Source organism: Acomys minous (genome assembly GCF_964271855.1).
Source record: "Acomys minous genome assembly, chromosome: 11".
Lineage (NCBI taxonomy): Eukaryota > Metazoa > Chordata > Mammalia > Rodentia > Muridae > Acomys > Acomys minous.
Genome location: NC_140492.1, coordinates 44527192 through 44598055, shown reverse-complemented (window position 1 = coordinate 44598055; position 70864 = coordinate 44527192). Strand labels below are relative to the sequence as shown.

At 39.6% G+C, this 70864-nt stretch overlaps 1 protein-coding gene across 3 annotated transcripts; it reads right to left on the bottom strand.

Moving 5' to 3' along the window:
* Nucleotides 1-24532: 24532 nt before the first annotated feature.
* Nucleotides 24533-60456, bottom strand: TRAT1 (T cell receptor associated transmembrane adaptor 1). 3 transcript variants are annotated; one of them, XR_014783056.1, is made up of 7 exons: nt 60164-60456; nt 47946-48056; nt 40609-40645; nt 33254-33315; nt 31200-31294; nt 25189-26467; nt 24533-25154 (listed from the first exon to the last, which is right to left on the bottom strand). XR_014783056.1 is itself a non-coding variant. In XM_084801176.1 (6 exons), the coding sequence occupies exons 1-6, from the start codon at nt 60168-60170 to the stop codon at nt 26210-26212; spliced, it is 570 nt and encodes a 189-aa protein (XP_084657302.1). In that variant the 5' UTR covers nt 60171-60456; the 3' UTR covers nt 24533-26209. The 3 variants fall into 3 exon arrangements, 2 of the variants coding, with proteins under 2 accessions (XP_084657302.1, XP_084657303.1); XM_084801176.1 differs by having other exon boundaries at nt 24533-26467; XM_084801177.1 differs by having other exon boundaries at nt 24533-26467; nt 31200-31291.
* Nucleotides 60457-70864: the final 10408 nt, after the last annotated feature.

The following is a 70864-nucleotide window of genomic DNA, read 5'->3' as shown; positions in this document are numbered from 1 at the left end:
TATTTTGGCACTGCACTGTAGACTGTGGTTATCATAAAAGAAGTTTAGGAAAGGGTTACTGTATTGTGACTCCTTAGTTTAAATTATGTCAAAATAAACTATTTACATAATTATAAGAATGGATGTGTGTGTATATCCTATAATCCCAGCACTCAAAGCCTGTCAGAGGGCTCCTGAGGCAGCTCAGTGGGCAAAGGCCCCTGCTACCGAGCCTGGTGACCTCAGACACTGCTGGAACACATATGGTGGAAGAGAGAATTGACTCGTGCAAAGCTGTCTTCTGACTCCCAACCCCAACACATATATATACACAGATAGATGGATGGATATATCTCTATCTATCTATCTGTCTATCCATCTATCTGTCTGTCTATCCATTCACCCACCTAATTATCTAGATACACATATAGATATATCTATAATAGATTTATAGATGGATGATGATAGACAGGTAGGTAAGTAGATAGATAGATAGATAGATAGTTAGATGGTAAATAAATGAGAGATTTAAAGAATATGTTATAATGATACTTTGACGCCAGCCTGAGCTACATGTATGACTTTGTCTTAAAAAAAAAACAAACAAGAATTTAAAAAACAAATGCTAGATGAAAATCAATAAGGAGCAAGGAACAAAATGATGTAGCCAATCTTGTTCCAAGGTTTGCTACCAGCATAATGTCCATAATTCATCGAACATGAAAATCAGTGCTTTACTTCATATTTTCTCCTCGGTAAACAAGTCTCCTAACCCTCCCCTCTTGTGCCCTTGATATAGTTAAGCACAACACCTTCACAGAAACAGGCTCGCCAGGTCCTCTCTTGCAAGGCAATGCCTTTCGGTCTTCTGAGTTAGTAATCATGCTGTTGTTTGGAAACCATAGGCTGACCTAGTGTCTACTGAGACAGGCTTCTTCATGGTTATATTGGAATTCACTTAGTTAATGACCCCTGCCATCTTGTACCCGCCAAGAAGACACAGCAATGTCTGATTTTATTAGCATTGTCTCCATATTGTTTACCTCAGAGTCCAAGGTAGAGTAGCCTATGATAGATCCTGAGTGGACCATGCAGATAAGTTACCACGACTCCCACTTTACCAGTCTGCTGTCTGCCCAACAGAGCTGGGGCTTTGGTTGACATGATCAGATGGACAGAGATGCCCCTGCCCCCCTCATGGCAGTCCCTCCTGTACTGGAGAGTCTTGTTCTCTCTGGGGCCATGGTACTACTGTTTTTAGCTCCTGTCAGGATTAGCTGCAAAATGGAGGAAATGAAGCAAGATGGCGTGTCTGTCATAATGCTGGAAATAATACAGTTGGTGAAAGTTGGCTTCCTCTCTAAATTCACTCATATTTGCCACGGCATAGTGGTTCTCAACCTTCCAAATGCCGATATATTTTAATAAAGTTCCTCATGTTGTGGTGACCCTCAATCATAGTTATTTTTGTTGCTACTTCATAACTGCAATTTGATACTGATACAAATTATAATGTAAATATTTTTGGAGATAGAGGTTGCCTGGGGGTCGAGAATCAAAGGTTGAGTGCCACTGGCTTAGGGACTTTCTTCTTTCTGGGCAATAAGACCTTAGTCTAATTGTCCTTTATGACCCCTATAGTCAAAATGACAACGTAAGAAGCATGAGAAACACTGATGATCATACTTGTGTTTGTACATTTCATAAATCAAATATATTGTACATTTATTCTTCTCACTTGATATGACATTAGCATTTAAAGTTGCTCTTCCACCAACACACAAACGAGGATGAGCTGGACTGACTCTAACTTGCTAAAATCATTTGTTTCTAAAACAGTGTAGACAAATGTTCTAATTTTTTATTCAAAGCAGAAATTAAATAAAATGTTTTTAAATGGACAGCCTCATCTTACTGAGGGGGGAAATAATTTTCTTAGCTTCAAGTAGCACTGAGGTCAGTGTGGAAAGCTGTTCCCATGTGTATAGACACTAATTTCAGTGGTTGGAAGTCACTGACAATGTGCAAATTTCATAATTTTTTCAAGAAAGAATTTGGGAACAAACAGCAAGGAGGAGCAGTGTAGAGTTCCCACACACAATAATTCTACTTTGTATGCAGCTGTTTTCTCAAATGTCCTCTGAGCCTTCCCTTTCTGCCCAACTGCCAACAGCTCACTTCCCTCTGAGGCCCCGGCCTACTTTGTGTTCCAGCTGACCCCACGTTAAACTGAAGAACAGGTTTCCAAAAAAAAAATATTCAAGATCCAGGCCCTCAACATTCATGGTTTGAAGAAAATCTAACATTAAAAAAAATTTAAATGGTTTTAGAGTTAAATTATTTTGTTTGCAATGGTATCCTTTAAAAATTATTACTGAACAAATTGTCATATCTTATAATAAGTCCTATAGCTTCTTATTAAACAAGTATAAATCACCAGGAGAGCGCTTCCTTCCGAATGCTGTATTGGAAGAAGAATAAAGTGGCCAATCTTTAATGTCGATTTTATGCCTTTTCAGCTGTAACTGAGCTATTAGCAGGGGAATGTGCAGCATCCATACTTGTCTGTGGATTCTTGGTAATGCTGATTATGTTCTAAATAAAATGTCTATAAATAAAATATCTGCCTCATTTATTTGTTTTTGTCAATTTCAGATAAACTGCAATGATTTTAGCTCGAGGCTGTTTCTTGGCGTTATCAGCTTTGATTATAGCTGTAAGAAATCCTGGTTAAATAGTAAACTTTCCATGGCCTAAGTGTTACCATCCTAAATGTCTTAATCTCACTTCTTTTGTGGTCAAAATAATAATTTCATAATATAAAGTTGTGCTTCCAGAATGTCTAACGATATTTTTTCTGGTAGTATTTGTTCTGGTCAGAAGAAATAATATCCCCTAAGTATTAGTCTTGATGGGATTTCTAAATATGTTGTTGAAAATATTATACTGAAAGTCATCAGTCATGAAAGTTTCGTGGAAACTTTAAGTCTGGCTTAGATATAATTGCCTCATGTCCACAAACTCCAAAGTTCCGATTTAGTAATATTTTACTGTATCTAGTGTGGTGGCTGCTATTGTCTGTCAATATGGCAGGAGCTGATCTCACTTGACAGGCTGCAACACAAGCCTCTGAGCATGTGTAGATTGCATAGATTAGGTTATGCAGTCTGAGGATTGCATAGATTAGGTTAACAGAGATGGCAAGAGCCATCCTCAATGTCTGCAGCACCATCTGTGCACTGAGGACTCAAAGAGACCTTATGGAACACAAGCACCCATCTCTGCACTTTCTGATTGCTGGTGCATTGCAGCTGCTGCCAGACCCTGCCTGCTTGCTACCATATTTTCCCCATAGTGAAGGAATACTGGCCAAGAAATGAAAGCCAGGAAAACCCTTCCTTCTACACATTATTTTCCAGCAGGTATTTTGTGACAGCAATGTGTAAAGTAACTATCACACCACCCAAGATAACACTGGGAAAAGCTGCAGGGCAATGGATCTACAATGGTGTCTGAGCTGCAGCTAACCCACATTTTAGACGAAGAACGAGCACAAGAGCAGAGTCTGTGATTGTAAACTTTTGAGAACATCCAGCCAACTTGAAAACTGTTATTTCATAAGAAAATGATTTGCTATGTCCCCCTTAATTGGCATGGTATTACGCTAGCAAGATATACTGCAAATATCACAAAGCAGAATACATGACATTTGATGAAGCAGAAAACTGTCACTGGGTTTTGCCAGAACTGTTTTTGTCTGTTTGTTTTATTTTGCAGCTCATTTTGCAGGCTCTGACCTCAATCCTGAGACACGGTTTTGCCTGGCAAATTCATGTTACTCATTAACCAAGGTCTGGGTGACCCTATAGGAAAATCATCACCATAGCCTGTAATTGGTCCCAAGGGAGAACACACACACACACACACACACACACACACACACACACACACACACACACGTCCATTATTGGAGTCTAGTGTTTGCTGGAATCAGGCGTTGCCATTAAAGGGGAAAAAGAAACATGAAGATAAAATGGAAACGAAGGTGGAGAAGGTCACCGTGAAACAACAGGCTTGGGTCTTGCTTCACAACTGGCGTGATATGCCTACTCATTCCCTTAGTAGCTGTCTCTGTGTACCAGCTGATTGCCTCAGGGAGCATAAACAAATCTTACAAAGTATAAGTCAATGGCTAAAAAATAAAAAATAAAAAAGTAAAAAAGTAAAAAACAGAAATGGGAGCCTGCGAGGGAACTTTGGGAAATTTCCTAAGGACATGTTATTTAAAGGATAGGAGCAGTAGAGAAAGCAGAGACAGAAACCAAAGCCTGGGAAATACAGCCAGCGGAAGCGCAGCAAAGATAAAGTGAAAGGTGAGCAAAGTTTCCAGGATAAAGACGTGTGGAGGTCGAGGCTGGACACAGGTCAGGCAGCTACATGGAACCTGTGGAACTGAGCACTAATAACCCATGCAAGGTTCTGAATTGCACAGACTAATGTACTGACCTTCAGTGTGCTCAGGCCCCTTCATCAGGGGAGAGATGGGGGCTTACTGACCAAAAGCCGGTTACCTACCCAGGATGGCACCAGAGGTATGGAAACCACAGTGGTTACAAGTTTCCGTTAGACACCATGGTATAGAGCTCTGCCTTTGGGCAGTTAGTGTGGTGAGCAGAGCAAACTATCTAAGCAAGACTATAAGAGTTACTGGATCCTTTCTTTTCTCTTTGGCTTAATAGTCTTATGAAGTTGGTTTGCACCCAGGGAAGTTCTGTAGTGACACATTTCCAATCATTAAAACTAGCTCCCAATGGAATACCCCAAAGGATGGGTGGGCTGCCAAGAGGAGGCTTGCTCTTGTGTTTGAGCTGTGTGTGCAGAACCCAGACAGATGGGCTCGGGTACCCAAGCAGGTAGAGCATATGAATGCTGAAGGGCACAGTCATCAATACACATTTTATTCTTAGCATTACTTATTATCTAGTAAACACTCTCTCTTGTTCTGTCAGTAGGCTTTGCAGCCCCAGGAGGTATCAAACAACAAAACAAATGGGAAGTTGCTCTTGATTGTCAAAAGCCAAATTCAGAAAGACTTGAGCAATTCAGTCCATAAAGCACTTCCAGTAAACTACGGTCTGAGAAGCTATAGTAAAACCTAGGTCACAGCACCCATGCTAAAGGGATTCTTTAGGCTGGAGAAGGGGAGATGAGCTATGAACAGACCCATATCTGAAAAGTATGTGCACTCTAACCATCTTCTTGTCCCTAGTCCCTCTAATTTGCTTTAAAAACCAATGGATGCCTGATATAAACGGGCAATTTCAGAATCAATAAGTAACCCGGCCCCCAGTGGCTCCAGCATGGAGATGGGAGAGCTATGACCTTGTCTGTGTCCTCAGGGGCAGTTGAGTAGAAGACCATTTCTATAGACAGAAATGGGACAGGGAACGCATATGTGATCAATGCATCTGAGAATTGCCCGGATAAGGCACAGAAGCCTAAGGAGTTTTGGCTCCTTGGTTGGGACAATAGGATAAAGTTGTGGCTCTTGGGCACCAACACTTCTGTGATAGCTTTTCATTTTCATTAACTTTTTAAGGGCAGTGGTGTTAACCCAGAACTTGTTTTTACCATCTGTATTAGTTATTTTTTTCATTTGCTGTGACAAAATGCTTGACAAATGCAATATAAAGTAGGAAGGGCTTAGCTGGCTTACAGTCCCAGGGGCCACATTCTGTCATGGGAGAGACGCATGGTACAGGAGCAGGGTGGGGCTGGCCACACTGTATGCACAGTCAGAGAGTGGAGGAAGAGGAGGGATGTTGCTCACTTCTCCTTTTCCTTTTTATTCCTTTTGGGGTCCCAGCTCATGGAATGCTGCCACCAACATCCAGGGCTCTTACCATTTCAGCTAAACCTTTGCAGAGATACAGCCACTGACGTGCCCAGAGGTCTGTCTCCGAGGCAATTCTAAATCCTGTCAAGTTGAAAATCAAGATTAATCATCATGCCATCTAAACACAATGATATATTCCCTTAAGGATGGGAAAAACTACTGATCTGAGAGCAATAAATTTAAAGTACAGAAGTGAAAACCCGGGGACGAATCAACTTAAGAATTCTCCTGGTGTGTGTCATCTGCGCATCAGGATGGGGTGAGGATGTTATTTATCTTACACAAAATTTCCACCAAAGTCATGGCCTAATTCTCCCAGGCGTCTCAAACCTAATGAACTAACTGCTCATCACAGGAGAAGAGCATAAAGGAGCTCCTCTTTGAAAGTGACTCCACTCACTCCAACTCAGAGAACACTGGCAAGCTGCCCCCTGCCTCTGAGCCTGGCTGTCAGAACTCCTTCACCTTAAACACATCAGCAAAGCAGATACACGCATGTCTTCATCGGCATCTGGTTGCCCCCTGTGCATATTTCCAGTTTGTGATATTTGTTGTCTTGCAGTTAAGTACTTTTGGAAGAAGGATGGGAAAAACCTGTAGAGATGCAAATACTTGATGAGACTTGGGCATTTTCAGGAGTATGGAAAGGTGGCCATTACAGTGTGACAGAAAGTGGTATCGACTGATCTTGCTAGTTATTGATTTCTTTATTTACTTTCACCCACAAGGCTGCAGAACTGAGAAATGACTTTTGACTCAAGGGTTTCTACTGTACCAAATTATTGCTTTTAACTGTATTTTAAAATACGGGAGGCAGTGATCTATTTTGGAAAGCACAAAATAATGGAGTCCTTCCTCTTCCTCATGCATTTATTCACAATAAATGGAAAATACAAGAGTTGGTGTCACTGGGCATGGAGCACACGCCTGTAATTCCAGCACTCAGGGAAGCAGAAGAAGGCAGATCTCTGTGAGTTCAAAGCTAGGCTGGTCTACAAAGCCAGTTCAGGGCAGCCAAGGCTCCACAGAGAAACTCAGCCACAAAAAACCAAACCAAACCAAAACAACAACAAGAACAAGAAAAGAGTTGGGGTCTTGGTCTGTGTGGCACATCAGTCACAGGTTTGTATAGATTAGGCACCAAAGAACAGAAGTTTACTCTGTCACAGTTCTGAAGTCTAAGAAGTCCAAGGTCTGGGAAGTGGAATTTAACCTGGTGAGAGTCTTCTTACCTCATTCTTTTGTGGGAAGCAGAGGAAAAAGGTAGTAGAAGGCTACAGGACTCCTTCATCCCCAACAAAGCAGTCTTTATGGACTAAGCTCCCTTTAAAACCCCTACTTCCAAGTCACATTAACAAGACCTGAATTTTGGAGGGCACCCATTCAAACTATTGCAGTAGTGAAAACTAATTTAATTTATGGCAGATAAGTGAGCCTGCTAATAAGAATAAATGCACAGATAAGGATAATTCTGACCTCAGAGATTGGTGTCCAAGACACCCAGGAACTTGAAATTGAGCTATGCCTGTTAGTCCAAGCTTGTACCAAAATATCATTTTTATGTGGTTTTCCTTTCTTTAAGATTTATTCATCACCCAAACATAATGCATTTCAAACCTTAGGTCAGGTAACAACACATGGAGGGCTCTTGTAGGAAAGCCTGGCGTGATCCTTTCTTTCCTGTTTGCATTTATAATGAGAATCAGGATGTATGCCCTCCAGCATTGACGCTACTTTCGCTCCTATGTGAGAGTTTCTCCATCCTATTAGTGTTTTGAAGTGGTCAGGGTATGTTTTACCGCATTAAAGAGAACGTCTCAGTGACATAGGAAGGGCTTAGCGAGGAAACAAGGAAATCCTGCGGGAGTGCTTCAGGGCCAGAAGGGGAGGAACTGCTTTATCCTCCACTGTTTCAGGCCATCTGATGAAGTTGGGAATCCAAAGCAAGAAACTGTGAAAGAAATAGTTTGAGGTGGAGGAGATGGCTCCAGCGGTTGGAGTGCTTGCCACGCGAGCATGCCACTTGAGCCTAAGATCACGAACTCAGATTTCCAGCTCCCGGGTAAACACCAGGCACACCTCTGTAAGGACTCGGGTCCACCGTCAGATTCTAAGGAATCACAGGCCAGCCAGCCTAGCCAACTAGTGAACTCCAGATTCAGTAAGAGAACTGGTCTCAAAAGGTAAGGAGGAAAAAGATACAGACAGAGGAAGATGCTTGACATTGACCCTTGGGGTGTAACAAAAATGATTGATGAAGAAAGCAACCGGTTCCTGTTGATGAGGCTGGTCCCTCTTGGTACCACCAAATCTTCCCTGAAGATTTGTGTTTTGAAGGGGGAATTAGGTGTCAGGGTTTAAGGCTATCTAGTTGGCATATCTAGTGGTTAAATTTACTACAATTTTATGTTGGCTGTATCTTACCCTCTTGCATGGGGTTTTAAAATTTGCCCTAACCGCGTGCAGTGTGTGTGTGTGTGTGTGTTGTTTACCACAGCATGGTTGATTTTATTGTACAATTTTGCAGAGCATATAGCTTTTCAGAAGTGGCATCACTATAACAGAGGGATCAGTGTCATCAACCAGGTTTTGTGGGAAGCACATTCTGAGACGGAAGTTTCAGTGTAGGATCCTTATCACAGGAGTTCTTTACTAATACCTGCAAAGGAAAATGTCTAGGGTCTTGCACTTGGCTATTGATCAGTTATCAAATGTGGGTCACTGGCCTCTACACTTGTGTGGCCTATGCAAGGCAGCTCTTTGACACTGAAGCAGATCTAGAAAGGGCTGGCAGTTGATGGCAAGCGATGCAAGAATTCTGTAGGTTGTCTACTGACTAGGCATGTAAGAATTCTTCTGTACAGCAGTATCCAGACCTAATATCTTTAAGCCCATTTTATCTTGAATGTTAAGTAAAACTGGAGCTGTCTAAACCCTTTGCTCACTAATCATTCTTTCACTTGTATGTGTGCCTTTCCAGAGTCTCCTCTAGACCCATGTGTTGGTTTGGCATTTTCTTGGTGTTTGTGAACATGGATATAAATATAACAATGGAAATTTACAATAGTTTTCATGCTACAACTGTTTCATTTGCCAATATATCTTGGAGATATATCTAGCTTGATTTTTTCACATCTATCATTATTTTTCAGCGTGTGTAGGTACACAATACATGTGTGCATATATACAGTGTATCAAGATGTGGATACATGAATGCATTTGTGTTTTAATGTGGGTGTACAACTGCCACAATGTACCCATGGAGGCCAGAGGACAGCCTTCAGTGTTGATCCTGGACTTCAGTCATATTTGAGACAATGTCTGTCTTAGTGTTTCTGTTGTTGTGATAAAATATCATGACCAAAAGCAATGTGGTGAGGAAAGGGTTTATTTCAACATACAGTTCCACAGCACAGTCACACAGTTCATCATTGAAGGAAGTCAGAGCAGGAACTTGGAGGCAGGAACTAAAGCAAACGCCATGAAGGGACACTGCTTGCTGGCTTGCTCCTCACGGCTTACTCAGCCTGCTTTCTTATAGAGCCCAGGACCAACCTGCTCAGGGAGTGGCACTGTCCACAGGGGCAAGGTTCTCCTATATCAATTTTGTATTTTAAAAAATGTCTCACAGGCTTACCTACAGGAAAATCTTACAGAGACATTTTCTCAAGTATCATTCTGTTTTCTTAGATAACTCTAACTCATGTTTTACTTGAAAAAAAAAACACACACAGAATAGCCTCTTTTGTTGTTTTTCTGCAGACAAGCTGTCCCACGATCTCTAGGAAATTCTCCTATTATTGCCTTCTATCTCCCAGTAGGAACATCTGGACAGTGCTACACATCCAACTTTTATGTGCTACACATCGAACATTTATGTGAGGCTTAAACTCAAGTCCTCATGCTGGCTGACAAACACTCTTACTCACTGGACCTATGCTCTAGTCTTTTGCCACAGTTCTGCACGTTCTAATTTATTGAAGTTATGAAATGATTACTCTTTATTTGTCTGGATCCTGATTTTATAAAGATAGTAATGTGCACATATAAGGAGTCCGCATGAGTAGAAGGTGATACATTTCATAGTTCCGTCCAACTCACCAATATATGTAAACAGACACGCATCCTTAGACCCCCCTTTGCCCACTAATAACAATAACAAGCTCATAACCCCTCCTAATATAACTGATATAACTATCTTGCTTATAGTTGAAAATGTATTTTTGTTCTCCAAAGTCACAACAGTTTCAGTATTTTCACAAGCCCAATCAGTACCAGTGTTTGGTCTGAGATCTGGGGAAGACTCACCTGTAAGCCCCTATAAAAGGAAAAAGATTGTTATGTGCTTAGAAGATACAGTAGCACAAGGTGGGTGTTCTCATTCCCAGAAGGAAAGAATCGGAGGGCTTTGTCCAAAGCAAGCACAAATCAGGCTTGAAAAGATACCAAGTTCTGTAGCTCCTCTCTGATGTTGGGCGGCATGGTGGGAGTTCAAAGGGTCCTATGTTGTCTCGCAGTAGAGAGACCTAACCTGCCTGCACGGCGCATCCCCGGGCCGGTACCTGCTCATTGACCACAGCTTTCCACATCAGATAGTCCACGTTCCTGGTATCTCTAACTTCCTAGAATTTCCTGTGCATCTTGAGTTCCACAAGGACTGCCTACTGGGACATCGAGCCTGTGACACACAGCCTAGCTTCCAAGACCTGACACTGGAATCTTGATGAAAATATCGATGCCCGTAACTATCACATTGTCTATGCCTAGAAAACTAGTAGCAAGTGAATAGCAGCAAGGTCTGTAGGGCTCCAGAAATAGCTGTGCTACCTTGGATCACAACTGCGGTGTCCTCCACATGCCCACATGGGTAAGCCCCGGGAAACGTCCCCTTAGGCAGCTCTTCCTGAAGAGTGTGTCCTAGTGGCATTCTCTCCTCAAGGGAAAGTTTTTAAAGTGAATTTATACCCTTATACCCTTGGCTTTGTGACTTTTGATGACTCCGAATGCCCTCGAAGCATCTTTCCTATTATGCTAAGGCAAAGTGCCTGGCTTCCTTTTAATGATACTCATCTCTTTTGCAAGCCCCTTTTTGTGCTGAATGTTCAACTTGTTCCATCTCTGGCCAATCTTTAAGCTTCTTCTAATCCTTGAACTCTGCTTTTTGCTCCTTTTTTTTTTTTTTTTTTTTTTTACAATTTTCAATGCAAATTGTATTAAAAGCAGGCAGCAATACTCAGACTGAATGCTGAGCCCCTTGAAATACCACCTATCAACTGGTCCATAGCCTTTCAACTCAGCCTTACACAAATTCCTGGAGAAGGTACAAAAGGCAGCTTAGTTCTTTGCCAGGAAGTAACATGCCTGGCCTCGGGTACAATTGTCAGTAGTTTTTACTCTTCAAATTGGTGTTACTCAGTTTCCTAGCAAATGCTTCTCGCAGAACTCCAAGGCTTTCATAGCTTACATCTCCAAACATTTTCAAAGTCTTCGAGCCTACCATCTCCAAAGATTTAAGAACCACATGGTCAGGGTTTGTCTTAACAAGGTTTCTCCTTTGCAGTGTTGATTTTGCTATTGGTTTTCTGTCACTGTCGCAAAGCACCAAAGGAAAGCAGTTTAAAAGGACCAATGTCCATTTTGTCTCAGGGTTTCAGTGACTCATCCCTGGATGGCTGACTGTTATGCTAGGGAGTCTACTGTGAGGCGGGAGTCATAGTAATGGAAGCAAGTTGGAGACGTTCACCTCATGGTGGCTGCGAAAGAGGGAGGGATCATACAATTAGTCAGATGCTACTGCCTTCAGCCAACTGAGACACTAGACTGGGTTGGGGGAAAGCCTAAACTGTATAGTAATAGAAACTGGTGATTGTTGGAGTCTATTAATTATAAGAAATATTTTTGTATGGCTGGCCATGGAACTGCAAGATTTGCCATTTTCCCTGATGGGTTTTGGTTTCCTAGTTTGATCACTCATAACTGAGCTTTCCATTGTGCCATGGGAATGTTTAATCTGTGCCGTTCTATGTTGAAAGTGTGTAATCCCTCACAGGTAAGGAATTTTAGACCTTTAAAGGTTTAGAATTTTAAAGATTATGAGGACTTTTAGAGTTGGACTGTGTTTTATATTATGAGATAAACCTGAGACTTAGAGGACAAAGCATATACTTTTATGGTTTAAAGGTGATGTTTATCCAATAAGTAGACAAGGATCAGGGTTATGATAGTTTTAGTTGTCAGTTTGGCACAATCTAAAATCATGTAGGAAGGAAGTGTTAATGTTGGATTGCTTGGATTATGTTGGTTTGGGAGTGTGTGTGTCTGTGTAGGGTTATCTTTTTTACATTAATTAAAATGGGGAGCCACATCCACTATGGGTGGTCTCATCCCTAGGCAGGGTATGAGGAGCTATGTTAGAGTGGAAAAAGCAAGCTAAGTATAAGCATGCATCCATCTCTTTGTATAATGGGTGACTACATGTGTTCTGGTTGCCCCTATAGGAGGATGGATGCAAAGCATGTATTTGTTTCCTGATTTGGGGAACTTAATGAACTAATACCTTTTAAGAGAATCTAATTCCAATTTCTTCATTTGTAAAATAGGAATCATAATAAAGCCTTCTTCACATAGCTTCACAAACCAGACAGATAGATAATGAATTTTTAAGAAGACTTTGAATAATGACTTTAATTTTGTCCAGTATATCATCACCAAGCTTTGGCTTGACAGGTTCCATCACAAGCCCACAGGCAGTCATGGTGGATCCTTAGACCAAGCACGGCTACTCTTAGAAGAAGCAAATAGACAGGATGATGGGTTACATAGGATGGGAGTCACCTTTAATATGCTGTACAGGTGTATAGATGGAGAAAAAGGATTATAAAATTAAAAATAAAATCAACAAATCCCTCTTTAACCGTTACATCTGTGTAGATGCTAATAGGCATGCACCTTAGAAAATAGACTCAGGGTCCAACACAACAAAAAGTGTCTCTGGTCTTTTAAACATTCTGACCAGAGAAGGGTGTAGCTCCCTGGAAAGGTCACAAATCAATATGATATTATTTTGCATCTTATATAAGTAAAAGGCAAACAGTCTGATTTAACTCAGCTTTTATTTTTAAAAAGAAACTGAATTTTTAATATAGAGCAAGTGGAAGGGCTTTCCTCTAGGGTTTGATGTCTTGACAGAAAAGTGACAGAGCCCCTTGCTTTGAAGCCATTCTGGAGGGACCCCACAAGGCTCTAGAGAATTCTTGGGGGGCAGCAGGCTTTGTGTCTCAGCTCCTCCAGCTTCACCATGGTGTTTTTCTGAGCTGTTTTGGAAGTGACAGCGAAGGACAGCAACGCTCAGGATGGATGAGGACAGGGATTTTGATAGGAATTCTCTACCCGGTCATACTCAAGGAAAAACTATTTCCAACATGCTGAACGTGATTAAGCTCATTATATAAGCTCGCTTTTTAAAATATAACATGGCAAATACATCATGAACAGACTGTTCAGTGACAAGAAGCATTCAAAACAAAACACACAAACAATGAGACAAATAACAGTACTTGTATTTTGCTCCTTAGGAAAGTTCTGGCTTATCCAACAGCTGCTTGCTATTATGTTGTATGGTGGGCTCCCTCCCTGACCCCCAAATCTACAGATGAAAGGAAAAAAGCTATAATAAGTAAACCATGGTTGAGTTAATAAAGCCCAGAGACTCAGTGGAATGATTTCTTAGAAGCTCATTTAATTTTGGAGAAATGGAATGAATTTTGAACTTTAGCCTAGCCTTTGTTTGCACTTTTCTTCAGCATAGGTCCTCTTTCTGTACAGAACATAGAACATTGATCATTACACAAAGTTTGCTTTGCTTTCATTGCCCCCTTGAAAGCTGGGTCGAAGAGTGGGCCCTGGTGCTTACACATGCGCAGGTGCTGCTGAGCAAAATGCAGATACAAATAGCTGAGGTTCCTGTGTTCTTCTATCTTATGGAAGCTCCCTTTATAATTGAGTAGGCGTTTAATTCCCCTGATTAGAGTAGGACATTACCCAAATTGAAAGGAAGCAGATTAAATGGTAGCATCGGGACTAGATGAATTTATCTGTTGATGAGAACACAATGACAAGTGATTAGCATGCCTTTTTAAAAAAAATCTTAATTTGCCCAATTATCTTTATTTGTTTAATTATCCTGGTTAGAAAATGGAGCCAATAAAAATTTCAAGACAGAAATGTGCATCATTTTAGTGGAGCTAATATGAGCACACAGCAGCCAATAAAGTAATCAGAATACAGTGTCAGCATCTACGAAGTCAGTTTGGAAGCATGCTTTGTTAATATTTTGTACACTTTCTGCCCTAGCCACATAAGCACCCTGGACAGGCATTAGCCCAAAGGCTTGATGGGCGCTTTGACTTCCTTCCCAATTGTAATTCTAATTCACCCCAGGGCTCTAAATTCCTGAGAAATGAAATAGCCAAGTTGCCCAGTGGCGACATCACAGAAAACAGAGCTTTGTTAAAACCTGCTAAAGAGGGGCCAGGAGGTTCACTGACACCATGAAGCGACTCAAAGTCTGTAAAGAATCCAGAGTTCTCTCAGGGCACCAGCTGTGCCTCTTTCCTCCTCTAAAACCCAGGGTCTAGGACCATGCCTGGTACAATATAGGTAAACAATTAAATTTGGGTAAATTCCCTAAACACATGGCCTTTCTTATTCCACTCTATGTATTTACTCAGTATGCCTTTCTGACACCTTTCTTACATCAGTAAAGGTTTACACAAGTGCTTCTGTATAAAACAGGAGGCTGGAAAGCCAAGCAGGGTTGCCAAACCACATTTCACAGCGGGGAGACCCTGCTTATTCAGCAGGATGCGTGTAAGTAGGCAAGATAGTCTATGCACCAACCTCTGCAGGCAGCAATGAGAAGCAGCTATTATACATGCTCTGGAATCAGATGCTAACCTCTCTTACACTCAGGTTTCTAATAGGTACAGTCCAAAGTAAGGCTGGCCTTCAAATGAGAAGAGGTTAAAACAAGCAGTTAAGTTATTAAAAATGTTAATTTACTATTGTAAGGTACCGGGCGTGGGTGAGTTTTTCTATGACACTTTGGTCTAAGGAATTCTACATGGCTTTATTTGTGTAAATCAAATTAATTCTGTTTCATGCTCTCACCTGTCAAGTTTGAATGACATTTAATTATGAGCGCATTTTAGGAGATCATTCCAACACCTTAGGTTGTCTTTTATGTTGCCCAAAAGATGAGGGTCAAGAAAAAAGAGCCAGTGAGATCATAGCTTGAAAAATAAAAAGAGGGTCTGGTGTAGAAGCATAAACAAAATGGGGGTGGTGCATTATTGAAAGAAAATAAGAAGGACAAAAATGGGTCTTGGGCTGGCAAGAACAGTAGAGTAACGATTAGCACAGAGTAGGCTTCTAGAAGCATTTGCTAGAAAAAAATACCTCATGAGGTCATTTCACAGATCTCAGCATCCTGCCTTTTGTAGAGTGCTTACTTCTACATGTACCGCCTCATCTGGCCTCCTTAATTGTCTTAGATTTAAACAGGTATTTTTTTCTGGGTAAATTAGCCCCTCAATTTCCTTGTTAAAACAAGAGAAGCTGCAGTTGTAGACTTTAACTTTTCCCCTCATGGCTATAAAAGAAGAAAAAAAAGTGCTTGGGAGTCTTTTTTGGTACAACTTGGTAATACTGCAAGTATTTATATTTTCTAAGAGCACCGATGGGTCAATTATAATAATAACATCAGGTCTAGTAAGATAAGCAGAGATCGGCACATTTCCCTGGGTTTTATCAGAGGGAATGGCAGCAATCTTCAGTCTTGCAGGTCTTCCCTTTCAATGATACTTCCAAGGACACATTTATATTAGCAGGGAGACAGGAAGGAGCTGGCAGTGGTTATGAATATTCACACAGGTCTCCTTGTTGCGCAGGAAACAAGATTGATATTCTTGTGAACCCTCTCAATTTAAAACCTTAGCAAATCGGGCTATCTGAATTCGTTTTATGATGCACAAAGCCTTATCTTCTAAGTTAAGGAGAGTGGGGACCTCTCCTCATTTTCCTAGACTCCTTTCGTTAATTGTGAAGACTTTCTTTTCTTTTCCTTTTTTTTTTTTTTAAATAAGAAAAGGCTCAGGGATTCTGTTACAAAGCATGAAAAGGTGAAGAAAACAGGTCCACGGCTTCATTTTTGCAGGAATGGAATAAAGTGTGGATAGGGTTTTACTTATTAATAGCGAAAGGAGGCCTGTGTGGCATTAATCTTTGGCCTATTCTGATTATGTCAATGAAGAATGTGTCATTATCACAGAATGGTGAAATTGTCCAAAAGAGAGAGCTATCAGCAAGCACAGATAAAACTATTTCTTTTCTAGGGTAAAAAAAAATGTTCGGAAACTGACTGGTGGACAGAACCTTAGCAGGAAAGATGCTCGTACCTGTCAAGTGGCAAGCTTCTCCCCTCCAAACTCTACAGGAGGGCTTAGCGTCTGCCTCCCAGCTAAAACCTATGTACACGCCCCCAGCTTTTGGTTTGTAAGTGTACACATGCATGCTTGTACATTGACATGCATACATGCATGTGTGGAGACAGGAGCTCAACCTTTGCTACTGTTCTTCTATGTTTCCAAACTTGTTTTTGTTGTTGTTGTTTGGGTCTTTTTGTTTTGTTTTGTTTTGTTTGCTTTGTTTTTGAGATAGGACTTCTTCACCTGGCTAGGGCTGGCTGATTAGGCTATTCCGGCTGACCAGCAGCTCCACAGACCCATCTCTCTCTACCTCCCAGTCACTGAGATTACAAGTGCTCACCAGCATGCTCAGGTGAGCGCAGGTAGGTCCTCAAGCTTGCCAGCCAATCAGTTTACAGACTGAGCTAGCCCCTGATGTTCTCCATCCTACATCCAGAGGTTAGCCCCCATATTAGCATTTCTGCTGACATCTTGTCTTCCACTGCCTACTAGAGTTCAGTGAATTAGGGAAGATCAATAGCAACACGGCAATTAAATATTCAGCAAGTGAAATTGTCCTCAGGAAAATCCTCCCTGCCCCCCCCCCCATGATGGCTCCGCCTCCTGAAGTTTTCATTATTCCTCAAGCCCAAACAGTGGCACTGACTGGAACCAAGTGTTCAAATATCTGAGCCTACAGGGGACAGTTTCCATTCATTTCACCGAAGAGAATAAAACAACGATAAACAGCATAGGAGGACTGCGTTTATGTTCTAGCTACCCAGTCTCTCAAATTTCATATTCTATCCTTTTTATGTCTTAATATAAGTTGGCTATTTTATTAATCAAATGAAGAGAAGACTTCAGAGAGATAAAGAGACCATGTGCCTGCACTAATCTCTTTGCCTTTATTCTACTAGAAATAAGCTATTTAATACCAAACAGAAATACACAATTATTTCTCTCCTTGAGACTTGAGTTGGACTCTTTGTTGTTTTAACTTTAAGGTGGCATCAATTATTGTACAGCGGTTTCCTCTGAACGGAAACATCGCCTCCAGGTAGGAGGGGATAGACTCCTGAGACTCAGGAAGTAAACTGATTTCATAAGTCTAGGAAAGCTGAAACTTGCAAGATTCAGGAGAGAACCTCCCCAGACTTAGAGAAGCAGGAAAGAACAGCTAAGTGGCTGAGAGGAGCTGGAAGCCATCTAGCTGCCTCCAAGTGATGCCGAGCTTGGTATTTCAGCTTCAGCTGTGACCTAACAAACCTCACTGGCTCAGCAACTTGGACTTTCATAGAATGGTCACTTTGGTCTGTTATTGGTTCATGATTTGGGGTGAATAGATACGTGTGTTGAGTCTTCCCAGGAAAAGCCTCTGCGGCAACATCAGTGAAGAACTCAAATGCTTACAAATTCATCTCTTTTCTTCTGGTGATTTTTTCTTTGTTTTTTTTTTTTTTTCAGTGCATTTCAGTAGAATTAGAAGAATTTATAATGATATTCCTTTTGGAACATAAACTCTTCAAGGTTCCACAGGTGACGTAATCCCCTAATTATTGCCTGATAGCTAAAGGCTCAAAGCTTATTATCGCATCCAAGATATATGTATATTGCAGAATTATAATAACATGATGTGAGTGCCTTGGCATGTTGTCCAGATGAAAAACATATAGACTTGCCATGTCATTTTGGCTGAAGAGCTAAACTCCAGACAAAATAGATAAATCAGTGGAACTTAAGACATTGAACACTAAGCAATGAAGGACTGTGGTCCAGGAATATGGAAAACAAAGGAGTTGAATGAACTCTCTATTTCGCTCTCACTGTGACCCTTTAAAGCAGCTCCTCATGTGGTAATAGCCCCCAACCATAAAATTATTTTCATGGCTACTTCATGACTGTAATTTTGTTACTGTTATGAATTATAAAGTAAATATCTGTGTTTTCTGGTCTTCTTAGGCAATCCCTGTGAAAAGGTAAGTCGATCCCCCAAAAGGGTTATGACCTACAGGTTGAAAATCACTGCTCTAGAGGATGTTTTTAGATACTGTCATAGGTGGAAGAAGCTTAGGTATCATATGAACTGAGGAAATATGTCAAGAAGAAAAAAATGTTGCAGAAGAGACTGTTTGAGTAATAGAGTATGTTCTAGAGATATGTAAAGGATACTTGTCAAATACTCAATAATTGACCACAAAATGCAAATGAGAAAAGGGTCTTCCTACAAATTATGAATCAGGGAGGTTCCAGAAGACTCCAAAACAATACAGGTTACTGCCATCATCCTGATTACCCATGGTAACCATGTAAAAGACCTCTACAATAAAAACTTTAAGGCACCAGAGAAAGAAATTGAAAAAGAGAGCAGGAGATGGAAAGACTGCTCTTGATTATAAATTTATAGAATTAATATTGTGAAAATGGTTATATAACCAAAAGCTGTCATACAGATCAAACAAAATCTCCAATGACATTCTTATAATAACTGAGAGGGAGAGAGAGAGAGGGAGAGAGAGAGAGAGAGAGAGAGAGAGAGAGAGAGAGAGAGAGAGAGAGAAACAGACAGACAGAGAGACAGAGAGACAGAAAGAGAGGGAGGGAGGGAGAGGGAAAGAGAGAGAGAGAATTTTGATATAATGAAGAAGCACAAAACCCAAATATGCAAAGACACCCTTAGCAGGAAGAGTGATATGAGAGACATCACAATAGCTGATCTCAGACTGTATTACAGATCCAAAGTAGGAAAACAGTATGGTCCTGGCACAGAAGCTCACGTATAAATAATAGAGCAGAACAGAGGACCCAGAAATAAGCCCTCGCAGATATAGCCACATCATTTTGGGCAGAGGTTAAAGGTATAACATTGAAGAGGACTCTTTAACTTGGAAAACAGAGTTTACACAAACAGATCTATATCTCTCACACCATATAAAAATACATTCAAAATATATAAAGAACTCAGAAATTAAACACCACCAAACCAAATAACCCAATTGAGAAATGGGGCTCTGAACTAAACAGAGAATTCTCAACAGAGGAATATCTAGTGGCTGAGAAACACTTAAAGAAATGCTCAACGTCTTTAGTCATTAGAGATATGCAAATGAAAACAAGTCTGAAATTCCATGTTACTCCTATCAGAATGGCTAAGATCAAAAATTCAAGTGACACCACATGCTCGCAAAGATGTGGAGAAAGAGAAACACTCCTTCATTGCTGGTGGGAATGCAAACTTGTACAACCATTTTGGAAATCTGTCTGGCACTTTCTCAGAAAAATAGGAATAGGGCTTCCTCAAGACCCAGCTATTCCACTCCTTGGAATATACCCAGAAGATGCTCCAGCACACAACAAGAAAATTTGCTCAACCATGTTCATAGCAGCCTTATTCATAATAGCCAGAACATGGAAACAACCTAAGTGTCCCTCAGTAGAAGAATGGATAAAGAAACTGTGGTACATATACACTATGAAATACTACTCAGCTATTAAAAACAAGGAATTCCCGAAATTTGTGGACAAATGGATTGAATTAGAAATGATCATAATGAATGAGTTAACCCAGAAGCAGAAAGACTCACCTGGTATATATTCACTTATAATTGGGCACTAGACCAAAAAGCATGTGTCACGAAAGTCTTCACTTAGCAGGAGATTGGGATAGATGTGAGGACATCCTACTGAGACTCTAGGTAAGAAAAATATAGGAGATGGGGAAATAGAAGGATCCAGAGGGTCCTAGAAACCTACAAGAAGAACATCGTGAAGGGTGGATCAAGGCCCACGGGGCTCTGCTTAAACTATTGTACTAACCAAGGATAATACAAGTAGTAAACATCGAACCCCTACTCTGAGCTACCCAATGGACAGGATATTCTCCACAGTTATGTGGAGAGTGGGAACTGACTGTGACATGAACTCTGGTGCCCCATATTTGACCACCTCCCCTTGGTGGGGAGGCCTGATGGCACTCAAGGAAAGAATAAGCAGGCTACCAAGATGAGACTTGATAGCCTATGACCATTTAGTGGGAGAGGAGGTCCCTCTTGGTCTCAGACCTAGGGTAGGGGAATAGGGTGAAAGCAGGAGGGAGGAACAAGAGGATACAAGTGATGGGATAACAATTTAGTTGTAATCTGAATAAATTAATAAAATAAAATTTAAAATGTTTAATAACAAAAATAAATTCAACATGGCTCAAAGAACCTAATCTAAGACCTGAACTTTGAAATAAACAAAACACCTGAAGATGCAGGTAGAGGCAAGAGCACTTTGGGAAGGATTTTAACAGCCCACGGAATAATGCCAAGAGTGACGTGATGGCAGTGCATGGAGTTAACTTTCTGCATGGTAAAGAAATAGTCATCTCAGTGAAAAATGTGCCAACTTCGTATCAGAGAAGAGATTAGTATTCAGGCTATATGAAGAGCTGCAAAAAAGTTAAATAAAAAAACTGAGATAGCCCAGTTAAAAAACAGAGTAGTGAACTGAGTAGACAGTCCTCAAAAGGAGAAACACAAATGACCAATAAATACTCACCTTCCCTGTGAGAAAAATGAGAACTGCTTTAAGAATCCATTTCATTCTGATTAGAGTGGCTATCATCAAGAAAACAAATGACATCAAATGCTGGAGAGGATATTCATGCTGGTTGGCCCAAAAACTTGTGTAGCCAGATGGAAATCAGTATAGATGTTTTAAAACTAGAACTACCATATGAGACAGCTATTTTTTCCCTCTGAGGGATATACCCAAAGAATGCTACATCATCATACCATAGATATACTTGTATATCCAAGTTTAATGCTGGAACCAGCCTACTTGTCCATCAACAAATGAAAACGATGGGCAAAGAAAATGTGGTACACATAAAATGGAATTTTATGTCATGAATTTCTTGTAAAATGACATTTACAAGAAAATGGATGTAACTGGAAATCATTATATTAAACTAGATAAGCTAGACTCAGAAAAATTCTGCATGTTTTCTGTATCACTCAGAATCTAGATTTATAATTATATATGAATGTGACTCTCTTTCACGTGTATGTATGTGTGTGTGTGTGTGTGTGTCTGTCTCTGTCTGTGTGTGTGAACGCACTTCTTGTGTATTGTGAAGGTTAAGCTGTCTGTGTGTGTGAACGCACTTCTTGTGTATTGTGAAGGTTAAGAAAGGGGATCATGAGAGAGGAGGAAGGAGTCCTAAGGAAGTTGGGGAAAGACGTCAATGGCACACATGCAATATGTAAGCAGAAGAGGTGACTCTTGGGGCAAGGAAGAGAGTCCACAGTGGGTAGGTGATATGGAGTAAGGTAGTGGGAGGGAGGAAATGAATAATCACAAAGTATAATCACACACACACATGCATACATGCACACATGCACATGCCAAGTAAAACTCACTATTTTGGATGCTAACTAAAAAAATTAATATAAAAATAAATACACAAAGTATCAAATTTATGTCCAAACAGCTTGACACATTACAAGACATGTTCAAAATAGTTTTAAAATATCCATCATTAAATAAGGTACAATTCACAGTATCTTTTACCCAATAAAAGATTATCTTTTGCGTGCAGCAGGCTCAGGTCCGCTGGGTTTGAAAGATGGGGTCCTCATTGCATTCTGAGGAGGATGACTGTGTTCCAGAGCTACACAGAAATTTTCATCCCCCGAGTGTGGCCTGATTGGGAGGAAACACTTAGTGCAATGTATTAGAAATACCCAAGCCAAGATCATGCAGGATGACATCGATCACACACTGTGTCTGTTCCAAGGAACAGCAGCGACTGCACAGCCACCAAAGGACCATACTGAGAGCTCCAAACCACAGTGCTGGTGTTTCCCAGAGAGAAGGAAATCCTGTCATGTGGATTTTCCGTGCCCTCCCACCACAGGACCATGGGACAACGCTCAGGTGAGCTCCCAGGGACCCCAGGCCATTGCCACCACTACGGCCACTGCCACCACTACGGCCACTGCCACCACTACGGCCACTGCCACCACTACCGCCACTGCTGCTTTTTGGGTTGTGGCCTAGCGCAGTGCGGGCCAAGGAGATAGCGTTCAAGGACGGGGCATTGTTTGAGTTGAGCCTGAGCGAGGACTGCACCACCCACACCACAGCCCTCAAGTACCTCCTCTCACGGGCCAGGGCCTTCCTCAGTGCTGAGAGCTGGATCATGCAGAGGTGAATACTAGGGGCAGCACCAAGGCAGAGGTTGGGGGGGCAGTGGGAGGGCTCATGGTGGATGGAGCACTCGATGGAACCAGGGACTCAGAAGGCACGAATCAACAGAGCCACAAGTTCCCTGGGACAAGAAGCTGAGCTGGGCCAACATCAATGGTTTCTGCAAGCTACTCAATGAAGACTTAGAGGGGCCTCCACTTGCCACCTCCTTGATGGCCCATAAGATCCAGTATCCACAGGAGTGGGAGGCCATACAGGCCTTGAGGGCTAGCAACAATCTGGCCAATTGAACGGGAGCAGGAGAACTGACCCTGAGACATGGGAGTGGGTGAGATGGTCCTGCCCTGATGACATGGGAGCGGATGAGCCAGGCCTACCCTGAAGACATGGGATCAGGAGAGCTGGCCCTACCATGATAACAGCAGGTCCTGCCCTGATGACATGGGAGTGAGAGAGCAGGCCCTGCCCTGATGACACGGGAGCAGGAGAGTGGGCCCTGGCCTGAGGACAAGGAGTGCGTGAGCCAGCCCTGCCATGATGACAAGGAATGGAAGAGTGGGCCATGCCCTGAGGATGAGGGAGCAGGCCCTGATCCAGGGCGCTGAGTGAACCTCACCCCAACATCTACCTCATGTATGACCTGCTGGAACACATGAAGGGGCCAGATTTGTAGATTCAAAGATTAAGAAGCTCCTTGACACACAGCAACAACAGGATATCTGGCAGCAGTCCCAGTGAGGATCTGGTAACAATAGTGTAGGCCTCAAACCAGACCCATGACTCCTACCAATAAATATTTGAAAGTAAACATATGTGGACAAAAGGCTATACTGCGTGATACACTACAGCTTCTGTGACAAGAATTTTTGTCTGTTTTATTTTACTAGAGGGAGGAGAGGGATTTTGGTGCATGAAGTGTAAAACATAGACATTCAATAAAAGAAAAAAAAATAAAATTAAAAAATATTATCTTTTAAAGAAGCAGAAAACATTTTTTTGCCACACCTATTGTGAGAATGAAGTCCATTCTCACCAAACTGCTGGCACTCCAGAAAATGTCAGCATTACTCTGAGGGGCACACAGGTATCATGAAGGGCCTCGGAGAAATCCTCTGCAGGGACTCTAGACACATCAATGTAAAGCTGAGTTTTCTCAAATAGAAGAAGAGACTGCAGGCTGACAAATGGTGGGGGAGCAGAAAGGAACTGGCTATTGCTCAATCTATCTGTATACCTGTTCACAACATGGTCAAGGCTGTGACAACGGGCTTCGATTATAAGATGAGGTGAATGCACATTTCCCCATCAACGTTCTTATTTAGGAGATTGAGTCTCTGGTTGAAATTCAAAATACATCTGCAATAGTCAACGGGGACAGGGGTTGCTTGTTCTGTTTCTCAAGTCTAGAAGGATGACTTAATCTTTGAAGGGAATGGTAGTCAACTTGTTTCAAACCCAGCAGCACTGATTCAGCAAGCCACAACAGTTAAAAGCAATGGTAGCAGGAAGTTTTCAGATGGCATCCAGACTGGAACAGTTTAGATTATTCAAAGAAACGTAGCTCAACCTTGGGGATTTTATACCCAGTGACAATATCCCGAAAAATTAAAGCAATGGCTTTTTCAGATGCACAGCATGCCTAGGGAGTTCTATTACCCACTGACCTGAACTGTATAAATAGTTAAAGAAATTGTTTAGGCTGAAATGTGGGGTACAAGACAGAATCCTGCATGGATGCAAAGAACGCAGGATGTCAAGATAGTCTAATTGTATGGAAAACACTGGGAAAGTACGTTTATTATTTTAATATTTTCAAAAGCAATTGTTAATCTAAAGTCTCATCAACATGACCGACAAAACAAGATCTGAACAATGGTGGTGCCAATGGACGTGCCAACATGGAGGGGAGAAAGCTTGCAGAACTTCGGCTCTGGGCAAAGACTACAAGTAACCCGCCAAGGCTGAGAGTTGGAGAAACAGTCTTCTCCAGGTGGAGCTCTACAATTGCATGCCTACATATATGTAACAATTAAAGAAAACAGAGGTCACTGAGAGAATGCAAGAGGGAACGTATGGGGAGGTTCTTGGAGGAAGGAAAGGGAAGTGAGAAACTATATAGCTATATCAAAACTTAATAAATTTTAATATATTATAAAAGTGTGATGTACACGAAATCCGTAGCACACAGCCAGACAGGAAGACATACAAGTGTGTTGTATTAAATCTTCTCTGCCAAAGTAGCATTTTAAAAGGCAGATTATAAATTAATGATGTTTATTGCAGACTACCATGAAGCCTCCTTTCTCTATGGAGAGTAAGAGAAGTTATTTTGTTTCTGATTGTTTTGAAACATGGTTTCACTTTTAGCCCAAACTGACTAGGGATTAACTATGCTGGCCCAGATGGTCTGGAATTAACAGTGCTCTCTCTTCCTGCCTCAGCCTCCTACATGCTGGGATCACAGCTATATACTTCCTTGCCATTCTGAAGTTTATTGAGTTAACTGTTTAGGAGCCATTATGGGACACTCCTTTAAAATATAAATTGTATGCATACTTTTTGGCCCAATTTCTGACCTTTCAGAGATCTGGCCTATGGAGATTAACAATATGAACCCATATCTTTAAATATTTAATTCATTTTTAGACACTTAACAAAAAGAGGAAACTAGACAAGTATCCAGAAGTGTCTTGAAGCACTCTCATTAAAATATTATTTTTGAACACATAAATAGAAGCATGAATTAATTTGAGCTGTCTGCAAAATTATTTAAATGAATTCTGATTTAATCATAAATGAAATACAATGCAAACATTAAAATTATGAGACAGATTTGGGATGAAGCTCAACAGTAGAGCACTTGTCTTTCATGTGAAAGACTCTGTGTTTGCTTCCCAGCATTACCAAAGACAAATTATGATAACTTTTTATATAGTTAAACATAGTAGAAATAAAGCCACAGTCTCTTGATACATGAAGAAAATTTAAATAACATGCATAATCATCTACTTTTAAGTTAAAACAGAAAAAAGGAACAACTGATACATATATGTGGTTATGTTCAGTAGAATATTCAGAAACTCAGAAAGAATACTGACTATCTCTGGCTAGTAGAATATATAATTTCTTCTTTTTTAAATTGTTATAAAGAACATGAACTTATTTCTATAATAATTTTTAAGCTAATGATGCTATTTACATTTTGGAAAAATACTCTTCAAGATTATTCTACATTTCTTGGCAATGTGCCTTCAATCAGAACTTTCTTCTAATTATTTATTTACACTGATGAAAAAGTAAATGATTGATTAATTTTTTAAATACATTGGCTTTTATATTTCATTCAACATGTCCTAGAGCACTTATGTTCTTTAGATTTTAAAAATTGTCCTTATTAGGTATCACTGTACATTTTGATTTTGTTGCCATGTACCTTAATTTACAAACTGCATTCTATTATTTTACTTTTCCTTCTTGTATATTTTTTAACTGAATTCATATAGCTAATTTTAATGGCATTAGATTTAGTGTGTGGAGATGAAATACCTGAAGAAAAAGGAGGCTACCATTCCAACAACAAGTGAGCAGACTGTTTGCCAGTCATAGTGTGTCACATGAGGATCTTGTCCTAACCATCCCTGATAAGGCATTAATATTGAGCCGGATCATGGTCCAGCTAGACTACAGGTTCTTTTTTGGCACGAATCAATCCAAACAGTCTAGCAGGATCATCATGAATACTCTCCTCTACTGCCTGGTTATCTGGTGGGAAACTTTCTACCAAATTGACCTGAGAAACATTGGCATCCATTGGATTAACTTGTTCATCATTTCCCCTGTCTGACAAATCAGCATTCTGTTTCCTGGGCCTTCTGCGTTTCCCCTTGACACTGTGATCCAGTGAGGCATAGCACAGCTGAGCTTCAACAGGTACCTGAAAAAAAAAAAAGGTATGTTAGTTTTCCACTGTTAGTCTATTTTTTTAATTTCCAAGAGTTCTACAAATCTCCATGGCCTATGAAAAACAAATAATTTGTTTTCTGGCCTTAGTTACTTTATTTTGCTAAGGTTGACAATGAAGAGCAACACCACCACCAACAAGTCAATAGGCAATTCAAGACTTTTGAGCTAAAAAAGCTAAGTGCTTAGATGAAGCTTCATGGATTTTGTTTCCCATTGTCAAAATTTACATGAACATTTTAGACTTTTTTTTTTTTTTTTTTTTTACTGTTTTCCAGCTTCACTTTCACCTCAAGTAGTCCCTGAGTTAAATCACTCCTACCAAGTAATTATACCTTAATTTGTTTATGAGAGGGAAAGAGTAATAGGGAGTAACTTAATAAATCATAAGGTGTGCTTTTATTTTACGTTTTTAAAAGATTCATTAGAATAAAGCAAACAGAGTCCCACAGCCAGGAGGCAGAGGCAGGAAAATCTCTGAGTTAGAGGCCAGCCTGGTCGAGAGATCTGCAGAGTAAGTTCCAGGGCAGCCAGGACTATACAGAGAAACTTTGTCTCAAAAAAAACCTAAAACATAAAACAATAAAAACCAAAACCAAACAACAAATGCTAAAGCCAACAGACATCTTTACACAACTGATATCTAAGAGATGATGAAACATGTTATCCTTCCTTTTTGCTCTCGAGCTGGGTCAGACTAAGAAAACATGGAGAAATAGCAGGTTGTCAGGTTGAAACCCAGACCTTGAATGTGTTGTAGGAAAGTTCCATATTAAGTCTCAGTTGTACTATGTACAGGGCCTTGGGCAGTTTCTTTAAATCCATAGTCAGTCTCAGTATTCTTGTTTTTAAAGTGGAAGCAGTAGTATTGATCTCATAGTATTGATATGATTGGCAAATAGAGAAATTACTACAAGCAACTGACCTATGCTGGACCAAGCACCCATTGCCTTCCTGGCCTGGGGTTTCCTCCTGGCCACAAGCTCCTGAAATAAACACTCACGGGACCAAAATATATTTTACAGATACCTAGGCCATATAGCAAGACTCTTCTTGGAGTAGTTTATACCATAAAAGAACCCATGTATACTAATATATATTCTGTCATGTTGCTGGTTACCTCCACTCAGGTACCATGCATCCGTCCATCCTCATATATTCCTGGGTGGCTCTCTCATGTGTAGTTCTAGCTCCAAATCCTTTCTGCTTGCTAGATGTCCCACCTCCTATTTCCTGCCTGAGCTATAGGCCATGAGATGTATTACTGACAGGTAAAGTTTCCATACAGATATAAGATAATCTCTCAACATCTATCATTGCTCTGACAACAGGGCCCAAGAGAACGGGCCAGGAATGAGTATATTTGATGGCATCCTAAAGTTGATGTTTACTCTCAAGGCTAGAAAACATATTTTTCACTTGAGTCAAAAGGAAGAATACAAAGGCTTTTAGTGGTTTGCCCAGCATCATTGGAGGAGTCTGCTGATGACAGACTAGAAAGAGGTATTAAGCTCGTGAGGAGAATGAGGGAAGCTTCTCCACTCAACAACCTCAGAAGCAAAATGTATTCTTAGCTCTGTCTATCCTATGAGGCAATAATCTCCCTTTCATTCCAAAGTGTTTAGAATTTTGTTTCTGCACTTATAAGAAAGCACCCCAAATAATATGTGGCTGGCCAATAACTACTGTATTTTATCAGGCAGTGCCAGGGTAAAAGAATAAACTGAGAGTTCTAAGAAAGTATCATGGATGTACTTCTGTGCTGGCTTCGTTGAGTGAATTGGGACTGGGAGGGACCTAGAGGAAACGGTAAAGGAACGTTAGTCTAGAAAGAAACAGAAGCTACAACTGATGGGAAAAAAAACATCTAATTTCCATCTAGTTTAGAACCTATAGGGAAAGAGAGATGAAAGGAAGTTTTTTGTTTGTTTGTTTGTTTTTTAAATATTGAGATCATTTGTACACATGCTAGGCAAATAACAATGATTTGTTTCCAGGAAGCAAAAGAAAATAGAGGAAAATTAATCAAAGTTGTAAGATCCTGAAAGACTCGGGAGAAACAGTGAAAAGCACAGTCAGTATTGGTTTGGGGAGGGAGATGATGCTTACTATGGAGTAAGGAGGCAGAGCATTGATCCAAGATCAATCAATAAATAAAAGGAACATCACATGCGTACATACTTCAAGTTTATTGGATATGGGAACACTTTGGGACTTATTCCTAGGTTTTCTGATGAACTCCTAGAAGTATGCTTAATTTGTTGACATAGACCAAAGTATTCCAATTAGAGTCTCTGAAGCACACACATCATTTTCAGGGGGCAGGGAAATGACCCACATGGTTGCCAGGAAACACCTTTTCCCTTCAGCTTATGCATGCCATTGTAGATTACCTACACTTCTGTGACCAGTCAGTGCAACAGCGTAGTGGAATAGCAAATTGGTCATAAGTATGCTGACAAAGCGAAACCGAGCAACCAGGAAGAGATGACTCTAATATGTGAAACTAAGTTTATAAGAATGTAATAGAAGAAGTGCCAGTTTATTCTGAATGGTATCTTTAAATACACAATTCATAGAAGAGCATGGTTTTGCATCATTCCCACTTGAGTAAAAACCAGATGCAGCTCAAAGCTACTCTGTGCATTTTACATGTGTTCACTCATAATTCCTATTCAGAATTCTTGGTATATTTATAACTAAAACTGTGTGGATGGATCTGTACATTTCTAGATGGTAAAATTACACCTTAATCTCATTAACTCATTATCATGTGTTTAACAGAACATATTATATCATGGTGGGCTTTTCCTTTTTTTCTTTTTAAAATTAAAAAAAATCTTTTTTAACATATACATTTATATAATTGCATACATATATATATATAATAAACTACCTAGAGCAAGAAGAACCATGAAACAATCAGGAATTATATAAATGATACATTCACAGTGTTTTGGCTATTTGTATTTGGCAACCTTGAAAAGAATATCTTTCCTATCTTGGTGAGTCTAAAATTCTAAAATTCTGAATGTAAATCAATATCTATCATATCCCATCTTTATCAACTGAAAACATCTATCTAGACCTAAACCATCTTAACCCCAAAACAACTAAGCTTAATTGTAAAAATAAACTATCTTGTCTTCAACCCCATTAGAGACTTGAGAAGGAATATAATTAATTATCTGAGTAGATAGGAAGTATAGGTAAGCAGCTTCCACAGTGAGAAAATGACAGAGACAGTTTGATGCCTGAACAGCCACCAAATCTCTCTTTCAAAAAGTCCCTGAGATTCCGTCTTACACCTATCCAAATGGCTAAGATCAAAGACTCATGTAATTTTTTTTTTGCTTTGAAAAATACAAGTATACTTTGAAGATTTGTGTTTTATGGATATATATATGTGTGTGAATCTATATGTATGTGTGTGTGTGTGTGTGTGTGTGTGTGTGTGTGTGTGTGTGTGTGTGTGTGCCTGCAGAGGGTAGACAGCATGTCAGATACCCTGGATTTTCAGTTACCAGTGATTTGGGACTCTCCAGTGTGGGTTCTAGGAACTGAGCCCTAGCCCTATATAAAACAAATGCTTTTTACCTCTGAGCCATTTCTCCTTTCCCTAAAAGTATATCTTATTAATATATTAATCAATCAATTAACATTAATTAATCAAAAATCAGACTGCATATGCGGTGACTTTTTCTCAAATATCACCGTATTTTGATTTCATTTTAAGTTTTAATTATTTAATTTATTTACATCTCGACCAGCTTTCCCTCCATCCCTCCCTCCCAGTACCCACCCTATGACCACCTCCCTTCTTCCCGTCCACTCCTCCCTCCCCCCCCCCCCCCCCCGCCCTTCTCTTCAGAAAAGGGGAGGCCTCCCATGGATATCAATCAGCCTTGGCCTATCAAGTTTCAGTAAGACTAGGCTAGGTGCCCCTTCTCCTGTTGAAACTAAACTAAGCAGCCCAGACTGGGGTCCCAAAGGCAGGCAACTGAGTCAGAGACAGCTCCTACTCCCACTGTTAGGAGTCCCACAAATGAAGACCAAGAAATGTTGCAAAGTATTATTTCTTATAAAATTCATGTAGCAAAAAGAGAAAAATTCCACCACAGTGGGAAACTTCCAAAACGTGACCGACTTTAGAAAAAGAATATTATTGGAAAAGTACAACTGCCTTTGGATCCTGTCTCCTTATGTAGTATCTGAGTGCTCCAGGACAAGCTTTTTTGTCTTGCAATTTTTTTTAAATGGGAATTTTAATGCTGCCTTCCCTCATGGAATTCTAAGGAGATGATACATGTGAGGCACATGAAAGAAAGCCGACAGAGTTGTTATCCTCATGACCAGTCTAGTGAGAGGGTGTAAGAGAAGATTTTGAAGAAGAAAGAACTGGACGTTAAGTGAACTTTATGATGTTTTCAAAGCATGTATTCAAACTTGTTGCTGTACATGTATATATTTGTATATATGCATGTATGCACAGACAGGGTCTATTGCCCTTTGAACTATACCTAATTTTGAGCCTTTGGGTACGGTTTGAGTTTTATTCTTGCTTCTGAGTGTCCCTGTAGAGCTCAAGTCTCAGACCCTGACATGTGGTTCATGCTGCAAATTTTCTTAACAGGAGATTCTAAACATGAGAAAATACCCTCTGTGCTCTTGACCTTGGCTACACATAACTTGCACAGAAAACTCACCTGTGCAGTTGCAGATGCAGCGGCTTCTTGCGACTCACTTGCAGGTCTTTGTGGTCGAGCTTTCATTTGCTCATAGCAGCCCTCATCCATTTCTTCTTGGGAGGAAAAGTGATCGAGATTGCCATGGAAAAATAAAGAGGGCTGGCATAAAGAAAATGCACGATCCAAACAATATTTAAGTAATCTTTTAGATGGGCATGCAAAGAGGTTGTTAGTGCACAAACTGTTACCTGCGGATCAGACAGAGAGGTCTTTTGCCACAATATTCATGATGGACAGAAGAAAGACACTCGAGATGTAGACTGCACCATAGGGATTTTCTGTTCCACAGCAGTGTGTGGAAGTCTTATTGAAACTACTGTCTGAGATGATCTAGAGCTATGATGGAGTTAAAGGGTTGCCTGTGTAATCTGGTACACAGTGTGCCAGCACATGCTTCCCTGTGGCATGAGGCACGGTGCTTGCAAAGTCCGTCAGTGACGACAATTTTGTAACTCATTCTATGAATGAGATGCTTGATTGAGAGGTATTTAGGGTACCTCATTCTAATTTTGAATAAAACGGCTTAGATTCTTGTAAATGTCACTTTTAGTTTTTCAGATAGAGGAATGAGATGAGAGCTCTATCTACAATGTGCACATACACGGCTTGGGCTGAGCCTAGAGCATTTCTTTCCCTGTTCTAACTATCCCTAGGCCTAGGCCTGCAGGCTTCTAGCTTCTGTGTAGTCTAATCTCCCAAGCTGACTGATTCAATCTGGCTTCTTCTGACTTCTGGCTGAATTGCTCTGCTTGGCCTCATACTAACTGGCAATATGCTATAATCTTCTGGCTCCTTCTCATTCTCTGGCTCATTCTGTCTTCACCCTTGTTTAGCTTGTTATCTTTGCCACCTGTCTTTGTAAAACTGTACCCCTGAAACTGTACTCACAACACACTTTTTCTCTCCCTACACTGTTCTATAATAGCCTCTCCTTCCTGCGCTGTTTTCTTGAGAGCTGGGCATATTCGCTCTGACTTTCATTGTTTGGGATTAAAGGTGTGTGCTAAGGGTGTGTCTGTGTTCCAACCAGATCATACTGTAATCCAGAGTGTCTCTGCATTCCAGCCAGGTCACATAGACCTAGAAGGTCTTTGGATGTGATCCTTTGCTAGAGCAGCCATGTTGCTAGATTAAGTTAAATCTTTTAATCTTACAAAGTTCCCATATCTCTAACTATATCAATTCCATATTTTTTTTGGATTATAAATATTATGGTATTTTTAGATCACAGAAAACCTTCGCATTTGAGAAGAGAGAGAGAGAGAGAGAGAGAGAGAGAGAGAGAGAGAGAGAGAGAGAGAGAGAGAGATCTGCAAGCAGAATAAGCCCAGAGACTCCTCTCATGAACAGAGTGAAGGCCCTGAGAAGGGCGGCAACTTCTCTCATCAGCCACGGGGTTGGATCTCAGCTGCTCAATATGTTTGAGAACTTTACAGCATTTCGTTTTGAGAGAAGGCTCAAGTGGAGAGCACTTGTAGAAAAATAAAAGCACAAACCACTTAGTGATGACTTGGTTCTGCTTTCTCCACACCTGTTATCAATCCAGCCCCAGGTTCTCCAGTTAAATAAACAGGTTAAAACACCAGAAACTAGAGAAGGTGTTCACTGGTTTGGCCATTAACCGTAGACATGCTTTTATATACATATCACAAAAATACTCTATCTGTGGATCGTATTCTGTCCTAGAAATCGATTTATTTCATAGAACTCTCTGCCTGTCAAAATTCATGGAAATTTAAATCTTCTGTTGCTATTCTGATAGTAATGTGTTTTTACTACTCCAAGAGTAAATTAAAAAGCTCATAGAAAAACAGGAGCTGCTGGCTTGCACTGTTTATCACAGTGCAGCATACAGTGTGGCCCTTGCAAACATATCCTTTATAACATACTAGATATAACTTATAGCTTCTAAGATACCTAACTGTGATGGTTTCTAAAAAGAGACACCTCAAATTGTTTGTGGAATATATTAGTTTTTTTGACATATGTAATTATAGAAAAATAAAACTTACCTGGGATTATATTTTCTAAGTTACCATAAATTGGAGTATCTTCAACATAATAGTCATCAATTCTATAACAGGGGAAATTATTTTCTTCATTAGATAAAAATCCACTTTTTGATTAGTAAAATATAACTACTAAGTAATAACTGGTTAACTAATACATAAAAATTAATAACTAATATCTCAGCTAACTTCAATATGTAGTAAATTATCACATGTTCTTGTTCAGCCTCAGATGTCTTTGGTAGAAGTGACCACATGTGAATGAGTGAAAGTGAATATCATGCATGTGTGTGTGTGTATGTGTGTGTGTGTGTGTGTGTGTGTGTGTGTGTGTAAGCTGTTCAGGCTCTGCCTCCCTACCCATAGTGGCACAACTGGCCTTCGATCACTGGCAACCTGGGAATCCTGAGGAAGGAAGCAAAGTGGAGAGCCAGGAGCTGAGGAAGCCTCAGGGGACAGTAAACACGATGAGAACAGACTCTCAGGAGGCAGCTTCAGTGAGGCAGCTCCTATATTTGGGGGGGGGGTTGGTTGGGGGAAACAAAGGCTACTTAGATAGGAACTTTTGGTGTGAGGGTACATCATTGGCCTAAGCCAGGGTGCCGAGGATGCCTCATTAGCCGAAGGACCCTCATGACCTTATGAAGGGAGAGGAAGTTTAACCTGGCTACTAAGCTAAGTGACTTTCGGGCCTGTGGGGGTGGGGCACCAGGCTATGTGCACCAGAACATGCAGGCCCAGGGCATGATGGGTATCAGTCCTACTCTTGCCAATCCCAGCATGAGATTTCTAGGGTTTGAACACGCCTCAACCCACTCTTCCTCTAGGCCAGCTCCCCTGGTTCTACTGCTCCCAGGTCCAACGTGTGTGTGCAAGTTAAAAGTTGAGATAGGAGTGAATATATAAATTAAAATTAAAATTTAAAAAGTTGAGATTGGAAACTTCTTTCAGGAATAAATAAGGATACCAAATGTTTACTGAGAGCTCTTATTGGGGACTTTTTGAAGCACATTTCATATATATATTTGTTGTTGTTTAATTCTCAAAGCAATTTCAACAGCCGGCACTATCACCACAATTTTTATAGACAAGAAAGATGAAATATACAGACATTATGTGACTTCTCAACCTCAAGGTCATAAGATCTTCCTCAAGATCACAAGGGTAGAAAAAAGCAGAGTTAGGAAGAGAATGCAAGTTGTCTGTGCTCTTGGCTGTACTGCCTATCTGCTTGCTCCCAGTAGAGCTCTGAAAGGTCCTTTAAAACTACATTTGTTAGGTACATACCATAGAATCAGACTGGTAGATGGAATAAAATGACCGACAACTTACTACACTTCCTATGCCATTACAATCTGAAAAGCCTGAGATACAGAGAGATTAATTTATTAATGTTGTTTTATCAACAACACCAGAAATAATTACCACTTATGAGAATTTCCCACTCTGCCAGAGCTCACTCGACCTTTGGGCCAGTTCTTTAGAAGGATCTGATTCCTGCACTAGACTCACTAGGAATCTCCAATGCATAGGAGTTAAACATCCAGACATACAGGCAGTAATTGTAAACATAGTACGAGAGCTATGGTCACAATGTTAATTTGATTGGAAAGCCCTCTGCTCTACCTATATTATAAGCAAGTCATGTAGAAAGATACACAATCCAGTGGTTTTAGGGAAATAGTTTAGATGGTTATATAAAGAGCATAGTTTCCTTCTCTTTTAGTCTAGATAACTAACAGGGATACAGGAGTATTAGTTCTTGATATTTGATTAAATTTCCTTCTTGCTTTATGTGAATAATGCTATTATACAAGTAAATACCTTACCATAGTCTCCAGATTTTCCTACTGGTATCATGCTTATGACAATGGCCTTAATGTCTAAATTTTACATTGGTAGAATAGGGGCAGAGGAACACGTACTTGGTAAGTGGCATTTTATGAAATAGGACCAACTGCTTTCACTTTGAGATTACGTGTCACAGAGAGCTGGAAGGAGTTACATCCAAAGAAAAAGGAACTCATTCAAAGGCCTGACACCAAAGTGCTTCCCATACTTTAAAGAAGACAGAGTATATATAAATGCTAGGTAGGTATCCTTAAACAAATAACAGTTCAGAAGGTTCCTTCACAAATAGTTTGAAAAGTCCAGATGCTGGCCCGCATTTCACTTAGCAATAGTAACAAACTCATTTGCAATCGTCTTCCCATCCAGTACAGCTTAATACTGGAACCAAAGTCTTGAGCATGGTTTTTCTCTGGGCATGCATAAAATATTATAGCAAAAGGTGAAGACTTTTTAATAAGACAAGCCATCCATTTTCCCAGCCCACAGAGATAGCAGCCACAACCTGCAAATGATAAATCATGTCCAAAAAATGAATATCACTCTATTCCCTATGAATGAAAATAAGATGTGCTTTATAATGCAGTGTCCCATGTCTGCAGGCAGGTCTCAAGTGATTAATCACCTCAAATAAACTATTATTCAGGAGCATCTGCTTTAATGAACAAATTAAAAAACGTGTCTTTACTTAGCAATGCTGAATAGCTGCAGCTTACTGTAGACATGTAATAAACTTCAACAACAAATGTTTGGTAATGTTTTATGTGGAAGATTACAATAATTGTTGGAGGTTTTTTTTTTCCTTTGCAAGACTGAGAATCAAACGTCTAGTCTTGTGCATGCTAAGTAGCTGTTCTTCCTCTGAGTTACATACCCAGCTTATACAGTGCTTGCCATTTGAAAAAAGTTAGTAAGTTAGCATGTAACTTGGAGAAAAATCTACCCTGAGTTTGGGCTCAAGTCAGACACTCACTCTGACATTAGGGACTCTAGCTATTAGGTATATTTATCGACACTTCGAATTTGTAAAATATATTATTGTAGCTTCTTCTATGGTCCAAATATTTGAACTTTCAATTAGTCCTTATCTAGTCACTGTCTTTAAAATGTGTTTATTTTATTTACTTGAAATGTTTTATTATCTAAGAAGATTTTAAAAGATTATTCTTCAAAAAACACATTACTTCTACCTGGATCCCTTCAAATGTCAATTCTATAAGTTATAACTGTATTATGTATAAATCAATGATATTAAACAACTTAATTCTTCTCAGCCTCCAGATTTCATATAGGGTTTCAATATTCAAATAAAAAGGTAAGATATTGCTGTAAAAGTAATAAAGTTTTTATGTGAAAATTTAGTTTTATACAAGAGAGTCTCACTGGGAAAAGAAACTCCTTTTAAGAGTAGGAGGCTTGTCCAGTAGTAGGTGGCCAACAGGAAATGAACTCTGAAGCTTCAGTGGAGGTTCCTTGTCAGGGCTTCTAGTTTAGTGGTTTTTTTTCTCATTTATTTAATCACTTAACAACATGATCCCAGTCCCCTCCCTCTTCCCCTCCCAATCCCGCTCTCATATCTCCCTCTCCTTATTCCCCCTTCTCCTTCTCAAAGAAGGGGAGGCCTCCAAGGAGTCCCAACCCACCCTGTCACCTCAAGTCACAGCAGGAATAAATGCATCCTCTCCAACTGAGGCCAGACCAGACAGCTCGGCTCCTAGTCCCATTGTTGACCAAGCTGCACAGCTGCCATATATGTGTAGGGGGCCTAGGTCCAGGCCATGTATGCACTAACAGGTATGCTCTTTTGTTAGTGGTTCAGTCTCTGTGAGCACCATGGTTCCAGGTTAGTTGGCTGTAGGCTGTAAGGCTTTCCTGTAGTGTCCTTGACCCCTCTGGCTCCCTCTAACCTTCCTTCTACTCTTCCACAAAACTTCCCAGGTTGGCCTATTGATTGGCTGTGGGTCTCTGCATCTGTTTCCGTCATAATCCATTATGGGTTTTCTGAAGTGTTTTTTATAGGATTCCTGAGTGTGTCTCTTCGTCTATATATGATTTTTGTGCCTTCTTTTGGCCTCTTTTCCATCTGTTTCTTTTGATGGGTTAATTTTTGTTCTATCTATTTATTATTTATTTTTATCAATGCAAGAAAAATTTAATTCTCAAATAACCATTTCATCCATAGTAGGCACATTTTAATAAATAAAGCACAATACCATCTATGTGTCAGTTTTCTATTTTTTAATTTTTTCTTTTATTAATTTGTTCACTTTACATCCTGATTGTAGCCCCCTCCTTTGTCACTTCCCACTCTCCTTTTTCCTCTAGTCCTCAGAAAGGGGAGAACTCCTCTCCTAGCATCTGATCTCGGCCTATCAAATCTCATCTTTATTGCCTGTATCCTCCTCCTCTGTCTCCTGGCAAGGCCATCCCATCAGGGGCAAGTGATCAATGTGGAGGAATCAGAGTCCATGTGCTGCTTCCCTACTACATCTGAGCAGAGGTCTAGGTTCACATCAAGCATGGGTCCTTGGTTGGTGCATCAGTCTCTGTACTGTAGTATGGTTATCCTCTATTATGTGGCTAATATTCAAAATACATAAAGAACTCAAGAAATGAAACACCACCAATCCAAATAATCAAATTACAAATGGGGTACCGAACTAAACAGAGAATTTTCAACAGAGGAATATCGAATGGCCGAGAAACACTTAAAGAAATGCTCAAAGTCCCTAGTCATCAGTGAAATGCAAATCAAAACGACTCTGAGATTCCATCTTATACCTGTCAGAATGGCTAAGATCAAAACTGCTCTTTTTCATGAATTAATTTATTTATTGACTTACATCCTGACCGCATCTTACCCTCCCCCTCTCCTCCTAGTTCTTCCCTCTCACCTGCCCTACCTTCATCACTCTTCCCTCCCTCAGAGAAGAGGAGGCCTTGCATGTATATTAACCTGCCATGACATATCAAGATGCAGTAGGGATAGGTGCACCTTCTCCTATTGAGAGAAGAGTCTTTTATAATGAGAGACAGAAAGGGAGTGGATCAGGATGGGAGGGAAAGTAGGGAGGAACTGGGAGGAAGAGAGAGAGAGAGAGAGAGAGAGAGAGAGAGAGAGAGAGAGAGGAGACTGGAAATCATAATCAGGGTATATTTTATGAGGGGAAAATCCATTTTCAATAAAAAAAATAATAGAAGCTATTGGGTCAGGGCCCCTGGCAATAGATGATTAAGTCTTTGAGGAAATCATCTATCTCTTTCCATTTTGCAGTTTTATTTTTGGAAGACTGTTCTCCAGGTGGCTTTGGAACATACCTGTCTCATTTGTAATTCTCAAGAATAACCAGAGGATGCAACAGAAGGTGAAACACCATAGGATGAAGAGGATGTAGAGGCATTGGCTACAAAAGTCTGGGCTTGGCTGCAGTCTCTATAGAGACAGGCACCTTCACAGCTTTAGCTGTTATTTTGCCTCTGGGGTGTAAAAGCGAATGCTGGCTGGTTTCTGATTTTTGTTCATCTACACATGCTGATGAGATTCTCTGCCCCAGGCTGCTGTTCTAGCCCCTGGGGACCACTCAGGATGAACTTGAGGTCTCTTTGTCCCTATTTCATGCAACATGTTGTGCGAATCAGTGCCTTCCTCACTGCACGCAGCAGGTAGGAAAGTGGAACTCAAGATTCAGTGGCTTGAAGCATTGAAACTCCTGTACCTGATGGTTGGCATGGTGATGATCTTTGCTTTCTTCCTTGTGGGGCAGTGGGGACCTTACACTTTGGGAATCAGTGAACGTAGTTTACCATTTCCTACATAGTACTTATTCTTAAGTAATTATTTGTTAAATGAATGAATATTACACAAAAATGAGCCTCATTTCCCACATCTACAATAGAGTTAAAAGCCTATTTACATCGAAATATGTATTGTACCAATTTTACTTTCCATCTTTTCTCATGCCTATATCAATGTAGTCTCTAGCTAAATGATCAAATCACAAGACCTTTTATGGCACTGTATCTTTTTATTTTGTTTCTTATCTTTTGTATTTTGAGGTAGGCTTGATTTATGCAAGCCAGGCTAGCCAGAAACTCAGAATAGACCTTCCTGCCTTGCCTCCCTGGTGCTGGGAATACAGATTAGGGCCGCCGCCACCACACCTGGCACGTTGTGTCTTAATTGCTCTTCAAATGTCAAGAATCAAGTTCATTGGAAAAGAGATGAGCGGTCTCGTTTGTTATCAGCAAATCATCCTTGATGGCCTAAAATTATCACCAGTTAAAGATCCTAGCAGAAAGGATAGTCGCAAAAATTTGTATGCAGAGAATCTACCTGCAGACATATCCTAGATCTGTAAGAGACATTTTTACACAGAGCAGAAACTATGATAAAAATTCCCCTAGAGTCAAAGGGGCTTTAAATCTTGTCCTGTCCTGCCCTGTCTTGTCCTGTGCTGTCCTGTCCTGTCCAGTTAGATAGCTTGTTCAAAGGTTTCAAAGGTTACCATTCTGGAGATCCTCTTTTGAATTTTAATTTCTAAATGGAATGTCTAATATGATGAAACTTTTGGGTCATATCATACCATATCAGACCATATCATATCATACATATATCATCCAGAAAACATGAAATGTCTCTAGGTTTTCTTTTAACAATATTGTGTAAAATCTGGGCATGGTAGTGCATGTCTTTAATCTCAGAACTCAAGAGGCAAAGGCAGGTGAATTTCTTTGAATCTGAGGCTAGCCTGGTCTACATCATGAGCTCCAGGACAGCCAAGGCTATGGCTCAAAATTAAAACTAAAAAAACTGAAAAAAAAATTACACTTTCTCTATAACTAAGCCAAGAAGTTTAAAAGACATTCTGTAATTAAATATTATTTCAGAGTATAAATTCTTCACATTTCACTATTGATTGAAATCATCCTTACAAACACCATGCCACTCAGTGTGTGTGTTTTCTATTTCTACTTGTTTATTTTTTGAACAATGTCTCTATATACCCAGGCTGGCCTCAAAACTATGTAGCCCAGGCTTACCATAAACTTGTGTTTTTGTCTGTCTCATCCTCTCCACTGCTGGGATTACTAGCGTGAGCCATCAGGTCTGCTAAGTTATCTTAAGTCTTATGAGGTTTTATAGACTTCTGTCTACTCTACATTCTGAAATGCATATAATCCTATATAAAATTAGACTGCACTCTTAATGTTTCATCTTCATTATAATATAGATACCTATATTAGATACCAATGAGAGTTTTATAATGTCAGGTGAGACTGTCTTCTTATTGTTCACTCGGCTCTTTGATTGACTTCGTGTATTAATAACTTGGATGGATGATAATGTTATCATTTTCAATCTTCAGATGCAAGTAAAAGTAATCATGATTTACTTTTCATCTTCTTTTAGCCCAAGTGGTAACTTCTGCGAGACAAATCTATAACCATATAGCATTTGTTCCTTTCCTTATTAGTTGGAAATCATAATACAGTACTCAATTTTAACATACCTTGGAATGTAGTCTTCAGAGTATCTGTACATTTTATCTGAAAAATATTCAAAATATACAAAATTTTAAAATGTTCACACATTTAAAAATATTTCATGAAGTGTTCTGAGAGGAGCTAAGCCTTGGTATAAATTCACAAAATTGATCAAGCCACAAAGGCTATTACTAACTGAACTGCGGAAGATATGATTTGCTGATGATTTGAGGGCTTCCCAGGGATCCCTGTGTGAAAGTTTACTCCTTAGGATGGCCATATCAGGGGGTGCACTGGAACTTTTAAGAGTGGAATCTAATGGAAAATGCTTTACTCCCTGAGAATTTTGCTGCCAGAAGGGATTAGGGCAGTTTCTCATGTGACTGCTTGGTAGTCCTTGGAAGATAGTCATGAAGAGGAACAAACCTGACTGCCCCCTCTGTCTCCTGGCTGGAGCGGCCCTCAGTTACTCCAACATGTGCCTCTGCATTGCTCTCTGCTAATAGGTAACATAGTCAAGGAAAGGCAGGAGGAGCATGTGCTATAACTGTCCAGACTTTGAACTTCCAGAACAATAAGCTAAATAAAACCCTTTTCTTTAAGGTTAACTACCTTTGATATTTTGTTGTAGCAATATAATGGATAAAGACATCTTCCTTTCTGAGCCTAACTCTGTCTTGGTAATTTGAGATGAAAACAAGACACCATGGGCATAAGATCGAGCCAGGTGCATGAGGACTTCATGCACAGAGAACAATGAGAAAAGTCTGGAACTTCTGTTCCTGTCACTCTTGCTTCTGACCGTTGTGAAACATGGACACGTTTCTGCCTTTGAGCTCTACCAATACTTCTGAGGTTTTCTATTCTGTTTTTTTTTCTTATGTTGGTTCTAATAGACCTTTATAACAACAACAACAACAACAACAACCAACCAACCACAAAAATTCTACCTATGTTTTCTGTCTGTCTGTCTATGAGAGTGGTTTCTGTTTATCATGTATCTATCCGCCCTGCTCTAAAATGTCTTGCCATCTGATCCCACATAGGGGTGATGTAATGCTGAAGCATTGTGATAATTCCATTTTATCCATATGGTGACAATCCTAGAGTGAAGACACTGAGAAAAACTTGCGACTTAGTCCCCAAATTTATTTGAAATAATATACTGGCTTCTAGATTGACCAGAGATGTAATTAATGTAAGATGATAAAACCATAGGAGTAAGTATGTTCTGGTTCTCAGAAAATAGCTCACAATGAACCTTGAAGGTGGCATCTCAAAGGCCAATAACTCGATAAATGCATTTGTGTATTTAAAAGTGATGGGAAAGTGGAGGCTTTGAGGACTATTCTATGAAAGTAATAGGTTCATAATAAATTATTAAAGTTATTGGATTTAAAATATTCAATATACAAATTTGATGCTTAATATCAACTTTATTTTGGAAATTTTATTGTGTACTCATTAAGATTTATGTACTAAGCCTGAGGACTATGTGTAAAATCACATTTATCATATTTGAATTTCTTATTATTTAATGTGTCATGGAATAAAAATTAACTTTCGCTGAGATTATTCTATAAAAATAAATATTGGTGCCATAGCGGTCTCTGACATCAGAAGCTAGATGGTCTTACAATTTTAATATATGGAAAACACTGTGGTTTGAGAAAAAACCAGCAGGAACCATTTAAAACAATTGAGTGGACCACCAAACAACTGCAAACGTTACTTTTAGGTAGATGTATGTCCTGGTGTGGACTTCGTATCTAGAGAAGGTTGTAACTATTACAGAAACATTTGCTGAAGCCTTCATGAAAGTGATCACATTACTGAAAGGAATGGACATGTTCCAGGTCAGTTTTGGGGGAGGAATTTTGAGGATAACTAAATGAAGGATGTTCTTGCTGCTGCAGAACCCAGGATGATGGAAATAATCCACGTGGGATGTCAGAAATAGAGTTGTCCTTGCCTTCAGGAAATGCTCTACCATGACTGCGTCTAAAATATGGAGTTACTTTCTGATTAGTCTTTTGAGTATGAGGCTGATGAATGCTCGAGGGAGCCTGGAGAGGTCAGAAAAGACACATCACAGTAGTCACAAGTTAATGCATGTGTAACAAAACAAAAAAAAATCAGAAGCATAGCTAATATCAATAAACATAGAAGAAAACAAGGTCATCTAATTGAAAGTTGGAAAAACAAAGTATGATGCAACACATTTATTTCTGTATTTGATAAAAGGAACCACTGAGACTCAGATCATTAGGTACTTTTAAGATTTGCTTGGTGTCATGATTTAAATGAGAAATATTCTCCAAAGCCTTGGGCATTTGACCACGGTCTCCAGCTGCCATGCCCTCTGAAGAGGACTGGCAGGTGCAGCATCGCTAGAGGGATACATCATTGGAGATGGCCTTTCAGAGAAAAAACCTCACCTAGTTCCTGCTAGCTCTCTCTGCTTGTGGTTGCCTTTAAAGATGTGAGCTTCTTGCTTGGGTATGGAAGCCCCTTGCTGCCATGCCTCCCCACCATGGCCGACTTGAATTCCTCTAGCCTAAGTCTTTCTTTTAAAAGTTGTGTTGGTAATGATGTCTTATACAGCAGCAGAAAAGTAACTGGTACACTTGGAATTTAAGTTCATGTGTAAGAAAGTAAGCTCTAGGATAATGTATCATGGAACATATTCCTGGTTAGGTGTCAGTTGCTGTTGGACCTGGTACCAGCTATGTGACAGTATGAAAATTATCCTAAAGCTATGCTTATCAGTTCATCTACAGAACACAATAACAAACCCAAGCCTCAGGAGTGGCTATGGACAATAATTAAAACAATGTCAAAATATTTTATAAAATGACAAAGCTACTTATCAATGTCATGTGGTCTAAATCCACATCATATAAGCCACAGTTTGTGCTCATTGACTAGGAAATTTCCTCATAAACAAGGTAGCTGGAAATAGACTACGATTATTCAGTTAGCAAAGTGAAATACACAATATAAGTAAACTTTGACTTGAAAGGAAATCACTGAAAGTTCACTTTTACAAAGGGGACTGCTACCAGTGGAACATTTTTGCTTATGATAAAGAATTTGAGAATAAAAAATACAAAATATTGGCCTGGGATGTAGCTCCACTGGTGGAATGCTCTCCTAGTACACACAAAGGCCTTAGTTCAATGCCCAGCACCATATAAACTGGTCATAGTGGTGCATGCCTGTAATTCCATTATTTTGAAGGCTGAAATAAAAGAAACAGAAGTACAAGGCCATCCTCTGCTACATAGTGAGTTGAGGCCAGCCTGAGGTACACAAAAACTGATCTCAGTACTGACCTAAAACAAAAAAAAATGCCTTTAGTTATAAGAATAAACATAATTAGGTGTTCTATAAAATATTTTTTTCAAGCTGACAAATATTTTTATAAGGACTTTTTAAGTAAAAGTGTAATACTGGTGTATGAATGTTGGTGCCTAGAAAACATACTCATGTAGTGTTTGAAAGAAAATCTATAAGGCAGGGAAATACAGCTAATGTTTTATCCTCAGAATAAAAAAGAAAGAAGATCATAAAGCTTGTGAGAAAAATTGAATAAAAGCAACTATGAATAAGATAGTATATAATAGCACGTGGTTCTTAGATGAAATGGAAGGGGACTAAAACAATATAAAAAAAAAGGAAAATAAACGAATAAGGGACACTGTACATCAGACAAGCTGCAGAAGAAACGTTGTGAAAGAAGACTTTGAGAACCCAAGGACACCACATACTAGATGAGTCTTAGAAACTAAATGTGTATTTGGATGGTTGCTATCCCATCACTGCTTGGGTAATTTTAGTTTTACACTCCTTCCTAAGCAGGTTAATAGACAATGATCTCTTGCTAAGCGTGAAGGTGAGCAAGCTCAGCTCCTGCGAAGACCTTCTCTGTCCCAAAGGCTCAGAAGTTTTATTTAAAAATAAATGGCATGATTTAAACGCTGCCTAGTCATCTCCGTGCTACACGGCCAAATTGAAAACTGTGCTCTGCCACAGAGCAGCAAAGGCTGCAAGATCATGAGCCAGAAGAGCTGGGTGAGGTTCCCCCATCCTCCCCTGTGATGCAGATGCAAGGCTTGTGGTTGGTGTGTGCCTAAGAGGGTGCGATGCAAAGCCGGCTGTGTTTGTGTTTCCCCTATAGCATGTCTACCCCTCTCAGCACCATCTGTTACAGCAAGAAGCAGCAAGCAGGACATGGGTGAAACTCGAATGCTGAATCCTTCTGATCCATTCTCAGTCAAAAACATGCCGCTATCTAGTGAAAAGAAGGTTCACTAATAAGAGGGATGCACATGCAAACCACACACTTCTTTATTCTTCTCAAATCAAAGAGGTAGAATTGAACAAATAATGTTCTTTGGATTTAGTGGAAGAAAAAAGCAAATACATTCCAACTAGGAAAAGAAATGAATAGAGTCCTCCCAAAGAACAGATTTGGACAACTCATTGAATTAAAAAAAATACTTAGTTTGGAAATCAGAGTGAGGACTCATTTTCAATGCTTCTACCTAGCTGCTCCCGAAAGCAACCAGAGAAAGTTTGTCTCTCTGATTAAATGTGAAGCTATTATACGGTCCCTGGAAGGACCGTTTCTTTGGCAGGCTGTTTACCACACCCCCAAGGCTTCTTCACAGACTGTTGGCCAAGGAGGAGTCATATCTTGAAAATTTCTTAGCCACAGAAAGTAGCACAAGGATGCTAACATAAAAGTGACAGGAGGCCAATTGCCGCAGCACTACAAGTCCAGACCATGTGGGAGAAAGCTGCCCGATGTGACACACTTAGGAAGGAACCGAGCATTTGCAGAGAACATTCAAACAGCCTGCTCTCCTGTGAGTTTGGAAAAGACAGCAGGGTAGATATTCAGTCGGGGAAAGCTGTCAGGAGGGGTTGGGCAGTTGGGAAGGTGGAATGAGAGCAACTGGCGTTCATAGAGCGCGGGTGACGCTGCTCCAAGGCTAATCACCTTGAGTTTGCACGGCAGTGGACACCGTGTGCTCCACCTACCAAGTGTGTATCAAGTAAAATGACCCGTGAGCCACTGATGCTCGGAACCTGTCTCACAGAAGCCTCAGAAAACCTACTGAAATGGAGTTGAATGTGACCAGCAGGGACACAGAAGTGACTGCAAAAGCCCTGGGTGTTGTTAACCTGTTAAATAATACAAAGACGGAGAAAGAGAGTGAAGCAGGAGCTACGGAGAATCCACAGGGCACAGACATGGTCGGGACAGCAAAGAGGCTGAAGAACTAGCGTACTGAACTTAAGTGGCGTGATGTGGGGCCGCAGAAGGCCCTTGGTGGTTACTATGGGGGAAAGGGATGAAGTAATTACTGTGGAGAGAAGGAAGGAAGCACCAGGTCCATGAGGTATGGTGATACAGACTGTACCAGATACCCAAGCGACCTGCTAAGTCCCCTGCACTGTGCTAAGGCATACAGACAATTCCTTTTTCTCACAAGATCCTCACGGTCTGCTTGGTGTTCCCCATTTGCTGTAAAAAGGAAACAGACTCAGAACATGCGGATTGCATGAGATCTGACAGTGGAAACCCAAAATCAGAGTGGATTTTCATTCACATTGGATTTGCTTTGTTTTTAAAGCTATGCTATTTTAAAAAATCAAATGGCTGGCATCAATCAGAAGAAAGACATCCGTGAGAAAGTCATATCCCACTCTCCACCCAAGTGTGGAGACTGTTCTGACCATTGGCTAGATCTGGGTACTTTAGTGCCTCACACTTGACCACGTTCCCTGGATGGGGGGCCTGGTGGCACTCAGAGGAAGGATAGCAGGTTACCGAGAAGAGACTTGATACCCTATGAGCATATACAGGGGGAGGTAATCCCCCTCAGGAACAGTCATAGGGGAGGGGAATAAGGGGAAAATGGGAGGGAGGGAAGAATAGGAAGATGCAAAGGATGGGATAACCATTGAGATGTAACAAGAATAAATTAATAATAACAAAAAAAAGAAAATTAAAAAACAAAAAAATAAAAACAAAAAACAACAAAACAAACAAACAAAACAAACAAAAGAGAGACGTCATATGGTCAATTTATTACTTCCTATTTTCAATTTTTTTTCCTCCACCATACTACTTTTAAACAATAGAGCCACTTATGGTAAGGCTTAGACAATAATGGCTTGGATAATTTAAAAAATCCAATCTTTCATGCAACACTAAATGGGAAGAGTCTGTTTCTTTTTGAATGATGGAAAATGATCTCCATACAAACAAATAAAATCTGATGCCCAAATGCACCAAAAGTGAAAATCATAAAACCTGTTCACGTCGAGATATGGACAGCTGGTGTGTGTCCACCTGGGGTACTCAGGCAGGATTTTGATATCGAATGGTTATGTGACCTCAGCTATGTCTCTCATTCTCAAGTGCCTCCCAGTTTTTAAAATCTGCACGACAATGACTTCTTCCCTAAACTTGATGCTGCATTATCAACACTTAGGAAGCTTCTGCGAAGTGGATCAAGGACACTCTACAACCTGATCAGCACTTATGTTGGCTTCATACAGATTTTCTTAGGCCTATGCGTTCTGTTTAACCTTAGCGTGCTAACTGAATTTTAGGTCTTTCCATCAGTTTGGTGAAAGTACTTTCATCATTTCTTAAAATCTTTCCTGACTATTTATAGCTTCAGCTGCAGTTTCCCTGTCTATTGAATATTAAGGCACCCCCCAGAAAAAGTTGAGCATTAGATTTTTTTTGTGCACTGATCCACTTATTCCATATGCATATGTGTACAGGTTGTGAACATTATAGCAATTTAATTATGGCATGTGTAGGTCAAAGGCACCTGGATTTTTAAAAAAGACAAAACTGACAGTGGTAGTGGCAGACTGCTCTGACCTGTTCTAGACCTGATGTGTAGGGACAGGCCCAAGATCAGTCTGTGCCTTTTCCAGTTAGTGCTGAGTCCCGTGACCAGAGCCCAGAAGGACTGAATAACTTCAGCACGAGCAACTTCAAACTTCCTAGCTTCTTAGGAGCAACTCTTCACTTTTATCACTATCTCAAAAGATCATCATTTCCTGATTTGCTCATTTAGAAAAACCCATTTACCAGCATAATTCCAGCGAGCTGTCAATCCTGAGGCAGAGATAAAGCTAAGACTGAGAGCCTTTCCCTCACATCTCTAAAGTGATTTATTTCTTACGCTAAGAAAGCACTCGGGGTGAAAACAATACCAAATTTCCCATGGTTACTGCATGTGTTAATGACATTTCATAACATTGCCAACACCAGAGGTTTGCCAGGGTCTGCATTCGAGTAAGTACCATACAACCATTTGCCAGAAAGTCTTACCTCGTCGCTGTTTCTCTACATAGTGGGAAATATTGAAGATCAATGATATTACCAGACCCAAGCCAAAGAAGGTTAGAAGTCCCCAGAGGTAGTAGGGGCATTCAGAGTTTCCTGGAAATAAAAGTAGATATGTCTATGAGAGCACGCCTTAGTACAAATCTGTTTTACTTCAGCTAATGTTATGATTCAAACCATTGCCTTTAGCTGAGTGTGGCAGATCACACCAGTGAGTGAGGCACTTGAGAGGCTAAGACACTAGGATTACTAGGAGCCTGGGTAAGCCTGGGCTATATAGTAAGGGTTTGTCTCAAAATATAGAAAGAAATTAATTAGTTAATTTCCTTTATTTGTAATGAATGAGAAACCTGCGAGGAGATTAATAAATCTTGACAACCGGATATTTGCAGATTTCAAAGTGATGATAGGTTTTTGTGTTCAGAGATGTTATAGCAAGCTTTCCATATTTTTAGTATTAATATTCAGCTATTAACAAGTGACAAGTGGTGGCTCGTTATAAGGACTCAGTTCAAATTCAGGATTCTTATAATCACCACACATCTTCATTTTATAGACTTTCCCCAGATTTCACACTCCAGGCTAAAATTCTTTGTGCTTTTTTTTTTTCTTTGCAGAAAAGTACTTGGTCCTTTTCATCAGCCCCGAGACTGTAACACACTAGATAATGGGAGGAAATAGAAATTCTGGAGTCACTGTAGCAGCTTTATTAGAATGGGACATAAGGACCTTTCTTCATCCTACTGGGTGTCCTGTTAACGGACAGGGGAGAGCTCACTGCTCTGAAAGTCTCTACTCACTTTATTTCTGAGTGATGAAAGGAGTTAGGTTGGTCACTGCCAGTCAGTTACTCCGGCCCATTTACAGTTACCTCCACACATTTATGAGAACCGTGAAGACAACATACATATTTTGGTATATCTCGGTACATCTTGGTAGTCATGCCAACATGACCCATGTCATATGCTGATCCCGAAAGATTAACTTGTAAGTCTCTGATTATAACCAGTAACAGTTGGGTATCTTCCCTACGTCAGAGTTTATACCTGATACCAAAGAATCAAAGGTCTAAAACAGAACAAAACCACACAACAGAGGCATTGCTTCAAGAAACTCTTTTGTGGGGAATATAGATGTTATGCATATCATTAGAACAGTAGGTTGCAAATAGCTTGCAAGTGAAGGTAGCAACGAGAGATCGTAGTCCTTCAGAGTCCCTACTCTCTCACACGAGACCAAGTCAGAGATCAGTTTAGAACCTTTCAGGAAATTAAAATACCACTTAACACAATAAACAGTTTTAAAACTTTTTAAAAATTAGTTTACTCTCTATCTTTTATCTTATTTATTTATTTATTTATTGTTTTGTATTCAGTACATCCTAACCTCCCCTCCTTCCACTCCTCACCACTCTCCACTCCTACGTTTCTATTCAGAAAAGAGCAGGCCTCCCAGGGATATCCACCAAATATGGCATAAAAAGATATAATAAGGCTGGACAAGGCAACCCAATTGAAGGAAAAGGGTCCCAAGAGCAGAATAAAGCATCAGAGACAACCCCACTGCCCCTGATAAGAGTTTAACAAAAACACCTAGCTAACCCAGAGGAGAAGTTTGTTTTGTTTCCCTTGTCTATCTTTAAGCACTTAATGAGAATTTAGGGTGTCAGTGAAAACACATTTGCTTCTCTGCTGCTTTCTGTTTCTCAGATATGACATTTAGGTTGTACTTATTTCTTTGACTTCCTATTGACACTTCAAGAGCTGTTTAGTTGCCATTAGATGTTTCCGTGTTCACGTGGGCATCATTGATTTTTAAATAGACATGTACAGGCATATGAAGAATTAGGTGTACTACATATGTGGTTTTATGATGTAGATGTACACATTCATGTGCACATATAATTACATGTCATTTATTTGTATGTGTGTGAGTGTGGTGTATGTGCATGAATGTGTGTAGGTGGGCACATGGAGACCAGAGTGGATGTTGGGTATCTCATTCTCTCTCTTTCTCTCTCTGGCTTGTTTCTTTTATATATATATATATATATATATTGATGTAAAATAAGTTTACTTTTAATTCATTATACTATTCAATTTTATCACAAGAATATACATTCTAGGTTCAATAGATAGATAAGGTCTTCAAAAACCTCAGAGACCTATAGAATATGGAATTTAAAGAATTTTTTGTTGTTTTGAGGATTCTTTGAAAATAAGACAGGTTGACTCTAGGCAACACCCAGACTGCCTCAAAGAAGATAATAAGCATCGAGGATTCTCCCTATGGAGATGGCTTCAGATGTGGCAAACCAACCGCTGGGCAAAAATGTCCTTGTTTTCTGCCACAGACAGAATTCTCCCTGAAATGGGCAGGCTTGGATGCAGGTGGAGTTGATGGCCAACTCTGTCTGGCTTGTTTCATTTGGGAAGAGTTTCTCATTGAACTTTGAGCTAGGCTGGCAGCCAACAAGCTCCAGTGGTCCTCCTGTCTCAGCTACGCTTGCTTTATTCACACAAGGCCATACTCAATGGCTCAGTTGTCATTGCTTCTTAAATGTGGGTGCTAGCATCAGAGCTCAGGTCTTCTTGTTTATACTCTTAGCCATTGAGCTATATCTCCAGCCCTGATTATTGCACATTTATTCACATATATTGTTTCAACTTAAGCTAGTTTGAACTTCATTTAAAGCCAGAAATATTTGGTTATTTATTATTTGTTATTTAATTTAATACTGTTATTCTTGCTATATCTTAGGACACCATAAACAATTGAGAACAGGGCTACTTATGACTTCCTTTTGTGACAACATCTAATGTGTTCTTTACAGAATAATTTTCAAGGGTCAATTAATAATAGAAAAATAACTGGTAATAATAGTAAAATGTGTGGGATTTTTTCCTTTAAAGGAATATTTGTGTTTTGGAAAAACGTAAAAACATTAGAAGTCTTAATAATGTTTTCCCTGTGCAACAATTTTATTAAAAACATTTTTTACTAAAAGAACAACACTCCACCAAGAATTTATAAACATTATGTAATATACTAATAACTAACTATATCAGTGTACTGAGAAATTCTGCATGTCACGTGACATCGTGTATATACATCAGACTGTTTATTTAATTACCTGCTTGCTTTTGCTTGTTTGAAAGAGTAATTCCTTGGTGCTGGGATTACATAAATATGCTACCATGACTGGCTGCTAAAATGACTTTAGTGTTTTCAGTTTTAAAATTATGAAGATGAATGGCCAGATGAAGGTATATTGAATATTGAGACTATAGAGATGGCTCGGTGGGTAAAGGTCCTTGTTACCAAGCTTCATCATCTTGAGACAGATCTCTGGAGAGAACTGCATCTTGCAAGTTGTCTCCTGACTTCCATATAAAAATAAACAAACATAATTAAAAAAAGTTTTAACATATGTATATATAATGAAAAGGGGTTTATAGCTTAATTCTCAAAGTTTTAAAATGGGAGGAAGGGAGGAATGGGAGGATACAAGGGATGGGATAACCATTGAGATATAATATGAATAAATTAATTTTAAAAAAGACCTGAAAATGGAAATAGAAACAATACAGAAAAAAAACCTGCAATGCACCATCTCCTCAGAGAAGCCTAGCTATGTTTCTGTGTGCTTAGTTGACAGTGGCTTTGTATTGTTTCAGTGGATACCACCACATTACCCAACACTCCTGGCAGAAACACCATTTTACCATCTAGCCCCATATGTCCTTCTCCCTGCTGAGTTCTGGATAAAGTTGGTGAGGATTTTTTTTCATGTGTGTGTATGCATGTTGTGGATATGCGCATAGATGCATATGCTAGTATACTTTCCCATGTGGAGGATGTGATGGCCAGAGGTTGACTTTAGATACCTTTCTCTTGCTTGTCATTATTATTATTATTATTATTATTATTATTATTATTATTATTATTATTATACAGAGTCTCTCAGTGAACCTGGATTTCACTGTTTTAGCTAAACTGGCTCATCAACAAGCACTTGGGTTCTGCTTCTCTCCACCTCATGGATGGAACTGGGGTTACAGGTATACTCCACCACAGTCAGGTTTTTCATGGGCTCTGGGGAATCCTAACTCAGATCCTCACCTGTGAGGAACAAGCATTTTGCCTTCTGAGCACTCTCCCAGTGCCAGGCGTTTCTTCTCCACAGCCTATGACACAGGGTAACGTCTGTCCCTATCTCCACCCAAACACAGAGGACACAAACACTTTGCACAAAACGCTACTTCAGGTTTCCTGCTTACCTTTTGGAGCTTAGCTGCTGTGACCTCTCGTTCATATACCATGCTCCAATCAGTGTGAAGTACTTAGAGTTGTCGATGGATACTATACCTTGCTATGTCCCTATGTCTCTGTATTACTTCCTTTGCCTGAAATGCCTGTCTCCTAGACGTAACTGAATATCAAAGAGACATCCTTTTCTCTGAAGGTTTCATTCATCTCTTTACACTTTAACAAATATTCTGTTATCATTTGTGTAATAATTTCACTACCCATCTAAACTTTGAACATTCTAAGGGCCAGACACTGCCTTATTCGTCTTTGTCTTCATTCCTCAGTCACCCCATTTGTAAAAGAAAAGTAATAATAATGTTTATTATTATGAGATTTGGGCTAAATCATGTGAGGAGGCTCTCAAAACAGTGCTACTATTAAAATGTTCAATAAATGCTAGCTGTTGATATAAGTATTATCTTTGTTACATTATCATCTTGCTGCTGGTAATTTTGCCGTTATTTCCCCCAACAAATTCAGAATGTCATTTCTCACTAAGCACCCTCAACTCACTCAGTAACTGGAAAATGAAAGGGTAACTAATATAATTGCCCAGAACCAAAAGAAAGATTCTGACCAAGTAGGAGGTCTAGGCATACCCACAACCCAGGAGGAGATGCCACAAATTCTATTCCACATGTCTCTAACTCTGCTGAGGAGAAGGCCCATCCTCCCAGCAGCTGGGAACCAGACCTGTGTGTGATGAACCAGGCCTCTGTAGCTTTGGTAAAAGTGTTCATCAAGAGGACACAGAGCTAAGGACAGATGTCTGCTTTCAATCTAGAATTACCAAGAAAGGTGCTGGTTATTCATTTGTTTCTCAGAAAACTTGAATCAAACAGTTTTGACAGCTAGCCATCTGAGCAAACTGATAGGCATGGCCACTGTCAACATAAAATCTGTTTCTTTTCTGGAATTTGATTGATGTGAAAAAAGGTGTGGAAAAGAGAATTTGAAAACTGTGACAAGTGGAGCTAGGCTATGAGGCCAGCTGCAAGGCAAGGAAAGGTCTACTTGCATAAGGGCAGGATGGAAAGTCGTGAAGAGGTCACTGTGAGTAGAAATGGCCTCCTGGTGAGCAAGGTAGTACTAGTCAGAAGCCCTGTCATGGGATTTTCTAACTCTTTTAGGTAAAGAACCTAAAAACCTAAAATGTTTGTTTTGTTAAAGTTTGTACTAGCCTATGGAATAAAAATGGATGTTTCCCTATGTGTTCAAAACATAATTCTTCTTTCAGAGTCGTCCTTAACACACCCCCACCAAGTAGCTACACGGACAAGGAGTAATCATTACAATCCAAATTACTTTTGACAAATACCCACCATTTTAAAACTTTTATTTTTCACAATTACATAGAATAACAACCATTCTGTAGCATACTATAATTTACTATGTATTCCCTTAAGCACACATTTTTCAACTAAGTTTTTGTAAACTTGGCCCTAATGTTGTACTGTCTAAAAGTAAACACTTAGTAGAGATATTGATAGTTTACCTTTGATACATCTGAACTTGTTCTTTACTTTAGAAATAATAAAATCTAGAAGTCACGTGCCAGATCACTGAGAGGATTTGGGATCTTGGTCATGTGTTCATCTCATGGCATGTAGAACTGATTTTGGAAATTATATTTGATACTTCCTAGATGAAAATACCCGTATTTGTTCATAGAGAGAAAAAGAACAGGCTCATATAGCTTTATACTCCACAATAGGTTCCAATTCTTAAGAGATTGTGAAAGTGTCATCATCTGACTAAGACTTGGAGTGTACAACATGCCCTACACTGCAAACAGAGAGTTGGAGTTTACGTTGTAGTCGGTAAATAAAGTCTAGAATTCTCCATTGCTCTTTGTATGTCGGTCTGTTTTCCATAGTCTCTGCCCTTGTTACAAAAGGAAACAGGTATAAAGAAATAGTCCTATAAAACTTATCATAAAATTTATTAATTATAAAAGATTGCAGAACAGGCTACTGAAGATATTGCACTTTCTCCTTTCAACTAAAAGAAATAGTGAAATAGTTACATTAATCCATTTATTGCTGCAGGAAGATAATTTGATCTCAGTTTCAGAAAAACAGCAAAATCACCAATATCATTTCATACTAAAAGCTTCAAGGATAATCCTGACAGTGTTCATGAACGGTGTCAGCTGTACTGGCTTACCTCCCCTTGAAGCTGTGCTTCATTGTTACCAAAACAGTAAGTTTGTTTTATATGAGCAATTCTAGACTTTGACAACACAACCTAAACTGTAATAGACTGGGAAAGGCTTATGCATGTTTAACATGGGCTCCAGTTTCTCCCTGATTTCAGAATTTTATGTTTCTAGTTCCCAGAAACTTTTTCCCTTAGTAATATGATCTGGGTATTAAAGAGAAAGATGTTTCTTTTGGAAAGCTTGTATTTCACAGCATTCTTAACAATTTTTGCATTTTCTTGATTACCCTCATTTTGAAAAATAAAACACACACGCATAAAAAGAAAAGAGATTGAGTAACTAAGTAGAATATATCAACAGATCCATACATGTACACTCACGCACACACGCATGCACGCATGCACGCACACACACACACACACACACACACTCACTAAGCCTTTTCTACCTCTAGTAATTCTCCTTTATTATATGTGCAGTGCAAATATCTCACCTCTTTGAGTTTCTATGAATGAAGAGGGTAGGAGCTGGAGAGATGGCTCAGAGGTTAAGAGCACTGTCTGCTCTTCCAGAGGTCATGAGTTCAATTCCTGGCAACCACATGGTGGCTCACAGCCAACTATTAAGTGATCTCATGCCCTCTTCTGGAATGTAAATGTACATGCAAATAGAGGGCTCATATACATATAATAAATACATAAACCTTTTTAAAGGGTGTACCCTCTCATCCTCAACTACATTTGTTCAAAAAGAGCATATTTTAATGGCATTATTAATTAATTGTATTCTCATTTATATAGGTTTTATTGACTTAGAACTTGTACACAATCTAAATTTAGCTACTTACATCATTAAGATGTCAAAGGGCTCAAGAAAAATCATATGTGAAGCAATGAAAAATAGAAAATCACATGAATTTTTATTTAGTTTTCAATCACCAAGAGTTAATAATGGTGTATTTAGTTGTAAGATCTCTGACGCCCTTAAAGCCAGCAAGTGTTGACATACACCTGGGGCATATGGGGTTCATAATTGCACATCTTCTGGAAGAAGACCTTGCTAACCAAATGTAACTCTTTTGTATTAGCAGACTTTATTAATGTGGCAACCCTTACTTAAACAATCAACAACAGAAAGAAGCAAACAAAACGCTTTGCATAGTTCAGACTTCAGCCTATCTTTAACTAGGACAAGTGTGTGGATTCACCATACATAGCCATCGCCTCACGGTGCCTTCCTTTGGCTTATAAACTCTATTAAAGCAATGGCATCCTTCTGCTTTCCTCAAATGTGCATGTGTATTTGAAGCATCCAAATGTTTTGAAAGAAAAATGAATTGATATTACAATCTCCGTGTGACTACTCATGAAATTATTTTTTTTTTTAGTGTACAAATAGTTGTGTTGAACACAACATATTTTTATTTGAGGGTAACAGCACGTGATCACCATGTCCATATTTCAAACTGCCAGCACCTAGGCCCAGCATCTCCAACAAAAGACACAAGAATCATAGATATTAGCATCAGGGAAGCTCTCACATTCGTTCCAGCCTTCCATGTAAATAACTTGTTTTTAAGACAAAATTTGAAACTCACCAACCTCAAAACAAATGTAGAGGGTATCTGAGATGTGAACTGTATACATCACAGTGTGGTGCGGGACAGCGATGCAACCTTTGATAAGTCTCTTTTGCACGGCATGAGAATGAGAACAAGACTAGGCCCCCGGAAGTTGTGCAACCCCCGCCCCGCCCCCGTGCAAATCACTGATCCTCAGTAAGCCAGCTGTCAAACCGGAGTGGCCAACTTCATCCCTGTTACATCAGGCCCACCTCTTTCTAAAGCATCTGGATTCTGCTTAGCTGATATTTAAGTTAACTGAAGATGGCCATATGCCTCTGGTGTAGATAGCAGATTTTAAGAGTGCATGCTACAGAGTTGCTTTTGCAGTTAAGTTTGCAGTTCATCATAATTTGAGAATGGGAAACCCCACAGACGCTGTCGGGGTGGAAGTGCTGCAAACAAGCTGCTGCTCATCCTTGCTTAGTTACTTCGCCTTGTGCACACACTGTGTGACTTGCTAGAGAAGCAACCAGGGAGGGCTTTGGAGACAAGTGTGGTCATGTGGAACCTCTTAACCCACAAAACACCAGAGTTAAAAGGCCTGTAAAGGCCTGTTCTATTTTCTTTAAGTTAAGGAGTGCTGTGATTATTAAATAAAATTTAAAATGTGTACGAAATTGTGCAACAATGACACATGCTATTAACAATTAATTTGCGTGCGTCTGGTTTTCATAACTGCTACCTTTAAGAGATGATGTTTTGTTTTGTTTTGTTTTATTGGCTTGTCTTAAGTTTACTGGTGGATATTACTTAAATTGTGTGGTTAAAAACTGATTCTAGATCTTTAAAAGAATGCCTGGGCTTAAGAGGCCATTCATAACTAGCCAACCCCAGTCTCTAAAAGAGTCGCACTCTGCTCAGAAGTGTACTTGAAGCTCCAATGAGCAAAGACAATGAGAACGCTATAAAACAAACAATGAAACACAGAAAAGTGTTAAAGAAATGGTGAGTGTTGATTAAAGAAAGGGCCAAAGGAACATATTTCTCCATTTAACCCAGTTAATACTCATTTTATGTGAACAAGGAAGCATTGTTATTATGTCAGCATGTTTATTTCATCTATTCAAACATGGAAAATGTTATCACTGGATTCGCTTTGTTCATATTACATTTTGTGTGGTGGGGATCATTTTGGCTTTTAAGATCCAAGAGGCTTTCATGGCAAACACTTTATTTAATTTTTTTAAATTTTTTTCTCCTTTATTAATTTATTCTTGTTACATCTCCATGGTTACCCCATCCCTTGTATCCTCCCATTCTTCCCTCCCTCCCATTTTCCCCTTATTCCCCTCCCCTATGACTGTTCCTGAGGGGGGTTACCTCCCCCTGTATATGTTCATAGGGTATCAAGTCTCTTCTTGGTAACCTGCTGTCCTTCCTCTGAGTGCCACCAGGTCTCCCCCTCCAGGGGACATGGTCAAAGGTGAGGCACCAGAATATGTGAGAAAGTAATATCCCACTCTCCACTCTACTGTGGAGAGTGTTCTGTCCATTGTCTAGATCTGGGTAGGGGTTTAAGGTTTACCACCTGTATTGTCCTTGGCTGGTGCCTTAGTTTGAGCGGGACCCCTGTGCCCAAATCTGCCTATCATAATGTTCTACTTGTAGGCTTCTAGGACCCTCTGGATCCTTCTACTTTGCCATTCTACCATGATTCTTTCATCTATAGTCCCACTAGAATGTCCTCCCCTCTGTCTCAGTTTCCTGGTAAGTGAAGGCTTTCGTGGGACATGCCCCTTGGGATAATAATTGAGAAATGGGGCATGGAACTAAACAGAGAATTCTCAACAGAGGAATATCAAATGGCTGAGAAACACTTAAAGAAATGTTCAACCTCCTTAATCATCAGGGAAATGCAAATCAAAACAACTCTGAGATTCCATCTTACACCCATCAGAATGGCTAAGATAAAAAATTCAAGCGATACCACATGCTGGCGAGGATGTGGGGAGAGAGGAACACTCCTTCATTGCTGGTGGGATTGCAAACTAGTACAACCACTTTGGAAATCTATCTGGTGCTATCTCAGAAAAATGGGAATAGGGCTTCCTCAAGACCCAGCTATTCCACTCCTTGGAATATACCCAGAAGATGCTCCAGCACACAACAAGAAAATTTGCTCAACCATGTTCATAGCAGCCTTATTCATAATAGCCAGAACATGGAAACAGCCTAAGTGTCCCTCAATAGAAGAATGGATAAAGAAACTGTGGTACATATACACTATGGAATACTATTCAGCTATTAAAAATAAGGAATTCCCGAAATTTGTGGATAAATGGATTGAGCTAGAAATGATCACAATGAGTGAGTTAACCCAGGAGCAGAAAGACTCAAATGGTATGGCAAACACTTTAATCTCTGTGTGGGGAAAGGCCTCATTGGCCAGGAGAACACTCTTGCCTTGTGCCTAGTGCTGAGCTGTGAAATGGATGTATCACATCTCTTCTAATTCAGAGCTAGCAACTTCCAGGGGTAGTTAAATTCATCACTTTTGAACCTCCCCTTCCCAGGCTCCCATCAGCAGCATGGGAGGAGTTCTGCTGTGTCCAGTTCTTACATGATCTTAGCCAAATTCGAACTCTTCTCTTCATTTTTGCTCCCCTATGAACTGGGGAAGAGAAGGCATGTGTGAACATCGTGGGTTAGCTTACACTCCGGTGCTTTCCGCAAACAAAGGATTTTTTTTTTAAATCCTTCAGACAAAGTTCTGAAAAGCAAACCCTCAGAAACTACAGTGTGTGATACCTTTGCTCTACTCCTGGCCAATATGTATTGCTGTTAAACATGCCAACAGCGTAACAGTTAGGCATAAGATATGAGCCGACAAGGTGCAAACCACAGAATTAGAAACAGCTTAAACGCCTGTGCAAAATGTTCAGGGTTCAAGTGCATTGAAACCAAAGTGATGCGTATTCAGCAGTGGACTAGTATGTTGAGCGCATGAAGATTGTTAAATGAGAGCAGCCATTATAAAGAAGCACCCTAGGAGGGAAGGGATTGGCTCAGCTTTGGAGGAGCAATTTAGCAATAGTAATACTCAAAATATCCATAATGTCTTACCCAGTAATTTTAACTCTAGATATAATTTTTGGAAAATAGCCCTCAATACACAAATGCCTTAGAGATATTCATTTTCCTGCTATTTAAACTATTTTTTTAAAAAAAACTGCCTATAACAGAAGTATCTAGCAATAAATGAATCAATGGGCAAATTCTAATTAGTGCAATAAATGTTGTTCTGTGCATCTGTTTAATGTGACGAGGCAGATGCTATAATGAAGAAGGAAATGGATATGTTGCAGAGCTGGTCACAAAGCTGGATATATGATTTAATGCATGCCGTTATTCCAGTTATAAAAGGCAAACTGTGTGGAATGCATAGAAAACTAAGAAAATTTAACTTAGTATTTTGCATTTTAAAGTAATTAAATGTCTGGTTGTAAGATAACTTTTATATTTCACAATGCCTTTTCTTTATATAATATGCATTTTTTCTGTTGCTAAAAAAACCTGCTTGTTAGAGAAATGAAGAACGGATCAAGAATAGAGGAGGGGCAGATGACAGCCTTGGATTTATAGTGGCTCCCATCGCGGTCCATCGCACCGTGGCATTTCCACTGGCGTTTTCAACACTTTTCACTTCCCTGACTATTGGCAATTCTACCAATTCCTGGCGGGACGGGGAGGGGGGTGACTATAATTCTAATTGCTGGACAACTGCAATCGATCACTCCTATCTTATTTTCTGTCTAAACCAAGTGATGAGAAATACACAAGGTCAACAAAAGATTCTGTAAAAACAACAAATCCCCACATGGCACAATGCCTGAAGAACAGTCATCAATAGCTGTAATAGTTTATTTTTAGAGACACTGCCCATTTTTCTTTCTTTCAAGACCAAATAATCAATATATCTATTAATGCAATTTGAATCACTTTCTAATCATACTAAATACCAGTGTATATTATTTAAAAATTACCATGTTTACCAATTTACTTTCCTACCAGTAAATTTGGGCAAAGAAACCTCAGTGTTAAGACTTAGAAATTACTAGATGAACTGTTTGGCATAGGAATGAAAAAGAAATTGAGAACGCCACTCACCTGGCATCCTTGTATTTTCAGAAGAGCCCGTGTGTAGCCATGAAGCACATGCGCAGGCTAAGAGTTCTCCCACCAGCTTTCCCCGCTAAGCACCGTTGCTCTGTTATGTTAGAAACAGCATAGCACCAACATATATCTTTACCAGAACTCAGGGGTTTTTTTTTTCCTCCTCTGTTTCTTTGACTCTTTTGTGTGTACTTTGTTCAGTTATAAACAGGAAATGTGGTGATAGAGGCTTCTAGAGTGTAGGTCTGAAACAAGTAGACTTTAAATAGTTCTGAAACGTGGGAAGAAAAATCCCCTGTGCTTCTGTATGCCAATAGGTGACTTTTTATCACTACCCAAGTCTGATTTTAAAAGGAAGACTTAAAGCAGAGGTGTGAATGAATGCCTCTTGAGAAACTCCAGGGGTTTCCTCGTGTCTGAGCTCACATGAGATTGAAATGACGAGCCAACAGTGAGCAAGCCGTGATGTGTGTTCTGCTGCCTATCCTGTGCTTTGAGACCCGAAGAACAGAAATAGAATTAGCAAATTCTCAGTGTTTGCTGAGTAACAGACGCCTGTGAAATGGGCACTGTCACACCAGGAGACCAGGTGCCTGCCTTAGTCCCACCAGCCACCACCTTAGCCAACATGAGTCACTCTGTGTAAGCCAGAGTCACCAGAAAAACAAACTTTACTGCCATCCTGACCACACTAAGAGAACTGTTTAAACATCAGTGTGTGAGTGTGCTGTGCCGCAGCAGTTAATGCACTGCTGTGCATCAGTGTGTGAGTGTGCTGTGCCGCAGCAGTTAATGCACCGCTGTGCATCAGTGTTTGAGTGTGCTGTGCCGCAGCAGTTAGTGCACCGCTGTGTAACCCTGATCCCCACAGAATCAGAACGTTGGGGGTGGAGCAGCACTAGCTAATGTGTTATCTTTTTATATGAGATTGTAAGTAGAAAAATGGAAAGATTTGTTTTAAGTGTGTTTCCTTATTAACATTTTTATTTCCTATCATGGTTTCCTCAGTTTCAAAAATCCAATGGAATGTCATAGTAAATGCACATGTTTAGGGATATGGTGTAATTCAGCACACGTACGCAATGCGTAATGATAAAAATCCTGAGAATTAGCTTTCTTTTTTAAAAATATATTTTATTAATTTATTCATATTACATCTCAATTGTTATCCCATCCCTTGTGTCCTCCCATTCCTCTCTCCCTCCCATTTTCCTCTTACTCCCCTCCCCTATGACTGTGACTGAGGGGGACCTCCTCCTCCTGTATATGCTCATAGGGTATCAAGTCTCTTCTTGGTAGCCTGCTATCCTTCTTCTGAGTGCCACCAGGACTCCCTATCCAGGGGACGTGGTCAAATATGGGGCACCAGAGTTTGTGTGAAAGTCAGACCCCACTCTCCACTCAACTGTGGAGAATGTCCTGTCCATTGGCTAGATCTGGGTAGGGGTTCGAAGTTTATTGCATGTATTATCCTTGGCTGGTGTCATAGTTTGAGCAGGACCTCTGGGCCCAGATCTGCCCACCATAATGCTCTTCTTGTAGGTTTCTAGGACCCTCTGGATCCTTCTATTTCCCTACTTTCCCATGCTTCTCTCACCTAGAGTTCCAAATAGGATGTCCTCCCCTCTGTTCCACTTTCCTGGTAAGTGAAGACTTTCATGGGGCATGCCCCTTGCACTAGGCATAGTGCATTGTGCAGATATAAGTGAGTATCAGAAAACCGGGAATAAAGCTTCCTCAAGACCCAGCTATTCCACTCCTTGGAATATACCCAGAAGATGCTCTAGCACACAACAATAACATTTTCTCAACCATGTTCATAGCAGCCTTATTCATAATAGCCAGATAATGGAAACAGCCTAACTGTCCCTCAGTAGAAGAATGGATAAAGAAACTGTGGTACATTTATACTATGGAATACTCCTCAGCTATTAAAAACAAGGAATTCCTGAAATTTGTGGACAAATGGATTGAAATAGAAATGATCATAATGAGTGAGTTAGCCCAGAAACAGAAAGAGAATTAGCTTTCATCTCTCCCAACATCTATTATTTCTGCATGTTGGAATGTGCATTGGTCCAGATACTTTTAAATACATCATAAATTGTTATCCCCCTCAGGAACAGTCATAGAGGAGGGAATAAGGGGAAAATGGGGGGAGGGAAGAATGGGAGGATACAAGGGATGGGATAACCATTGAGATGTAACAAGAATAAATTAATAAAAAAATTTTAAAAAAATTGTTAGAGTATCATCAGGCTGCTGTGACATAGAATGCACATTAATGTCTCCTGTCTAACTGCATCTTGCTCTTATTACCTAGCCATGCTCTGTCCCCTCCCCATCCCATCCCTGGCCTCCAGTGACCACGGACCTCTACTTCTGTCAACTCTATTGTTATCTGCTAAAAATGAGGGAGAAATATGTATATTCATCTTTATGCAGTTTAATTATTTAAATTAGTGTGATACCTTCCAATTCCATTTGTGTTGCTATAAAAGATGATATTTCATGCTCTTTTATATAGTAACACTGTTTTGTCCACACATAGCATGCTCATTCTTTCTTACTTGCTGAGATAAAATTCAGTTTAGTATATACCACATTCCCATATGTACTCTGTTGTTTGTGGACTTATTGGTGGATCCCATATCCCCGATAATTTGTTTCCAGGTTCTCCAGATGATGTCTTGACAAATGCATACATATGAGATAGAGTTAACCTAATTAATCACTACAACTTCACAACCTACAATTATGCTTGGGCGGTTTTGGTTTCAATAAATATTATCACACTGTTGAAAAAGGTATGGAGTCTTCTGAGTCATCTTTGCTCCTCTATAGATCATAACTCCATAGGAACCAAGGTACCATGCTTGTGCCTCTTGCTTCTTTGGATGGTGGTAATAAACACTAGGAACTTTTTTCTTCCACTTTATTATTTCCTTTCCTCCAGAATATTTACTGGGAATAAGTTGACCCAGTCTGTAAAAGTGAAAACAAAAATAGAAAACAAATAAACAAACAAAACAAAACCCTAAAAGATTCTCATCTAATTCTTAAAAGTATTTTAAAATATGTTCCAGGGCCGACAAGATGGCTCAGTGTGTAAAAGTGCTAGCTAGTCTCACAAGCTTCCTTATCTAAATTGCCCACTTAGAGCCCAAAATCAAAGGAAAACTGACTCCCAATACTTGTACCTGACCCCCACACACATGCCACAGTGTACCCCCACACACATATAACAATAATAACAATAACAATAATAATTTAAACAATGTTTTACAGAATACTCAGCTTTACCTAGCTCTCAGTGTTAGGGTTTTGAGGTAGAAGAAAGAGTACCTTGCCTGATTGGAGCCAAAGAATGATACAAGGTCACACAATGCAAGAGATTTACACAGGGAAAGGCATACACAGGCAATGGCTCTTAATAAAAGGGTATAGAACACTGACATTGGGAGAATCTGCTACTTGTGTTAACAGTGAAATGTGTCACATTTTGGTGGCTGATTATGTAGCCAATGTCACTGGGTTACTGAAGGTGGACTTGGGCAGGAGTGGGGAGTGGGAGGTGCCAACACTCAGAAAACAATATTCCTGAAAAATGTGCCTGCAAAAATCTTAATTTTGCCTTTATGGATGCATTTTAGTATGCTGCACGTTAGACAAGTTCTGCAAAAAGGGAAACTGACAAATCTTTTCATCAGCGCCTCTTCCAAACGCATTTGGACAGAGAACTATTTCTTCATCATCCACTAACAGGATGACAGGTTCTGTGAGCCAACCTAGATGCCCACAGACCAACACTTCAGGAAAATAATAGTATTTGGTTCATGTAGAGCCCAGAAAGCAATGGTGAATTAGAGGGGACATTGAGATGTAGATGAGACAGCTGAAGGGCTGGATCCCAGACATCTACACTGAGATGGAATCTTGAAACTTCAGTTCGAAAGGAGAGGATGCCATTGTGGGATGGCATGGAGGAGCTGGTCCTTAAGGAACATCACTGGCTAGAAGAGTTGAAGCTATGGGTCCAAGTAAGAACTACACAATTAACCAAACAAGAATTTGCAACGTGATTCATACAAGTGACATTGGAAAAGGTCTCAGAGCTGGGAATTTGAGTGTAGACATCTCCTTACCAGAATGAGCATTCCAGAAAAGGGGGGGGGAGGGGGGGAGAAATTCCAGAAACAACAGCATTGTTCAGGCTTTGCATCCACAGGCGAACAGCATGAATATTGTGGGAAAAAATGCAAGAATTCTGTTGCTGGCCCTAGAAATACAAAACAACTAGAGGACACTCCCACCAAACCCACCATGACTGTGGCTACCCCAAGGCTTCCCAGACTCACACTTATGATGTTGCATTGCAAGTCTAAATGGGACTGAAAACCAGGAACACCAGACCCAGGTAGATGTATTCTAGCTCAGTAAGAGAATCATGTCATAGCGTAAAAGAATAAATATCCTAAATGCAAGACTGCGGGCTTAGAAATAGAAAAAAGTTAGGCTAAAAATTCTGCTTCATGGTTTCTAATGACTGCAATGTCTTTGAAATGTGATCTGTATTACAATGCACCCTATTCCTTAAGTTTATGGACTAGGAAAATATAACAAAATCAGGCAAAATCATAGGAAAGGTATGCGAGTGTGCAGCAGAGAGCTCCACTTTAAAAAAAATTGCAGGAAAATAAATAGGCTTTAATTAAAAGATGCATGGATATATGTATGTTATGAAATATGTTGGTGAGTATAGTCATACATGAATAATAGCTTCATGAGCTATGTTCAAATAATAAATAAACACGAGGACTCTGCACTACATTTTAATGAGGTGGGTTATCAAAACAAAGTTTTAAAAGTTTAAAAGATAGCTTGACTAAGCAGAAATGTCCTGATGTCCTCATGCACTCCAAGTCTGCTATAAATGTAGGAAATCTGAAGTAAGGTTTTGATGAGCACCTGTCAAGAAATGAGAATTTTTAGACCAAGAAAATTGAAGTTTTGTTGTCCAAAGTGAAAAACATACACTGACAGGCGCCACTCAAGTTCCATATGGAGAAAATTAGAAAAATAGGTCACAAGGTGAAAAAAAAATAAGTTTTTCTAGATTATTTTTATGGTTATCTATAAGATCTATAGTTAACTACCCCTTATTAGTATAATATATTTATATCTATATTGAACGTATACACATATTTCCATATTCTATATTTGTTTAACTATCATTTATCTATTGCCTATTTATCATCTCTATCTATCTATCTATCTATCTATCTATCTATCTATCTATCTATCTATCCAAAGAGACTAAACATTTAAAAGCAGGCATTATAGTACATGTAGAGTTGTATTCTTCATTTAAAGTGTTCAAAATAAACCACACCATGTAATGTCCTATTTTAAAATCTCTTTAGCATACCTTTCTTTGTGGAAATAAAATATAGCACTGTGGAATTTTCTTTCTTAGTGCAAATCACTCAGCCACTGAAGCTGGTGCAAAGTGCACACACAGCTTTATGAGACACAGGAAAGGAGAGTGCCCTCTACCTGCAATCCTACCACTTTAAAATGTTAAATTATTCAAAACTCATTACAGAGCTACAAATGTATCGAACACCATTGGATTTAGACTGAGATCCTCTGGCAAATTTACTCATTCGGGCAGGAAAGCAAGACCAAGTTAAAAACCATAGAACAAAAAGTGGAATATTAAAGTAATGAGCCTTTTATTCTTAACCATTTTGCAAGGCTACTGTTCTGAAGAATGTATTTTAGGAAATACTAGATTTGACATGTTTTTTCCCCCCTGAAATGCTTGCGCACGCAGGACTTGGCTTACTTGAAACATCTGAACATGAAGCTTCCTAATTTAAAAAACAATGGTTTTCTTGAGATTAAAGGAGTAAAGCCCCCAAACCCCAAATGCCTTAGGACATTTGCATTACAAGCAGCAACTCCAGAGAGGCTGACACGACAAATCTTCTTTCCGTTGATCTTTCACCAAATAAGACATGTAGTGGCTTAAATTTTGATTGGGTCTAGAAGGAACAAGAGAATAAAAGCAGGAGGGAGAGAATTGATGCACACACCAGAGACCCGCTGGGAATGATGCTAAGTCAAAGGAGAGTCAAAAGAGTCACATAGGACACTGAAGTGTAGGTAGGGTGCATTAGTCAGTTTTATTATCATGATGCGACGGTGACAACTTAAGTAAGGAAAGATGTTTTGTTCATAGTTTCAGTCCGTCATGGAGAGGAGGAAGTGATGGAGGAATTCACAGCCTGCCTCTCCTGAGGCATACAGAGCAGTGATAGTAAGGACAGGATTGTTATAGCTCTTAAGGACGTAACCCCCTGCAGCCTCCTTCCTCTAACCAGCCCTACTATACATAATCTATTGTTTTCCAATATTCTAGCCTATTCCTTTAAACATATCGGTGGAATAATCCATTCATGAGATCAGAGCACTTGTGATACACTTGGCAAGAGAAATATCGTGACAAGGACACCTAGAGGCAGTGCTGTAGCAATCTCCAAGGCGTTGTCCAATCCAGTCAAGTGGGTCCAGACTAATCATCCCACAGAAAAGGAGAAGGGAGAGTGAAAGACTTCTGAGTTAGCAAATGAACATGCCATCTCTGTGCTTGAAAGTATCAGGGGAAGTCTGTGAAAAAAAGCCCCGTGAGACTCCTAGCTGCCTGGCAGGAGGTATAGGTTTTAATAACAAACACTCAATGCCATGCTATGACCAGGCAAAAAGAGAGCTGCTTGCCTCTGCTCTCAATCGTTCTCACTCTTTCTTCGTTGGACAGACTCCTGGCCAGGGGATGGCAGTCATGAGGTTGTAGCCCTTTAGAATTCAGCCTACAATGTCTCTAGGAAAGACAAGAAGGAAGAGACAGTGGCTCTAAAGAGATTAAAACTGGGAGTTGGATGAGAAAGTTAGTTTTAGATGGGTGTTATGTGTCCTCTCAGTGCTATTAATAGAACTATCGTCAAGAGCACTGCAGAGTAAACAACAGCAATTCATCTTGAGGTTTTCACCTAAATTCATCAGATCAATATTCTTGATTCTCAAATAATATCTGAGATGTCTTAAATAATGAACCTGGGTCTGCATAGAAAACCAAGAAAAAGTAAGGACAGTACCCAGTGCCCCTATAAAAATGACAAAAAGTGACATAAGGAAAATATACAAGGGATTTTCCCAGTGTTAAATATGAGTCATGAAAATGAAATCATCAGGGAATGAGTGAGAAAATAATATCTATGTAGTAGGTAGTTAGAATGTGTGGAATCAATAAAAGTATATAAGAATATCTAATATTCTCACAGTAGTTTTCTAAAGCCCAAAATTATATCAAAATATAAGTTTGAACACAATGCATAAACTACTTAGGACAACATCTGGTAGCCATGAAATGCTTAGCATGAGGCATTGATGCTGTTAGCAGTACCCTGATAAATTCTAAAGGGCATTGTAAGAAAATAAAACTATACATAAATTGTTCCTCATCTGTACAAATAGAAACTCTTAGTAAAGTTTTAGCAATGGTAAGCATGCAGTATATTAAAAGGATAATTGTGAACAAATGAAGTTTATTACTGAAATGCAAAGAAAATTTAATATTTCAAAATCAACTTGAATTTGTAATTTGCTAGATGAACAAATTGAAGAAAGCCTGTGCTCACCTTTATGGTGGTACACTAGTCAGTAAGGGTGACGGCTCTACTTAGGCACCCACTTGACTTGTCTAGGTTCAATAGATGTGTAAATGTCATCTTCATGACTAGGGCTTTACCACCTGCTTGTGGAGAGCAACCAAATGCCTTGGCAATAGCCAGAGTTGTTTGGGGTTCTTTATGGGATTCTTTGGCCAACAACTCATTTAGAGGTAAGCTATTCCTGGCACAGAAAATGTCAGTTGGTGTTGAGAGATGTCTAGTTGGAGTGCTGTCTCCTCCATTATTTGGTGATTCCAGTTAGATTTCTTTCACATGTGTGTGTGTGTATGTGTGTGTGTGTGTGTGTGTGTGTGTGTGTGTGTTAGGAAGCTTCTACAGTAGTAGGTTTCCATATGACTCCTCAAATGGCCCTTGGTGTTACTTGTCTCTTTCTGTATTCCTTCCCTTACCTATCACTTCCCTCTCCCTCCCCACTTAATCCTCCCATTCCAGTCTCCCCACAATGGTGTATTCTATTTCCCCATCCTTGGAATATCCTCTCGTCCCCATGGGCCCTTCCTCTGTACCTAACTTCTGTGGCTATACAGATTGTAGCATGCCTATGGAAACCTTAAAAGCTAACACCCACATATAAGTCAATACATATCACATTTTTCTTTTGGAGTCTGAGTGACCTCACTCTAGATGATTTTTTTTTTAGATCCACCCATTTACCTCTGAATGTCATCATTTTAAACAGATGAATAATATTTCAATGCATATAGTATTTTAAAGCTAATTTTATAGTGTATATCAAAAAATCTCACCTTAAAAAATTCTAAGAGAGAAATGAGGAGATAGTTACATCGTGGGTTACTTGCTTATCAAGCACGAAACACTAGGTTCATTGCCTAGCACTAAGGAAATAAAAAAATGAAGAAAGGAAGGAAGGAAGGAAAGGTAGAGGAAGGAGGGGGAAAGGTAGGAAGAAAGGAGGGAAGAAAATTACACATTAATTTAGCAATATAAATTTTCAGATTCTTTTTGTCTTTTCATATTTCCGATTCTTCTCAATGAGTTCATGTTGATAAATGAAGGAAAAATTGAAAAGGAAAATGCTATTTTTTTAAGAGCAAAATGTCAGCTAATAGTTGTGGAAGAAATTATGGAGTTAGAAAGCTGACCATATTACAACTATCCACTGATAACTGATGCAAAGGAATTCTGTTAGCAGACACTAAAGTAGTAAGTGAAGAACAAGGGGTGCACAGAGGTACTTAATCCCAAAGTCTCTCCTCAGAAGTATGCATAATATTGAAAGGAAAATCTGTGAGGCACATGGTGGAGAGAATGGGTGGATATAACCACAACCAAGAATCCAATATCTCCAACACAGCGATAACCGATAATCAGTATCACAACCAATGGAATGAGCCGGAATCATTTGTCTCTTAAAGTAAGGCTCAGAAAAATACCTTTTCTGGTATTCTTGTGAAAATTGCAATCAATTAAGTGTCAGAGATTTCCAGACTACAAGGCACAGTGTAAATGAAAAAAATAAAATAAAAAAAAAAAACAACTTTCAAATTTTATGGAGGGCACCTATTACCAATGCTCAGTGAGAAATATAATAACTGGATATGGTGGTGCGTTTCCATAGTTGGTTCCACCTCTAGAGAGACTGAAGGAGGAGGAGTACAACACCCAGGAGGGAAGGCCTGACTAGACAGTGTAGCAAGATTCTGCTTCTAGATAAGTAAATACACTTTACGTTATATAGTATAAAATACTTACACAATAAAGGAAGAAAAGTCTAAATCTTGTCTTCTATCTGATCAGCAAGGAAAAAAAGCAAAACTCATGGTGCTGAAGAGATGACCCAGAGGTTGAAAGCACTGGCTGTTCTTTCAGTGCACCTGGGGTTTGATTCCCAGTACCCACAAAGTGGCTCACCATCATCTGTAATTCCAGTCTTAGGAGATCCAGTGCCCTGTTTTGTCTTCCATGAGCATCAGGCAGGTATATGGCACAAATACATACATGCAGGCAACACACACACACACATACATATGCAATTAAAAAAGAAATAAAACTTAACAATAAAAGAGTAGATAATAAAGGCCAGAGAAGAAAACAGGAAAAAGAAAGAGAGAAAAATCAATGGAGTGAAAAGCTTAGCTTCCTTTGGAATGATTAACAAAACTGATAGATATTAAATACATAGGGAATAAATATTGAGAAGGAAATATGAGCAGCCTGATGCATGCAATGCTAAATACTTAGACAAATTAAAGGCCAGGGAAGAAAACAGAGGAAAAAGAAAAGAAAAGAAAAATCAAAGGAGTAAAAAGCTGTGCTTTCTTTGTAATTATCAACAAAACTGATAGATATTAAATACATATTTTATAGGAAATAACTATTAACAAAACCAACCTGATACATACAGTGCTAATACTTAGACAAATGAAAATGTTTAAATGATGCAAATCACCAAAACTTAATTAGAAGAGAAAATCTTGCTAGATTTATTTTTTTAAAGTATGAAAATTAAGTAAAAATTGTGAATAGGGAAGAATGAAACTTCTAGGGGATATTATAGAATTCTATATTATCTAAATCTGCCTCTACCAACATACAGTACTGAATTAATTGTGGTAACAAAAAACATAGTTTTAAGTTCAACAACATCTGTAGTTCTCAGCTCAGTAAAGGAGTGTAGGGGGCACACTCGTCTTCACCCACTGCACTCACTTGATTTTAAGAAAGTTTGACTTCCTGCCTCACAAATATGTCTGTCAGATATATTGAGACAGAAGGCTGAAGATGACGCTCCAACATGATAGAGAGTTTTGGGTGACTATTCAGGTAGCAAACTGTCTCTGTCTTCTTCTCATTTGAAAAGTTACTAACCTGCACTCCCGGTATACTCAGGCAATCAATTTTATTCCTTCTCAGGTCTCTGATTGGGTTGAAGACCAGGTAGCTTAGTTTTACAATGAAGCTTAGTTGTTTACGGGTTAAG

What these genes read in the sequence shown, in the direction of transcription:
- TRAT1 (XM_084801176.1), bottom strand. An exon ending in TGTAGAGAAACAGCGACGAG is followed by an intron (nt 40,646 to 47,945) that starts GTAAGACTTTCT and finishes AATATTTTTCAG; the next exon opens with ATAAAATGTACAGATACTCT. An exon ending in CTTAGAAAATATAATCCCAG is followed by an intron (nt 31,295 to 33,253) that starts GTAAGTTTTATT and finishes TTTCCTCCCAAG; the next exon opens with AAGAAATGGATGAGGGCTGC.